The following is a 72,089-nucleotide window of genomic DNA, read 5'->3' as shown; positions in this document are numbered from 1 at the left end:
AAAATACTGTATCCCATATACAGCCCCCTCCCAGCTTAGTAATATACTGTACCCCATATACATCCTCCCAGCTTAGTAATATACTGTATCCCATATACATCCGTCCCAGCATAGTAATATACTGTATCCCATATACATCCCCCCAGCTTAGTAATATACTGTATCCCATATACAGCCGTCCCAGCTTAGTAATACACTGTATCCCATATACAGCCCCCCAGTTTAGTAATATACTGTACCCCATATACAGCCCTCCAGCTTAGTAATATACTGTATCCCATATACAGCCCCCTCCCAGCTTTGTAATATACTGTACCCCAAATACAGCCCTCCAGCTTAGTAACATACTGTATCCCATATTCATCCCCCCGGCTTAGTAATATACTGTATCCCATATACATCCCTCCCAGCTTAGTAATGTACTGTATCCCATATACAGCCCCCCAGCTTAGTAATATACTGTATCCCATATACAGCCCCCCATCTTAGTAATATACTGTATCCAATATGCAGCCCCCCAGCTTAGTAATATACTGTATCCCATATACAGCCCCCCAGCTTAGTAATATACTGTATCCCATATACAGCCCCCCAACTTAGTAATATACTGTATCCCATATACAGCCCCCCAGCTTAGTAATATACTGTATCCCATATATAGCCCCCTCCCAGCTTAGTAATATACTGTACCCCATATACATCCTCCTAGCTTAGTAATATACTGTATCCCATATACATCCGTCCCAGCTTAGTAATATACTGTACCCCATATACAGCCCCCCAGCTTAGTAATATACTGTACCCCATATACATCCCCCCAGCTTAGTAATATACTGTATCCCATATACAGCCCCTCAGCTTAGTAATATACTGTACCCCATATACAGCCCCCCAGCTTAGTAATATACTCAACCCGATATACATCCCCCCAGCTTAGTAATATACTGTATCCCATATACATTCCCCCAGCTTAGTAATATACTTTATCCCATATACAGCTGTCCCAGCTTAGTAATATACTGTATCTAGAGATGAGCGAACACTAAAATGCTCGGGTACTCGTTATTCGAGACAAACTTTTCCCGATGCTCGAGTGCTCGTCTCGAATAACGAACCCCATTGAAGTCAATGGGAGACTCGAGCATTTTTCAAGGGGACCAAGGCTCTGCACAGGGAAGCTTGGCCAAACACCTGGGAACCTCAGAAAAGGATGGAAACACCACGGAAATGGACAGGAAACAGCAGGGGCAGCATGCATGGATGCCTCTGAGGCTGCCTAATCGCACCATTATGCCAAAATTATGGGCAACAGCATGGCCATGACAGAGTGACAGAATGAAGCTAGATAGCATCTAAAACATCCAATAATTGACCCTGACACTATAGGGGACGGCATGCAGAGGCAGCGGCAGCAGGCTAGAGAGTGGCATGGCGACATACCCTAATTGGACTCAGGCTTCAAACCAATGGGTGTCAGAGAGGAACCAAAGGAGGTGAGCAAGAAGCGCTCAAATAATATCGGTACATGATAAAAGTTTGCCAGTATATTTTGTGGATTACACAGCAGGGTGGCGACAAAGTTAACATGGAAGCCATGAAAACAACCCAAAATTCTGCCTGACACAGCTCGTTTGATAAGGGGACCATGTATGCTTACAGTTCATGCCAGTCGCTGCACTGGCTGCCAGTCTCCTTTCGAATACAGTTTAAAATAATAATAACCCTCATCCATAAAGCTCTGTATAATGCTGCACCCCCCTACCTCTCCTCTCTTATCTCAGTCTATCGCCCAACCCGTGCTCTTAGATCCGCCAGTGATCTTAGATTAACCTCTACCCTAGTGCGGACCTCCCACTCGCGTCTCCAAGACTTCTCTAGAGCTGCACCAATTCTATGGAATGCTCTGCCCCGGACTATCAGACTAATACCTAACCTCCAAAGTTTCAAACATGCTCTTAAAACCCATTTCTTTAGGCAAGCCTATAACACTCATTAACTGCATGAAGTTTTAACTCTTCTACTAACCTGTCCTGTGCAGTCCCATTCACCCTGGACCTGGTATATAAGATGACGGCTGAGTGGTTCAAGCGACAGCAATTCCATTTATTATATTTTTTTCTATTCCCTAAGAAGAATGGCTTGACCATTAAATATTCTTTTACCTCGTGTTACCCCATCATCTTCATAAACCGTAAGCTCTGGCGAGCAGGGACCTCACTCCTGTTGTTCCATACAAATGTTGTGCTCTGTTACATTACATTTGTATTTGTTTCCTATGATTTGTAAAGCGCTACAGAATATGATGACGCTATATAAATAAAGATTATTATTATTATTATTATGGAGGCAGTGAACTAGTAGTAGATTAAAGGTGCTGCAACTATGTTAGTTGGATCTTGGGATGGAGCTGGCGCTCTGCAGCCAGGCGAGCTTTCGCCAATCCAAGCCCCTGTCTCTAGGCTACTCCCCAAACAGCACTTCTAAGAACCTTTTGTATAAGATCAAGTGTAGTAGCGTTCTTATAAGTTTAGGATATGGCGGGTGAGGGGAATGTAAACAGATGCGCAAGAAGCGCTGAAATAATATCCCTAAATGGTAAAAGTTTGCAAGTATATTTTGTGGATTACACAGCAGGGTGGCGACAAAGTTAACAACTTTGATGTGGAATGCCCTGTAATAGCTCTTGGGCGGTGTGCCTTTTATCGCCTAGGCTCAGCAGTTTCAGCACCGCCTGCTGTCGCTTAGCGACGGCACTGCTGCTGTGCCTAGAGCTACCGACTGATGGCGCCGTGCCCACGGATGGTAGTTCGGAGGAGGAGGTGGAGGAGGGGTGGGAGGAGGAGGAGGCATAGTAGGCCTGAAACACCTAGACCGAGGTAGGCCCCGCAATCCTCGGCGTCGGCAGTATATGAGCAGCCCCAGGGTCAGACTCGGTCCCAGCCTCCACCAAGTTAACCCAATGTGCCGTCAGCGATATATAGTGGCCCTGCCCGGCAGCACTCGTCCACGTGTCCGTGGTCAGGTGGACCTTGTCAGAAACGGCGTTGGTCAGGGCACGGATGATGTTGTCTGACACGTGCTGGTGCAGGGCTGGGACGGCACATCGGGAAAAGTAGTGGCGGCTGGGGACCGAATACCGAGGGGCGGCCGCCGCCATGAGGTTGCGAAAGGCCTCGGTCTCTACTAGCCTATAGGGCAGCATCTCCAGGCTAAGCAATCTGGAGATGTGCACATTAAGGGCTTGGGCGTGCGGGTGGGTTGCACTATATTTGCGTTTCCGCTCCAGCGTCTGGGGTATGGAGAGCTGAACGCTGGTGGATGCTGTGGAGGATCGTGGAGGCGACGATTGGGTTTTTGTGGCAGGGTCCTGGGCAGGGGGCTGACTAGCAGCTGACACAGGGGAAGGAGCAGTGGTGTGCACGGCCGGAGGTGAACGGGCTTGTTGCCACTGAGTGGGGTGTTTAGCATTCATATGCCTGCGCATACTGGTGGTAGTTAAGCTAGTAGTGGTGGAACCCCTGCTGAGCCTGGTTTGGCAAATGTTGCACACCACAGTCCGTCGGTCATCCGGTGTTTCCTTAAAGAACCTCCAGACTTCTGAAGATCTAGCCCTCGCCGCAAGAGCCCTCGCCACGGGAGCTTCACTAGTTGACACATTTGGCGCTGATGCACCAGCTCTGGCCCTGCCTCTCCGTCTGGCCCCACCACTGCCTCTTCCAACCTGTTCTGGTCGAGGACTCTCCTCCGTCTCAGAAGCACTGTGTTCACCCGGCCTCTCAACCCAGCTTGGGTCTGTCACCTCATCATCCTCCGATCCCTCAGTCTGCTCCCCCCTCGGACTTCCTGCCCTGACAACAACTTCCCCACTGTCTGACAACCGTGTCTCCTCATCGTCGGACACCTCTTTACACACTTCCACTACGTCAAGAAGGTCATCATCACCCACAGACTGTGACTGGTGGAAAACCTGGGCATCGGAAAATTGCTCAGCAGCAACCGGACAAGTGGTTTGTGACTGTGGGAAGGGTCCAGAAAACAGTTCCTCAGAGTATACCGGTTCAAATGCCAAATTTTCCTGGGAGGGGGCAGACTGGGGGGGAGGAGGCTGAGGTGCAGGAGCTGGAGGAGTGGCAATTTCGGTGACATGGGTGGACTGCGTGGAAGACTGACTGGTGGTGGACAAATTGCTCGAAGCATTGTCAGCAATCCACGACATCACCTGTTCGCACTGTTCTGGCCTCAACAGTGCTCTACCACGAGTCCCAGTAACTTCAGACATGAACCTAGGGAGTGTAGCTCTGCGGCGTTACCCTGCTCCCTCATCAGCAGGTGGTGTCTCACCCCGCCCAGGACCACGGCCTCTGACCCCTGCAGTAGTTGGACGCCCACGTCCCCGCCCTCGTCCTCTACCCCTAGCCCTCGGGTTAAACATTTTTAAAATGAGAGTTATAACTTTATTTTTTTTTTAACTTTTTTTTGTTTTTTTTTGTGTTTTTTGTTTTTTTTTGTGTTTTTTGTTTTTTTTTGAGTTTTTAAAACCAAACAATGCTATCCTATTGCTATGGCTATTTTCTAGCCAAGTATCAAAGCACACTACTATGCCAGATGAGATGACACTGAGTTAGTGCCTAATTGAAATCCAACCCCTACTAAATTTTCCCACTTCGGTCTTTGCTATGGATATGTGCGTCACTAAGCGCAGAACACAGCGGTCGCAAGTCTCACTACAAATTGCTCAGAATTGGCTAGTACATGCACTGCAGAAAGTACAGCCACCAGCAGATCAACCAGAAATCAAATATATAGAACGCTACTGTAGGCGTAAGTAAGCTCTTTGTATTCTCCTATGGCTATTTTCTAGCCAAGTATCAAAGCACACTACTATGCCAGATGAGATGACACTGAGTTAGTGCCTAATTGAAATCCAACCCCTACTAAATTTTCCCACTTCGGTCTTTGCTATGGATATGTGCGTCACTAAGCGCAGAACACAGCGGTCGCAAGTCTCACTACAAATTGCTCAGAATTGGCTAGTACATGCACTGCAGAAAGTACAGCCACCAGCAGATCAACCAGAAATCAAATATATAGAACGCTACTGTAGGCGTAAGTAAGCTCTTTGTATTCTCCTATGGCTATTTTCTAGCCAAGTATCAAAGCACACTACTATGCCAGATGAGATGACACTGAGTTAGTGCCTAATTGAAATCCAACCCCTACTAAATTTTCCCACTTCGGTCTTTGCTATGGATATGTGCGTCACTAAGCGCAGAACACAGCGGTCGCAAGTCTCACTACAAATTGCTCAGAATTGGCTAGTACATGCACTGCAGAAAGTACAGCCACCAGCAGATCAACCAGAAATCAAATATATAGAACGCTACTGTAGGCGTAAGTAAGCTCTTTGTATTCTCCTATGGCTATTTTCTAGCCAAGTATCAAAGCACACTACTATGCCAGATGAGATGACACTGAGTTAGTGCCTAATTGAAATCCAACCCCTACTAAATTTTCCCACTTCGGTCTTTGCTATGGATATGTGCGTCACTAAGCGCAGAACACAGCGGTCGCAAGTCTCACTACAAATTGCTCAGAATTGGCTAGTACATGCACTGCAGAAAGTACAGCCACCAGCAGATCAACCAGAAATCAAATATATAGAACGCTACTGTAGGCGTAAGTAAGCTCTTTGTATTCTCCTATGGCTATTTTCTAGCCAAGTATCAAAGCACACTACTATGCCAGATGAGATGACACTGAGTTAGTGCCTAATTGAAATCCAACCCCTACTAAATTTTCCCACTTCGGTCTTTGCTATGGATATGTGTGCCACTAAGAGCTAAACACAACGGTAGCAAGTCCCCCTGCTAATTCCTCACAAAATGGTACTAGATGCAAATTAAAATAAAAAAAGTAGAACGTTATTGTAGCCCTAAGAAGGGCTGTTGGGTTCTTTGAGAATCACTCCTGCCTAACAGTAAGCTAATAGAACACCCTAACGCTTTCCCTGACCAGCAGCAGCTCTCTCCCTAGCGGCATCCAGACACAGAATGATCCGAGCAGCGCGGGCAGCGGCTAGTCTATCCCAGGGTCACCTGATCTGGCCAGCCAACCACTGCTATCGACGTGTAAGGGTACCACGTCATGCTGGGTGGAGTGCAGAGTCTCCTGGCTTGTGATTGGCTCTGTTTCTGGCCGCCAAAAAGCAAAACGGCGGGAGCTGCCATTTTCTCGAGCGGGCGAAGTATTCGTCCGAGCAACGAGCAGTTTCGAGTACGCTAATGCTCGACCGAGCATCAAGCTCGGACGAGCATGTTCGCTCATCTCTAACTGTATCCCATATACACCCCCCCAGCTTAGTAATATACTGTACCCCATATACAGCCCTCCAGCTTAGTAATTTACTGTCTCCCATATACAGCCCCCTCCCAGCTTAGAAATATACTGTATCCCATATACAGCCCTCCCAGCTTAGTAATATACTGTATCCCATATACAGCCCCTCAGCTTAGTAATATACTGTACCCCATATACATCCTCCTAGCTTAGTAATATACTGTACCCCATATACAGCCCCCAGCTTAGTAATATACTGTATCCCATATACACCCGTCCCAGCTTAGTAATATACTGTATCCCATATACATCCCCCCAGCTAAGTAATATACTGTATCCCATATACAGCCCCCCCCCAGCTTAGTAATATACTGTATCCCATATACATCCCCCCAGCTTAGTAATATACTGTATCCCATATACAGCCCCCCCCAGCTTAGTAATATACTGTATCCCATATACATCCTCCAAGCTTAGTAATATACTTTATCTCATTTACAGCCCCCAGCTTAGTAATATACTGTATCCCATATACACCCCCCCCAGCTAAGTAATATACTGGATCCCATATACACCCCCCCAGCTAAGTAATATACTGTATCCCATATACAGCCCCCCAGCTTAGTAATATACTGTATCCCATATACATCCCCCTAGCTTAGTAATATACTGTATCTCATATACATCCCCCCAGCTTAGTAATATACTGTATCCCATATACGGCCCCCCAGCTTAGTAATATACTGTATCCCATATACACCCCCCAGCTTAGTAATATACTGTATCTCATATACATCCGTCCCAGCTTAGTAATATACTGTATCCCATATACATCCCCCAGCTAAGTAATATACTGTATACCATATACAGCCCCCCCCCCAACTTAGTAATATACTGTATCCCATATACATCCTCCCAGCTTAGTAATATACTGTATCCCATATACATCCGTCCCAGCTTAGTAATATACTGTATCCCATATACAGCCTCCCAGCTTAGTGATATACTGTATCCCATATACATCCGTCCCAGCTTAGTAATATACTGTATCCCATATACATTTCCCCAGCTAAGTAATATACTGTATCCCATATACAGCCCTCCCAGCTTAGTGATATACTGTATCCCATATACAGCCTGTGTCCCTGATTAGAACTGAGCGACGCAGCTGCCGGAAAGGCGCTGCGTCGCTCCGCATATAAATCGCCCCTGTGTCTTAAAGAGACAGCCGTGATTTATTTAGCTGGTGGGCGATTCGGGCGTTAATGGAATCGCCCACTTTAGAGCGGCTAATTTCGCCGCCCTTTACATGGTTCCGCATTCTGCCGCCTGAGGTGAGATTTTCATCTCGCCTCATGGCAGATGCGGCCCTGATTGTGTGTGAAAAGTGGCACAGCAGTGGAGTATGTCTGAAAAGTGGCACAGCAGTGGAGTGTGCCTGAAAAGTGGCACAGCAGTGGAGTGTGCCTGAAAAGTGGCACAGCAGTGGAGTGTGCCTGAAAAGTGGCACAGCAGTGGAGTGGGTCTGAAAAGGTGCACATTGCTGCCTTGCACCTGAAAAGTTACAAAAAGACAAGCAGTAAGCCAGACAGTGATATATCCCTTGATCTGTGTACACACAGCAACTGCTCTTTTTATAAGTTCTGTTAGTATTTTCACCTGTAATATAATTTAATTAACATACTAATCATCACTTGGCTGTAATTGGATTTTGTGCACATTACTTTTTATTTCCTAATAGAATAAGTCTATAGAACAACATGTTCTTCCACTTTGAAGTTTAAATTGTTTCCTGTCACAAGAAGCAGCTATTACATTAAAAGTGGTCATTTTTTAGTAGAGAGCTAAGGGAACAAAAAGACATTAGAAAATAAATTATATTTTATCTTCAATGCAGATGTTGTATCAAATCATGTTTTTAACATTCTGCCACTGTACATATATGATAATGTAATGTTTTCTACAACTCTTCTGTGTCATTAAAGGACACCTGTCATCAGGTCTGTGTCACTTGTCCTGTCACCTCTTCCTGTTGGAGTAGCTCACAAGGATCCCATTCCAGCCTTTATCTACTCAATTCATACATTAATAATTATAAAATCATCTATTTTTTATCATGTAAATGAGGCTGGTCACATGGTCAGAGGCAGTGATGTCACTGCTGTTCCCCCTCCCCTCTCCTCTCCCTGCTCATGTCTGTGTGTAATGTATAGTAAAGCATAGTTAGTGTATCTGCTGACATGCTGCATCCTCCTAATATACAGGTGACAGACACAGACATCAGCTACACATGAATCTGACATGTTCTGCTGTAACATGGCTGCCTGGAGCTGCTGTATCTCTCCTATATACACACACATGCACACACAGGCTGCAGGGGGCGTGGCCACCAGCACCAGGAAGCACATCATTATACAGCCTCACATCATTATACAGGCTGTCAGTCATGCACTGGGGGTGTGGCCACCAGCACCAGGAAGCACATCATTATACAGTCTCACATCATTATACAGGCTGTCAGTCAAGCACTGGGGGTGTGGCTGTACCTCCCACTCATGAATAGAGTGGACAGCTTGAATATGCTAATGCTTCATTGGACATTTCACAGGTCATTTGCATACAGTTTTAGGACCTCATTGCTTAGGTTTACAGGCATGTAGAGGGACAATGAAGGGATAGAGGCAATGCTCTCTAATGGCAGTTTATGAAAATATATTTAGTCTAGGGGGGTTATTTTGCATGACGGGTTCTCTTTAAAACTACATAAACCTCAACAAATAGTAATCAAGTCAGTCCTTATAAGCTTATTTACAAACAATAAGAAAACATTGATACAGAGAACATTTCATTACAGACATTTTCTAAACTTATCATATTGTACTTTAGTGCAATTTAAGCTGTTTGGCCCAAGGTAAACTCCATACCAGGCTTTGTACCTTTTCAAGAACCTTACAGCCCCCTTAGGTTCAGGGACCTCCAACTCTTCTATTTCTCAACTTATTCCCTACACGTGTCTATCATAGCTAATGTCAAGTAATACTTGCAACCAGTGTTTTCAAAAGTCACAGAAATTCCCATTCAGAATAATCTGTGCTGTAAAGTCCATCTGTTTTATTTGACATAGAGCATATAAAACAGTGATGTACTATATATGCTTCCTTTTTGAACAATAACATATGATAGAATTATTCCATACAAACAAAGCTCACAGCATCAAGGTTTCTGGTGCAAAAAGTAAGTTATTCACTCAGGCATATAAACTGCATTTTGTCTGCCTGGGCGAATAAAGAAAACCAATTTACTTTTTGCACCAGAAACCTTGGTGCTGTGACTTTTGTTTGATTTGTTAAGAGCTACGGAATATCATGGCGCTATATAAATAAAGATTATTATTATTTACATGAGGTAATTCTATAGGATGCCTACATCCAGGATCAACAGGTGGCCTGCACCGCCTCATATGCTGTTTTATTACTTCTAGCCCTGTTGCTTTGCATTAGGAAAAAATGTATACAATAAAAATTATTGTCACATATAAACTGCATAGTGTACTGAAGATGTTGGGATTTTCATTAAATACCACAATGGGGCATATTTTCTAAGAATGGTTCAAACCACACAAGTGCAGTTCGCCTGTGTATAATGCAGCTTGCACCAGATTTATATCTGGGTCTGATGCAGGATGATAAATCTGGTGTAGTTTACAGCTGTCAAGTTGAACTTTGCACCATCAATTAGTTGGGTCTAGCATACTGTGGCAAATTGTGACGCACTGACTTTTTGCTTCAATTGCTATAGGCAAAAATTGCAAAAAATGCAGATATTTACTGCTCACCAGTCCGATGTTTGATTCAACGCAGTTTGTTGCCTTCTAGTGTGGACGGTGCCTGGTACAGCAAAATCCTGTGCCGATACATGTAAACGCGATCCAGAATGGAGCAATGGTGATCCAGCACTCAAGCTGCATTGCTACATTTTGCTTCAATGCCTCTTCCCTTCTTCAGAGGCCACACGCTTTTGTCATATTAGTCATAAAGGCATCAAAAAATGTGTCATGAAGCATTTTAGATAAGCAATGACAGAATTTTGGTGAAAGTAGATTTATATCTCCCCCAATGGCTGCCAGGAGTCCTAGGAGCATCGATGGCTTCTGACAGTACAAATTAAATGTTTGGTTTTGCTTGCACATTTAAATATAAGGGCAGTATATATCACATATGTTTTTATGTGTTGCACCTGATTTATCACTGGAATTAAGATGCTGAAATCTTGAAATGATCGCATGTCCTTAAAAAAAGTTGCAAATGATTATCCAAAAAATCTTCACCTCTTCAGGTGTAGGGATAAATCATATAATGGGTTACACAAAACTGTAACAAATCAAACAAGCTATGAAAAAATTCAGATGCTTTTTTCCTTTATACACTCTAATCTGCCATGTACAACCTTTCCCCCCCTCGCTGGTGATATATTCAACATTGAGAAGAGGGAGCTGCAGTGCAGATAAAGCCAATTTTAGGAGTAGCAGCACAGCTATCTTTACAAAAAGGTTGCACAGACAATGCAGCAACCAAATGTTATAAAATACTGTAATAACAATAAGAACTTATACCCATAAAAAATATATGTTTATATTATTTAATATTTAGAAAATAACATATTTATATGACAGTGCAGTAGGGCCCAGAAGATTAAGTGGGTGTATAGAGACATAATACTTAAAGGGGTATTCCCATCACGGCATTTATATTTAATTAAATTCATTTGCCATATGTAAACATTTCTTCAATTGGATGTTAATAAAAAAAAATGTTCCTGTGTGAAGATAATTTCTCATAAATGTAGCCATGTTGTCCCTTAGAAAACAGATGGCTTCCTCGGATACAACCACCTCACACTCTGGCGGCAGTGGCCAGACATGTGCTATTAAGCCCTGCCTGATCTTCTGGATTCAGCATTCGTTACAAAGGATGGCTGGGGGACCTGCAGTAACTTCCGGACATTTCATTTTCATGGCCATATCCGAAGAAGCTATCTTGTTTCTAAGGGACAACATGACTACATTTATTAGAAATTATATTCACAAAGGAACATTTTTTTTAATAACATCTAATTGAAGAAATGTTTACATATGGCAGATTAATGAAACTGAGTGTGAGTGCCCAGACGAGAATACCCCTTTAAGTGTGGATGACTCCTTCAGCTTTAATGAAACCTGTCACCAGGGACCTCATTTTCACCCTCAGACAGGGTATTTCTGCTTTCTCTAAGCATTTCCATCACAATATAATTGCATGTTTTAACTTACTTGGCTTCCTGACAAAATCCTCTGTTTAGTCCCAGGGGTTGGCTTTGGTTTTTATGCATCTCCAAAAAACAACATCTGCCTTATGCTGCTTACTCTTCAGCTCCCAGCCCCCACCTTTGTGCTCCTTCTCAGGAACAGAGCTCAAAGTATGGTGAGCTGACATCAGTGGGGGAGGGAGGAGCTGTACAGGAGCACAAAGGTGGGGGATGAGAGCTGAAGAGTAAGCAGCACAGACAAGGCATGTGTTGTTATTTGAAATGCATCCAACCCAAAGCTTCTGCCACCTGTTTGAGGGTGAAAATGAGGTCCCCGTTGACAGGTTCCCTTTAATGCATGCAAGTGTAGCTGAAATCCATGGATTCCATAGATCATTTTTATTATATTACTGTAGCTAGGTCATTTATAATAATTCATCATACGTCTCTTTTTAAAAATCTCTCTACATGATACATGAAATAATTTGGACCAGGTTCTCCCCTAGAATTCAATGTTTCAGTGAAGCGTTAGTGGCAAATCTGCCCCTGTTATTTAATGAACCCCATGAGTTGATACGAAGATCAGTGAAAATCCATAAGCCCCTGTCTGACTGTACCTCTTTATGCCTAGAATGTTTCTTTGTCCTTTTGGATTTTCTTGCTGAAAGAAAGACTTGTACACTGTAGTGAGAAAGAGTCTGCACATGTGGTATCTACACTGCAGTGTACATGTCCTTTGTCTCTTTGTTTTTCTGATAGCTAATAGAAGACATTCATGACCTTATATACATTTTGAGTTATGCATTATGAGTTATATGTTTAGACTTTCTAGATTTAGTAATATACCTATGCACTATGAACATTAACAATCCATACTAATAAGACCATTACAACAGTTTAGACCTTTGTCTCTGGAGGTGTGTACCTTTACTTCAACATGCCCCAGATTTTACCATTTGCCTTAAATAAAATTGCTGTCTTTGTATGTTCTTTACCTTTGTGTAGACCTAATATAAGAGATTGCAAAAGAACCAAAACTAGTGAGCTTAACAAAATTTGTCATTTAGGTCAATGGGCGGATGTAAATTCAAATCCCAATGTGCTTTATCTGCATTTGGTTCTGGGTTTGCACTGAAGTTTAGAAAAGGTCTTTGAACAATAGGTACATTCATCACTGAAATATAATTTCATGCTTGATTCACATTTCCTTGAACCAGTAGATGAAATTAAACTTTTCTAGCATTGGGATAAATATCATGGGAATGGTTCAGCTTTATATAGAAATTTGAACATTTGAGAATAACTATAAATCATCCATTTGTCTTTATCATGACATCTCTGTTGGTAAACATGTAAAATGAGAAATGGACATTCAGAGTTGTTTCATATACATCTCTTCATTTTAACCCCTTCACGACCAGGCCCTTTTTTGTTTTTCACTCCACACCTTCAAAAATCTATAACTTTTGGATCTTGAAGGTGAGCAGAGAATAAGATTTAAGGAGATCATTATAGTAAACAATATATTATAGCTCGGGGGCACGAACATACTCTGGGGACTTGCAGCTTCAAATTATGCTTGTGGTAATGCTTAAATTTTATTGCCATCATATGATCTTAAGAAATTTTTATAGGTCTGCTGGAAATCTTCATCTCTATCTAGCTTTTTCACAGCTATGACACAGGAAAACATATTTAAATGGGTTGCCCACATTTCCTCAAGTTTTTGAAATGTGTGTGATTGGGCGGGGCTATTAATTGTACTGCACAACTTTCTTGATATTTAAGTGAGACACAGGAGGCTTGACTTTACATATTACAAAAGCAGGGCAGAACTTTTAAAATATGTATAATGGAAAATTACCTAATACCCTGCCACCTACTCATTACAAAAAAATGTGGAAAAGTGGCCAACCCCTTAAACGACCTAGCCCAACCATGGAAGACAAGAGAAAGGGCTGTGGTGAAGGAATGTAAGGGAACACAATTCTATATTATAGCAATCACAGTTATTTTCATGTTAAACTGGCATCTAGAACATTTTTTAATGCTCTCTACCATCTCTGCTTTGAGCAGCTCCTGAGGCAGGCTATTCCACATATTCACAGTTCTTAAAGTAAAGAACCCTTATCCCTTCTGTACATGTAGCAAGATAGGTTCAGAAAGGCATATAAAGTCATAGCACCAGCTAATATCTTTCAAGCTTGTCTACAGAAAGGTGTCCCATTACCAAGGTACCATAATAGAAAGCTGGCTTAATGCCTTTGCAACCATATTGTTGCAAAACATACTGATGGCATTGGTTACAGAAGAATTTCTAAACTACTGAAGTTTCCAGAATATAAGGAACATAATTCCTCCATAAACTGGCCATTATCATGTGCTACCCACAACATTTTTAGAAAGAGGAGTTAAAATAATTAACAGAAGATTTGTTAAGGTTCAAGGACCACCTAAATCGAAAAAGACAAAGAATGGCGGCACTCACCCAAATAAGAGAATCTTCTTTTTTATTCAAAGCGGTGCATAGGACAGGGAGGTGCTACACTCTGCAAACTCCGGCCAGTTCTTTGTCTTTTTCGATTTATGTGAATACTTCACTCCTGGGTTGAGCACCACCTGTGTATTAAGAGTTTACCCGACCTGAACGCCACGATTCCACAAGGCTGTCTGTGATCCTCCAATGTGTGTCTGGTAGTGCCGACGCTCTTTCAGATGGTGTAAATACCACCTTCGGACTTTTTTGTTGTCCAAGGACCACCTGTTTGGGGCTAATGAAAAGACTCGAATCAACAGGTAAAATTATTTCACATTGAACAATAAGTAATGCACTCAAGCTCCATGGCCTGTATGCATGTTCACCATGCAAGATCCCATTGTCGAACAAAAGCCAAGTTAAAGGAAATCTACCATCAGTTTACTGTTCCCACTCCTCTACAGTGCATACAGCAGGTGAAGTGCGGGACTAGCTGGAGCACTGCAGACTGATTAGCATAATTTTAGAACTGTATATTGCTGCAATCACAACATATAGAGTTATAAGAAAAGAAGTCCTGAGGAGCATAGTTCATCATAAACTGCTAAGCAGGACTAATCTACCATTAGTAAACTGGTTGTAGATGTCCTTGAAATAATGGGAGAATATAGTCTGGTAAGAAGAGACCAGTATTGAAGTATTTGGATGCCATAATAGACACCATGTTTGGAGACCAACCATTACCGCATATAACCCCAAATACACCACACCAACAGTAGAGTTTAGAGGTGAGAATATAACTTCATATAGTTGAAGGAAATATGAATAGAAAAATAAATAGCTAAAAATCTGCTGCTATCTACCAGGATGATAAAGAAAAACAATAGTGGACATTTAAGCAAGACAATGATCCAAACCACACAGCTTATTGCTTACAGAAAAAGAAAATAAAGCTGCTCGAATGGTCCAGCCAATCTCCTGACATGAATACAATAGAAAATCTATGGAAGAAAATATTGCTTAGAGTTATTGGAAGGAGTCCACAGAACGGCCTGCAACCAGGTCATCCATACAGAAGGTGCCTTGAAGCTCACTCAACATAGGCTTTAGTATGAAAAAGTATTGCATTCTGAGTATAATAGTATTAGCTGAAATAAGTGCCTACCCAAAGAAGGCAGACAATCGTATATCTTCCTCTGTAATATTAGCTTCTAATGACCTATTGCAGTACAGTACTCATTTTACACAAATAGAGAAGTGGTCAATGACTTTTTATGAATCAATAGCAGATGTTTCCCTTATTAATAAAATTCCTGTTTTGCATTTCCTCTGTGTTTTTTGTGCCATAGCCTACAATAACTGATTGTGCAATTTACACTGCTGTGAGATAATATAGTGAGCTAACTGGCTTTTTATTCCATTTTGTTTTAGTACAAATTAATTTCCATTACATTTTACAACTTTTATTTCCTTCATGTTTTAAAACAAAACGTAAATGTCATTAGTGGACTTCATTTTTGAACCGCTAATAGGTAAATCTAATAGGGATTATTGAGATTATTGTCCCCTTTACGCCTGCTCAGTGTGGCTGGAGGCGAAATGGGTCAGTACACTTGCTACAACCAGCAACCATTGAATATATCAAGAGGACAGAGCCTCCAAAAAACATTACTCTTATTCAATAAGTGAATATAGCCATAAGGACATAGAGGGTTGGTTCACTCCAAAATCTGTGAAACAAGTATTCTGACAGTATTCTTTGGTCCGCAATGAAATTGAATCTTTACATTACAAAGGTTGAAATCCAGAAGGAGGAGCCACATAAATAAAAGCAATTTAAGACTCAAGAATTTGATCTGTACTTACCACATAGATAACCTGTTTAGACTTCATACCTTATGGTAACTAATCCTCCAGAAATAAGCAAAAATGTATCCAGACTACGAAGAATATTGTTGAATGGGGTGTATGCAAATAGCAACACCACTGCATATGTGGTGGGACTGTGCCCAAGTTGTTCAGGTCTGGAACCACACCTTAAACCTCATTTCTAAATTGTGGAATACACCAGCCCTTCCCAGCTATTGATCTCCTTGTTATCTATATTATCTATTCAAGCACCTTCTCCAAGACGGAGAAATGAATAGTTAGTAGACTATGTGCGGTTGGAACTGGAAATCATTTGGTTCCCTAGACCAATAGATATGATGATATATGTTATCAGTAGGAGAGATACATGTGGGAACTAGGACTGATAACATATAAGGGTTTTGAGAATAAATGGGAGATATGGCTTAGGCTACAATTCTAGCTTTGTCTTCCTAAAATCCTATTGTGTTTCTTGTTTATGGTTTGGATAGATTCTAAATGTAGGATTAGTAAATATCTATTTGTGAGTAAATAATGCAGCAGATTTTAAACCACACAGTGCAAATCCATTTTTGTATGTAGTAGATATATATTAATACCATCTACAGCCTTCAGGGGCATAACTAGGAGATGCAGGGACCCATAGCAAACTTCTAAATGGGGCCCCCTTCCCCTTAAAAAATATACATATTTGTACATACATATTTATACAATCACACACATTTATACACTTATAAATACATGTATAAATACTTCTATAAATACACATACATCATGTACACACAATATACACTCATACAGCATAAACATACATACAGTATACACACACCACATATACAGACATACAGCACATACACGCATATATAAAGCACCATATACACCCATGTAGTATAAACACATCACATATATACACACAAACATACAATACTATATACAGACATACAGCATATACACAAACATACAGTATATACACACTCAATACCTCAGGTTGCAAATTGCTGCTGGTTAGCCGCTACCAATTTTGCAGCACTTATGCTCAGTCCTGGCCTAAAGGAGTTGCCTTTTTTTGTTTCATTATATAGCTATCATTCTATTATTTACAAGTCAGTGGGGATAATTTATTATTGGGCTTGATGTCTATGTTTGGCGTTGTTTTGGCGCAGGTGTGGTACAAATGCTGTTTTGCGGCTATCCATTGCACCAAATGAACATAGGACAGTGCAAAGTCACTTTAAAAAAAACCCTACTTGTGCCAAATTCATTATTTGCATAGACTATGCAATATGACTGAATTCATAATTTGCGATTTGGCACAAATTTCCATTGAGCCACAAATTTCGCCGTAAATTTATGCCAGTCCTCACCCTGGTCTATGTTGCGACTTTTGTTGTTTTTTTTTGTGATAACCCACTCAGCAAAAAACACTGCCATCAGATTTATTAAGGGCCAAAGCAACTTTCATGAATCTGACTGCAGCAGAGCTCAAAAGACAGACACACAACTGTCGCAGTCAGCCAGTCTAATGATAAATTACCCCTACAGAACATTCAACCCTTCATTTAGGTCATGTAATCTCATTGTGACTTGCTGAGATTTAAAGAGGTCAAACTCACTTCCAGTATGATGAAACTGTCTGGACTGAACCACACAGGCTGTCCAAAGGGGGAGATTTATTACAGCTAGAGCTGATGGTTGAGCAGGCCCATGTCATAAAGTATCTTGATGGAGGCTACCGTGTAGACACTTGGCTGCATATAATGGCCTCATTTCCCATCATGCAGAAGAATAGATATCTGCCTATGTAATGCTTTGTTATTTTGAAATTAGGGGTTATTTAACAGACAACATAGAGAAATCTAAGAATGAAGGTGGTGTTTTACCAAATGTGAGGCTCTGCTAAAGGGAAATCAGGCTCTCTAACACAGTGCCCACATTTATCAAAAACAGTGAAGTTTACCTATGTAGTGTGCAGGGGGAGCCACATTTAGATATTGTGGCAACAAGGCCCTTTTTGTTTTTGCGTTTTTGTTTTTTCACTCTCCACATTCAAAAATCTATAACTGAGCCCTCTCCAAACATTGCCAGATGACATGTGATGTACGTATACTTCACAGGTCATTAAGGGGTAATGAATATGGTGCACCCTGAACTGCTCCGACAGAGTCCACCAAATTTCAACATAGAGTGTGCAACACACTTCCGTCAGACACTGCATGATAAATGTGTTGCACGTTCCGCGTGAGCACTGGAACGCACGTTTCAATGCAGAATCATTGACAAATGTATTATGGAGACTTTATAAATACATGTGCAAGCAGTTTGCACTGAAAAGAACAGTGCAAAAACAAAAAAACTTGTCAGGGGCTTTAATAAATATGGGCCAATGTGTTATTTAAATAAAATACTCTTACATCACCCTTCTGTTCACCCTGTAGGTCCCCTGGCATTCACTGTTGAAGCTCTGGTGTCTGTTGACTGACACCAGCTCCCTTTTACGTTAAGGTTTTTTGCTGGTTGTATGCTTCCCATACTGTAGATATGGCTTGTGTATTTCAATGGGCAATATGTCTTCCATTAGAATAAACGTATTGCCCAGCGTAACGGGCAATAGAACTTGAGGACTGCCTAGGACTGCAGGAAAAGTCAAAAGGTGAAGACACCAACACCGTTGAAAGCTGATGATAAGCAGGGAGCAATAAGTTTATGCTTTAGTAGCAGTGTGGGAACGTTGGAATAAATATGTGGGTTTTGTTTTCAGTTTGGTGACTCATCCCTAAAAGGTTCCCCATCACAGCAACACTAATTCCACCCTATATTTTGAACAGTATGGCAGAATTTTTCATTTTAGAAGTATAAACTGGTTTACAGGCGGTCCCCTACTTAAGGATATCCGACTTACGGATGACCCTTAGTTACAGATGGACCTCTCTGACCACTGTGTCCTCTGGTGAAGCTCTGTGGATGCTTTACTTTATGATCAGCTGTAAGGTGCATGCAATGGAGCTTTATTGATAATCCCATCACAACAAATAGTTCCTTCACAACAAAAAAGTTTGAAAATCCAATTTTCACTGGGACAAAAAAAATTTTTGTCTGGAGCTGCAATTATAACATATACATTTACGACTTTTATACAAATTCAACTTAAGAACAAACCTTAAGATCCTGTCTTGTACGTGACTCGGGGACTGCCTGTATATGTTTTCTAAATGCTTCCCTACAGAGTAATATATGAGCAGCTTTGTGATAAAATATCTTACTTTACAAAGTATACCCTTCATTAGTATTTTAACCCTTAAAGATCACTCACTGATTTACGGAATTACTGTCATTTAAAGCTTGACAGTAAGACAGGAACTCTATTTGTTTTACCCTTTTCCTTAGAATTGTATCTTTAAGACAGTAGGAAATTCCTCTGATAAGATGAAGTGTATATTTGTACTGCAATGTCCTTACACTAGGCTCTTTTTTTCTATTTTCCTCTCCAAAATGCATAGTCATGTCTTCCATGTCTTTCAGTATTGCAACCAAATTTTAGGAAATAGATGTATCAGCCACTTCTCTTTTCTACTCCCATTCTGAATCTAATGTGCATAGCTACTGGTGACATTCGCAAATCCATCTCTGCTACTGTACTTTCTGCTCTTGTTTTTATAACAATGGTCACTCTGGTGCAAATCCAATCCTTAACAGTAAGTAACAGGAACCTTTTCTATTCCAGTTGTATAAAGCTGATGTATATTTAAGATTTGATACATGAAAGAGATTTTCTGTTCAGCTGAATCTTATAATCACCTTTTATTTCAATGTTGTACCTATGGAAAAGTACTAAACATTTAACCATTTAAATGTCTTTTGGTATAACTCTTAAAGGGGCATTTTCATTTTAGCAAATTAATGTTCTTGTTTGTATGATAAAAAGTTTACAATTTTCAAAAATCATTTCTCTATCAGTTCTTCATGGTTCCCTAGATCTTACTTCATGTAGATAGAAATCAGTCAGGTGCATGGCTCATTTTAACACACAGCTCTGATTACTCTATGTTATACTAATGAGCTGTGCACCTGCGTGACATCACATGACCACATGTCTGTTCACTGGAAGTAAACATAGAAGCTTTCTGTAGAAGGACAGCAAGCAGAGATCTAGAAAAACCTGAGGAATTGATACAGAAAGTATATTGGAAAATTGTCTAACTTTACATTAAACCAACAATAACTTTTATTTGCTGAAACAGGAACATGGAATGAAATGTACTACTTGAAGATGGAACGAGACCGTAAATCAGAGTGAATGCTGGGATGCATTTTTATTCCCATGTACATACCTATCCTTACAAAGGAGCATGCTGAAAACTACACATTTTACTAAATGATTTATTTTATTGTTTACAGAGATGTTTGAGATCTTGTTTTCTGTATATCAACTTTTACTTCCTGGTTGTACCATTTAATATTCATGTAATTCCAAATGAGATGGAATTCAAAAAATGATTACTTTTTTATACTTTAGTGTATGGAGCTGTATAAGGGTTCATTTTTTTGTGGGGCAAGTTGGAATTTTCAACTATAATTTAGAGGCTGTATGACCTTTTGTGCATATTTTATTCTAGTATATTTTAAAATACTTAGAGGACCTGTCACCAAGTAACCAGCTCCTAGTGCTAAAACAAACACTGCAGCGTTAGAATGATAGCATTATCTGAAACCTCCGATAACGCTATCTAACACTACGGTGGAGTACAATGTAAACGCTGGACTGCTCTCAAAGCTGTTTGGTGTATTAATGAGGGCGATGTCCGAGGCACTGCCTCTTCCCCGGACCGCCCCACTCACTCCAATGGCCGGTGGTGACTGCCACACGTCATGCAGCTGTCACCACCCCTAAACCCGCCCACAATCTTCTAGTGCTGAATTTCTGCGTGACAGGTCCTCTTTTTGTAAGTCTATGCCCCAAACCTGTTGGATCTAACTTTCCATGAAAGGGTTAATGACCAGGGGAGAACAAACATTGAACCATGTGTGGCTAATGACATAGCTTGCATTTCGTCGCACATGGCTACTTCCTCAGGAGTGAAGAATTCATTGGGGCACTGTTTTTAAGAACAGTGCAAATCGAGTGCACCACTTATTTTTTTGGTGCACCTTTAACATAGGATGTGCGACACACTTCTGTAAGACTTTGGAAGTTAAAACTGACGCACAGTGTGCTTCACTGCTGTCTTTTAAATGCTGAAATTTAATGCTGAAAATGCCGCAATCAAATGTCTTTAAATGCTGCAAGGGTTAGCTAACGGTGTTTGCTGCAATTTACTTTTTTTTGTGCACCTTAGTAAATGTGTCTCATGTATCTTTTTCCTTCTAGACTTTACATCACTCTGGTTAGCGCCTCCTACTCAATAACATGCTGTCTGCAATTTCCATGTGACAGGTTTTATGTCATCCTTGCCAGACAGAGTTTTTTTAAAACTCAAACCAGACACAGATCTTAAAGAGAAGACAACTATATCAGAAAGGTTTTCTTTGGATCCAGCTCTATTTTTGGCTTCTAAAAAGTATGAGAAAGGGAAACAATGTAGACAAGGCAGTGATCTTATTGGCCTTCATTTACGAATGCTTTCTAATATTTTTATAGTATAACTTTATAAGATGCGGTACCTTCTGTTTGCCTCATTTTATATCTTTAATAATCTGTTCTTTACTTCACAATTCTATAAAACAGTATGCTGCCAATGTAATACTGAAACAATAACCTTAGTTAATGTGGGACATTGGAGTCTTTATCTTCTCTGTGTTGGAGTAGGATCTACCTAGCTTTTAGCTCATTCCTCTTAAAACATTAGGCTTTTTTTGTTGTCCAAAACCTAAATAATATTTTCTTCTGGTTCTGAAACCTGCTGAATATCTTTTCCTATATTGGCCCTTGGGGAATGCTATAAAATTGTTTCTTAGAAACTTCATAGAAACTTACATAAACATTTACAGTATACCAGATCCTTCATTGCTCATTGCTCACTACTTTAATGGCAGTGAAGTGGTAAAAAGTCTTGTATTCAGGTGACATATGAGTTTAATTAAAATTTAGCAATAAGCAAGAAAGTGGCAGATTGAATAAAGTAAGTTGTAAGTCTAAACTCCTATGTCTATTTTTCATCTTTTGAAGCACAGTTGTGATGGAGAAACTCTTTAAAGAGCTACAGGCAAGCATGCAGTATTATCTGATGACTAACAACTCACTATGTTCTGTTTGAATTCACCTAAAATAAAGCACATGCAGGTCAATACCCCAGCCAGAAAGCATTATGCAGATTTTCAGTAGAAAAAAATTGTGTTGATTGCTGACTTGTATAAAAACGTATGGTTAGGACCATGCAAAAAGTAACTGTTATAGCTGCCCTAATCTCTACTGTATACTGACTGGTAAAGTAGATATATTATTTTGAACCTAATCTTCATGGCACAACTAACTGCAGTGCAATCTAAACTGTGTGAGTTTTAAGGGTCTTTGCACATTTTTACCCTAGTGGAAAATCCATTGATTTGTCTCTTGTGCATCAGTCTGAGGCAAGGGTAATACATTGATAGGTTCTTAAAAGATCCAGACTCATGCCCCTATAAATATGAAACAATTTCTACTGCACTAAGATGCAATCACAATTTTAAAATATGATGCTCTGAAAGCCTATAATCACCATGGAAAAACAAAAACCACAATGAAAATCTACACTTTTCAAAGCAAATTAATATAGTACCAAGTCTTGTTATCAGAAAACTTTGGAGAAATTATCGGGATCAGGGGTACAAGACATACAAAGGATCATCAGTAGTCAACCTTACATTTGAGATATAATAAGATTAATATAAAACAACCTTCATTTAAAGGACATCTACCACTAGGATTGTAAACCAAGCACACTGACATACTGGTGTGTCCCCTCTAACAGGATTTGCTCTTCTTTGAGCTTCTTATGCCCTGTTTTTTACAAAAAAAAGGCTTTTAATATTGTGCAAATTAACCTGAGGGGCTCCAGGATCCATAGATGAGACAAGAGAGCCCTGGGCCTTACCTGCTTGTGGCCTCCAGGTCAGAGATAGGGGGTCATGAAGCTGGCATGAATGTTAAGACCACTTTGTAATGTGTTGAATCTCTGTATTTATTTATAATCACATTCTTTCCTTTCCCTCTGTGTCTTAAAATGTCCCATTAAAACAGTAATCTGCAAATCTTCCATAGTATGGTCCTCTCTGGAGAAATGTGCAGCTACTGGGAGGTCTTTCCTTTCATTTTTGATACCTCAATCAAAGAAGCTACATAAGATCAAGGGGACCTTTTCCTGCAGGTCCTCTAATGTGGTTTACCTTATTATGTGTCAACAGTGTCCACCCACAGGCCTTTATGTTGGAGAAACAGGCCAGAGACTTCATCAAAGCATGAACTTACACCGATCTGATATTAAAAATGAAAGGAAATATCTCCCAGTGGCTGCACATTTCTCCAAAGAGGACCATACTAGAAGATTTGCAGATTACTGTTTTAATGGGACAGAGGGAAAGGAAACAATGGGAGTATAAATTAATGAGGAGATTCAACACCTTAGTGGTCTTAACATTCATGCCAGCTTCATGACCTGCTATCTCTGACATGGAGGTCACAAGCAGATAAAAGCCAGAGCGCTCTTGTCTTGCCTCACAGGTTTTTAGTGTGTTTATTGCCATCCTGTCGTAAATAAGATGTTAAAATGCTGTGAATTTTCTGTTTCATGCATAACATCATGTCTGACGAAGAGAACTAGTATTCTCGAAAGCTCACCATCAAATATACTCAGTTAGCCTCAAAAAGGTATCACCTATCACTCTTCTTCTGATAACTGTGGTGGGTACACTCGCACATAAAATATTGCTTTAAGATAATAGCCGGGGTGTGAGGAGTGCACACGCTTAAGATTCATATCATTTCACACAAAGCTTCCTTTTATACTCCCAGTGCATACAATCTGTCTGTGGTCATGTGATGTCACACAGGTGCACGGCTTGTTATACCTCAGAGAGTAATCAGAGCCATATATTAAAACGAGCTTTGCATCTGTGTGGACAACCATTTTAAGGCAAATAATTATTACTAAAAGTTGCATTGTTAGGTGGGTAGTATGAAAGACTATATAAATCTATAGTGGACTCATAATTGTAAGTCAAGCAAACTGATGAGTCTAATGTACTGTAAAAATAGATCCAGTAGACCCATGATTTTCATAGACTGTTTATAAATAGGGCAGTGCATTCTCTTGTCAGATTTGCTTTCATTCATAGTTATGTTTCATTGTCTAAGCGGTATATACAGTAAAAAGAACTGAAACTGGCAATTGGTTTTAGTATGACATTTAAGGTAAAGATTGCAGCAATAGCAGCAATTGATGGTGAAGTGAAACTGGGTTTCATAATCCTTCTACCAAGAGAAATAGACGACAAAATGTTTTTTTCTGCTGTCACTTAAAAATGTAATTACTTTAGTCTGGTACAACATGAGTCTTTCACTTATGTAACAGAGCCAACACAAGGATCACAGCACATTTATGTCTTTAAAAAGTAGACTGCTAAAAGTGACTGTAACTGTATGTCAATGGTACCTTTCTCACCATTAATGGATTTGTGAAACAAAAGTATACATTAGCCATTTTTTCTTTTGTTTTTTGAACTCTTCTGGCCTTTTTTTCCTTCATACAGTTCAATGTGCTACTGTCAGCAATATGTTACTTCCTTAAAGGGGTTTTCCAGCTCATTGATACTGATGATCTATTCGTTAAAAACAGAATGTCTGATTATATGTACATTCCCATGTAGAAATGCCTATGGAAAAACTGCCCTAAATAGGCTTGTTTTTGTGGCACAAATTTTCTGCTGCCTTGCCGCACTCAATCAAGAAAGTGAAAGGAATATTAGGGAAATTAAAAAGCTTTAGCCTTGTCTTTGATAGTTGAACAATGATAATACCATACACCCCTTAAAAGGGCTGGAAGCAGCATCAGTCATAACCTCTTGGTGAGGCCAATAATTGTGATGCAATCCCAGTGATGCTCCGCTATTGTGACATTTCCTGTACAGTTTGCAACAAACGTTTTAGGAACTCTAAATGATAATAAACCTGGCGAGAATGCAAACACATGCTACAAAACAGTATTTCTATAGCATAAAAAAATTTAGGACATGTCTTGTGTTTTGCAATTTTTCTTTGGCAAAACCAGTCGGTTTCCTATGTAGAGGGGAGGGGTGAAGGTGAGGTATGGCTCTGGTGGTTATACGATCACATGCATGGGGCCTTAGTTAAACTTTATTTATCAAATTAGTCTTTGAGACAAAGCTAAAAACTAAAGTGAATTAAAAAAGTCCCCTGCCTCTCCTCCTCTAATCACAATTCCTAAGGCCCCTTCTACACTTGCATTTTTCATGCGCATGTTCTGTCCACTCTGACCCATTGTAATTAATGGGATTTTTCAGTCTTGCATTTTTTTTTCACGCGCACACGCACTTTTTATTGACACCCGTCTAAATCTCGATTTTTGCAAGTGACATACGTGAAAAACGCAACATAGAAGTCTATGGAGACGCATCAAAAACGCATTGCACTCTGAGACACATGCAAGTGCAATGCGTTTTTCATGCATTAATTTCCATAGAAAAGATAGAGCTCAGTCCTGAGTCCTTTTTACGTGCATTATCTGCGCATGAAAAACGCAATGAAATTGCATTGAAAATGCATTGCAAACGCGTGTGAAAAACTGAGCCACAGAACAAACTCTGACTGAATACTTATTGAACTCTGATGAAAAATGTCAGTTTTTCACTGACCAAACCCTTATCGCACCCTGATCAGACTCTGACGTGATCTGCAACGCAAGTGTGGAAGGGGCCTTACACATAAAAAGTTTTGTATTTTTATGTGTGATTTTATAAATTTAGCATTTAACAAATTCTTTTTGGGCAAAGGTGTTTTCCCAGATATTTTTTACCCTTTTATAATAGTCTAAATACCGTATATTCCGCCGTATAAGACGACTTTTGAAGACAGAAAAATCTTCTGTTTTCTCTGGGGTCGTCTTATACGCCGGTAATCCCGACCGCCCGCCGTGTATTCACAGGGCTGTACTCACGGGCTGAGCCCTCTCCATAGCCGGTAAGTCTTTGCTGCATATTGCAGCAAAGGCTTACCGGTAACACCCGCGATCGGTGCTAGCACCGATCGCGGGTGTTTTCACAGCGATGGCTGCCGTCAGCCTCAAAAAGCTGCCGGCAGCCTCAAAAAGACATCGGGGCGCATACTCACCCTCCGTTGGCCCCGATGTCTGCGCGGCTCGTCTTCAGTCTTCCGCGCCGTCTTCTTTCTTCTGCTGGGCACCGCCATGTTTTTCACAGCAGCGGCGCGTCATACTAGGTGCCTGCCGGGGAAGATCAATGGCGGCGCCCAGCAGAAGAAAGAAGACGGCGCGGAACACTGAAGATGAGCCGCGCGGACATCGGGGGAGAAGCGCAGCACATCGGGGCCACCGGAGGGTAAGTATATAAGTTTTTTTTTTTTTTAATGCTGGGCTGGGCTGGGCTGTATACTACTGGGGGCTGTGCTGTATACTACTGGGGGCTGTGCTGTATACTACTGGGGGCTGTGCTGTAATGGTAATGTTGTTGTTGTATGCCTTATGTTTATGAGCGACAGTTTTCCTGCTATATACCTGCATGTCATAAGAATTTAAATTAAAAAAAGGACCATGTTAAATTCAAATCTGTTTTTTTACAAATTTTTACCGGTGTTTTGTGTGCGTTGGAAAAGGGGTAGTCTTATACGGCGAATATGTCTTAAACTCTATATTTTAAACAGGAAAATAGGGGGGTCGTCTTATACACCAGGTCGTCTTATATGCCGGAATATACGGTAATTCGCTTCACATTAAAGGTATGTCCATTTGTGTATGATACACCGCTCTGAACTACAAAGGATGAAAATCTGCAACACTGTAGCACAATTTACACTGCAGAATTTTTTAAGCTGCAGGCGGATGACATGAGGTTACCTCAGTGTTACCATATACTGTATGTCTGCATATTTCCTGCGATATTTGTGATCATACTGTAAAGGCTTCTTTTTTACATGAATTTTCAGTTTTCAGCACCAGGTCAAAATTTACTGTCAGGCAGCAATTTTTTCCTCAATTAGAACTACTGGTAAAAATCATCATGTGAATGGTGCCTAAGACTGATGCCTTTTGCCAAGTATCTTTTTTTATGCAGCAAGAACATTTTCTTGATTACGGTTATATGGAATGCCTATTGCATTTACATTTGTTTCCTCTAGATATTTAGTGTTACAATGTGTCTGTTACATCATGTGTGACATAAAGCAATAAATGGTATTGATTTCTTTAGACACCAAGGGATGTTGTGGTTATGCAATTAAGTACCATAGAACTGTCAATTTAACACATTCCAGTATAATAATAATGTATTTAAACACACAAGTATGCTTGAATCATCTCTTTGTAGCTCGTTTCGAAATGGCTGATTCTTTCCTATTGCTATGCAGGCCCCATATTTCACACATTTCACTTTACATTGGAATTCACTTGAACAATCACAGACAAGTGCACATTGTCATAGTTTTCAACTGCTTTACCGGATGTTGTTAATATATATTCAATGCTTCCTAAACTATGTTAAACACTTCCTAAAAAAGAGCAGCATGGACAAGTGTCTTTAATGACATATATACTATTTGGTGTGGTATTATTTAGTTTATACACTCACCGGCCACATTATTAGGTACACCTGTCCAACTACTCGTTAACACTTAATTTCTAATCAGCCAATCACATGGCGGCAACTCAGTGCATTTAGGAATGTAGCATGTAGGCATTTAGGCATGTAGACATGGTCAAGACAATCTCCTGCAGTTCAAACCGAGCATCAGTATGGGGAAGAAAGGTGATTTGAGTGCCTTTGAACGTGGCATGTCTAGGGTTTACAGAGAATGGTCCGAAAAAGAAAAAACATCCAGTGAGCAGCAGTTCTGTGGGCGGAAATGCCTTGTTGATGCCAGAGGTCAGAGGAGAATGGGCAGACTGGTTCAAACTGATAGAAAGGCAACAGTGACTCAAATCGCCACCCGTTACAACTAAGGTAGGCAGAAGAGCATCTCTGAACACACAGTACGTCGAACTTTGAGGCAGATGGGCTACAGCAGCAGAAGACCACACCGGGTGCCTCTCCTTTCAGCTAAGAACAGGAAACTGAGGCTACAATTTGCACAAGCTCATCGAAATTGGACAGTAGAAGATTGGAAAAACGTTGCCTGGTCGGATGAGTCTCGATTTCTGCTGCGACATTCGGATGATAGGGTCAGAATTTGGCGTCAACAACATGAAAGCATGGATCCATCCTGCCTTGTATCAACGGTTCAGGCTGGTGGTGGTGGTGTCATGGTGTGGGGAAGATTTTCTTGGCACTCCTTGGGCCACTTGGTACCAATTGAGCATCGTTGCAATGCCACAGCCTACCTGAGTATTGTTGCTGACCATGTCCATCCCTTTATGACCACAATGTACCCAACATCTGATGGCTACTTTCAGCAGGATAATGCGCCATGTCATAAAGCTGGAATCATCTCAGACTGGTTTCTTGAACATGAAAATGAGTTCACTGTACTCAAATGGCCTCCACAGTCACCAGATCTCAATCCAATAGAGCATCTTTGGGATGTGGTGGAACGGGAGATTCGCATCATGGATGTGCAGCCGACAAATCTGCGGCAACTTTGTGATGCCATCATGTCAATATGGACCAAAATCTCTGAGGAATGCTTCCAGCACCTTGTTGAATCTATGCCACGAAGAATTGAGGCAGTTCTGAAGGCAAAAGGGAGTCCAGCCCGTCACTAGCATGGTGTACCTAATAAAGTGGCCGGTGAGTGTATGTCTATCTCACAACAAGCTAGACAGGCTCCAACAATGAATTGAAATATATATTGAATGGGCAATGTTACAGCTGCTTGTTTTTTTTTGCATTAAGTAATGTTACTTTCACAGGGGGAGATTTATCAGACGTGTATGAAAGCTAAACTGTCCTAGTTGCCTATGGTAATCGGAGCTTAGCTTTCACTTTATAAACTGTGAAAATGAGCTCTGAGCTCTGATCAATTGCCATGAGCAACTAGAACAGTTTTGCTCTCAGACACTTCTGATAAATCTCCCCCATGGAGCCTAGAGCTGGTGCACTTTGCAACTGCCCTGATCCCTCAATCTAGGATCAGTGACGATGGGGGAAAGAAAGTTTGAGACAAGTTGTATTCAAACTTGTCCTGTCCTTGGTTTTCATGGACAGCACAGTGGCTCAGTGGATAGCACTACAGCAGTGTGGAATGTTCACATGAAGGAAAACTGGCAGGCACTATCTTCCATCAGAGCAGTATCCCCACTCGAGACGCATTAAGCCACAGACCAATCCTGGAACCAGAGATCGCGGTAGAGCCTTTGGCAGCTGCCATTAGGAAGGATGATGGTATTAGGGGGTGTGGATGTGGGGGCCCTGGCGACAAAATCCTGCTTTACGCAGACGATATCCTGTTGGGCTTGAGGAATTCCCTTGAGTCAGTTCCGAAAGCAATGAATTTAATAGAACAGTTCTCGAAAGTCTCGGGGTTACAAATAAATTGGAAAAAATCTACTGTAAGCAAAATTGATGATTTCCCAGGGACGATTGCTGATAAGCTCGCCCCAATAGACAATAGCGGCACCTTTGAATACCTGGGGATTAAAGTCAACACGAAGGTTACGGATTTTCCCGAATTGAATATAGCCCCTTTCGTCAAGAAATTGGGAGAGAGAGTTTGTATATGGAGTAAACTACCTCTGAGCAAAGGAGACAGGATTGGACTGGCCAAAATGTTATTGCGAATTGTCCCTGTTGGATTGAGGACAAATGGTTTAGAGCACTGAGAGCAATTCTAAATAAACTTTTATGGGGGAGGTCAAGAGTGCGTATTAAGCAAGAGTTCCTATGGAAAAGCATTTCGCGTGGAGGAGTATATCCCTTCCGTCCTTTTTTCATTATTATATTGCATCTCAAATCCTGTTTATTGGGGAAAATAGGAACTTGTATATTTTTGAAAGGGTATTAGAACAACTTGGGGGAGCACATGAGAATATCTTTTTCGCCCTGGAGCCGGGCGCACTGAATATAAAAGGGAAAAATATTCACAGTTTAGTCCAATAGTAGTAATGTTGCACCGGGTGTGGCAGAAATATAAGGTGTTATTAGGGGTGGGTGGAGCAATAGAATGGACCCCGGTATGGGTTAATCTGCATCTGGGAGAATTTTTTAAATTTGAAGGGGCTGATTTTTGGAAGAAAAAAGGGCTTAGGTATGTTGCACAGCTATTTCAGGGAGGACAAATGAAAGATTTTGGTGAACTGAAACACATATTCACTCTTACCAATTCAGATTTTTTTCAGGTATTTACAATTAAAACACGTTGCACATGCAGAAAGTAACAAAAAATTATTCACTATCACGATACACTCTAAAATTTCGAAACTATATGTTATGAATTATGGGAAAAAATCTATCGGGGATATACTAGGGAATTCTGGATGAAATGAATAGGGATTATTCACGTAAGTCAAGGGAAATGGGAAAAGTGTATAAGTGGATTAAGTAGTAAACACTGGGAAAAAAATATACGAGGAAGTAAAAAGGGTATCAATTAATGATAATTTTAAGTTTATTCAGTTAAACATTTTGTATAGAGTTTACTATTCACCCCATATGCTATTTAAAGCCGGTTTGAAATCAGATTCTAAATGTCATCGATGTAAGCAGGATTCTGCTGATATTGCACATGTTATGTGGTTTTGTGGCAGGGAGAAGAAAGCCTTGGCAACGGGGCCGTTTTGTGCTCAGTGGCTCTTTCTCAATCTAGTTTAAAAAAGTTTAACCTAGGTTAAAAGCGAGAGGACAAACGCAGTACAAAATTACAAGGCAGAAGGATTTTCTGAATACAGATAGAGGGTCAAAATAGCATAATAGAGAGTACAGAAATAGGATACCAGGGGCTTACTGGAAACTGAAGGTAGACAGATCTCTTATATGATGTGAGAGACTATGCCCCAGGAATGATTGCAGCAAAACTCTGCAAGCCAGAAAAGACAGAACGGCAAGGTAGATGTGAGTGGAGGGAGAGCCTGTCACTAACAGCAATTTACTGTGTTGCAAATCAATCAAGGTAGCCAGCAAGTATAAACCACTGTTCACACTAGCAATTGCAGAGTAAAACAGAATGACACAATCAGCACATCTTCAGCTGTGCTCTACGGGGAGAGGATGACATGGGCACAGATGTTACAATGTAATAATATAATATAGTATAGTATAGTAGTAATAATATACTATTATACTATTTACATATTTGTGTCTTTCACATGTGTATTAGAAAAATGCTACATATATAAGTTTTGTTGGGATTTTCCCACGCTATAGAACCAAGTATTTGATCTGTATTCCATCAGTGTTTTACTACAGTCTAAACCAAAATACTGAATACAAATAGAGGGGGAATATTGATTAAATATTGTTAAAATACTGATCAAACACTGATTATTAAATACCGTAATAAATGTGTTATTCCTATCTTAAATGGTTGGATTTATATTTTGTATTTTAAATTATAAATTACTAACCCCATAAAAAAGTTTTAGTGATTTTCTTTATAAAATTTTTCAAGTACAATTTAGCTTGAAGCATTTTTCTTTAAATGTATATTGTAATTTTGGTATGTAGTGTAAAATTTGTACACAAAGGGCAACATATCAGCTATGAACATACATGCACGTGGAAATAATTTGCAGTAAAGAAACATTTCTAGTGACTTGTACAAGGCCTATGAATGCATATAGTACATCAATATCTAAAAAATTGCAGCAATCATGATATAATAGTACATTGTCATTTGTGACCTTTCAGTATTGCTCCCTGTTAATTCTAAATTAATAGTGTCAAAACCAAATATAGTTTCCTTTCTTTCTTATTCATCCATGAAAAATTGAATGTCATATAGCATGAATCTATTTTAACATGAATATAAAGTAAAGATGTTAATATATAAATAAAAAAAATGTAAAAATAGGGACATTACAAAAACCTCTAAATATATTTAGAGTTTATTTTTAATAATCAGTTGCAGGCATGACTGCTAATGTATATGTCATACCCCATCATTTATAGCTGCCAGAGTTTTTTTAGGCCATTCATTTACCAAAATAGAGAAGATGGTGGTAAATATGTGAGATATTTAAAACTTGACCTTTGCTAAGAAGGACCCAGTAGCAGCTGCTTCATTCAGTCAGTTCTTCAAAGAACTAAACTTCTACAAAGGCTTTGGTACAATATGGGTAAATTAATAGGATTAGCACACATACTTAGATAACACAAAAAACGTATTCTTTTTGTTATGTTTGTGATTGTTAGCTTTTTATTATATATTATATTTAATACAAAATCTATATTAGCATTTTTCATCGCAAAATACTTTATGTTGCCAATTTATGTACAGTACTAAGAAAGAGATGAAATGTTACTAGGAAAATGCAGTTGAGGACAATATGTATTGCAAATATTGCTGTTTTTAAAGGGTACATAACGCCTGCCACTATTTAGTTTCATGGCCATTTTGGCTGGCACCATGTATATATACTATTGTGCAGCAATGATTAACCCTGTGGAGAGGGATTGTGACTAATTCTCTATGGCAGCCTTTGTGTAAGGCCTTACTCTGTGGTTGCTATTCAAAAGCTGACATTGTTTGGTTAAATTGGCTAGCAGTGATATAAGTTCATTTTTGCTTGTACTTTTTGGCTACCACTTTGTCGCATCTACTGTACATTGGAATTGTGATTAAGGTGATTTTCAAGGGGGAGGTTAACATTGTCACTCCCAATGCTTGAGCTCAGACATATAGCACTTATATACAAATATTATAAGATGGCAGGGAAGAGTAGCAGTTCTCCAAGGGAAAATTACCTGCAATGTGGCCTACAATGGTGCACTTTTCCATTGAAAACCAAAGGAATATATATTTCCCTATGAAATCACCCTCTAGGTAGTAATAGCATTGTGAACTCTACTACATAAGCGTTCTGTTATATTTATGCATCTGAGCATATCTCTGTGCCATCCATTCTCTACAGCACCACCCCTATGCCTAACCATGGCACCACCCCTGTGCCAGTTCCAGCTGGTTCACCTGTTTTTTCCTGTCTACAGCTCTTAGCAATGTTCATTTAATAAATGACAGTTCACTGGGAAGCAGGAGAAGTAATTCTGGAAAGCTTGCAGTTTTTCCTGTATTTAGATGTGGCTTGATTTGGAAGCTAACAAACACCCTTCAATTCTATGGCTCCAGCACACTGATACATTTGACAACACTGCTATATACTTTTGTATATTCACTATCAATATTTTCACTTTTGTGCGCTTTATAATTGTGTTACTGGGTAAACTCTAAGCCCACTTAATAAATATGATGTACATTTAATTAATTATTTTATTATTTTAATTTGTTATAACATGCATTTATATTTACACATAATAATACATTCTTTCAATGTAAAATCTTGTAGAAACTAGTTTAAAACTTGTAGAATCGGTTTAGAAATTTTGCTAAAATATATGGGGGGGGGGGTGTATCATTGCAACTACAACAGTTTTCTGTCTTCAAAATGTCTCACAATTGTCTACAAATGTGTGCTTTTTTAACTAAAAAGGACTGAGACTTATTTTAAAAATTGCAATTTAAAGCCTTTTCTGCTAACTATGTAGAAATAAGAATGAAAATAAGCTTTACCTCATTTTCTATTTAGAACAGTGTGAACAACTGATCTACCAGGTAGATAAAAGACATTCTTCTAGATGTGAAATACCAGTGACAAGGATTTAACCTAATTCAAAATATAAATGGTATGGCTTGACCGAACAGACTAAGACAATTAATTTGCTGCCCAAATTGAAACAAAGGAATGTCAAAAATGTAAATTCCAGCATATTTTCACTTTTGAAGAATACTAACGCTCCAGTGCTTCACAAAATTATATACAGGTTAGCATCTTCTCTAGCTACAAATCTCCAAAAATACGATGGACAACTGTTTTTTAAATTTCTCTTTGTGTAAGACATTAAACCTCTATAGCAGTGATGGCGAACCTTTTAGAGCCTGAGTGCCCAAACTTCAACCAAAAGCCGCTTATTTATTGCAAAGTGCCAGCGCAGCAATTTAAGCAGCAATTTATTTCTCCTCGTTCTTTGACAACTTTCGATCGTTCAGCCTCCTAAAGACACCATTGCAGTTGAAAGGAGGAGGGCAAATTCCCCTATCATAGTAGGAAGATTCGGTAGGAAGATTCTTTGAGTCCAGTCTAGTGAACTTCATGCTGGGGTTATGGTCTGGGTGCCCACAGAAAGGGCTCCGAGTGCCGCCTCTGGCACCAGTGCCATAGGTTCACCACCACTGCTCTATAGTATCTGTATTATTCTGTACTTTTGATCTTTTGAGAAGTATAGGTGGCATAAAGGAAATTTTTGTTTCCACTAAAGGTAATTTGGTTTCCCTTTGGGATCAACTCTTTTGAAATATAAATATTTTTCTAGACAAATAATTGCTTTGTTGGCCTAAAGCAAATATATCAATTTCTAAAGTATAATTTTGCATGGGCACCTATTCCTATATATGTCACTGTCTACTGTCCTTTGGTTATGAAATATGGTGGTTATTTAGTTGAAAAACTGTGAAAGGAGTAATTGCCCAGCAAATTATCATTGATGGTGGACAAATGGTGAATGATCTTTCCGGACACTCTGTGAGTACTATTTCAAATAGTGATTATTTGTAGACTAGCATCTATCTGACAAATATTTAAAAAATGGACAATGTCTTTCTAATCAAAGACAATCTGAATGAATGAAACAATTGGTAAATTCACGAAATGTACAATTGTAATAATTGAAATACTTCATTTTGATAAACTTTAAACCATTGTGTCACATTCATGTAACACCTACAATGACTGATAAGGCTGGGTTTTTCACTCAGAAGAATATAGTATTTGTTCCCTTGTTATGGGCGTTTCATGACTCTTCTGACTTATAAGCCTAGAATCCGACAAATAAATGGGTACTGTCATGTCTCTTGCTGGCAATATGAGGCTCATTTCTGAAAAGGGATCTTAGCATTATGTAAACTACTTGCTATAACTTGAGTGGACTTCAGTAATCCTTTGGTTTATGATTTTTCTTCTTGAAACTTGTTCTCTTAGGGCAGTCATCAAGTAAGCAATGACAGTTTGAGGGGTTTGGCCATATGGAACACTATCTCATCTTATACTAACAAGTACAAATAGTTACACAATATTTGTTTTCATGAAATGCTGGGATCAGGTGGTTTGAAAAACACATTACCAAAACCTTAAACTATCCAAGAGATAAAAAAAAGTTTGTCTTAGTTCAGTTTCCTATGGAATTTACTGTCAGTTAGAAAGCAGATGTCTAGAAGCTCACACACTGACAACCAAATAAGATTATGTAGACATAATCTGAACTGTCAGCAGTCGCTATTGCAGAGTTCTGAGAACCTGACTAAGCAAGACAGGTCTCATTATATTTATCACACCATTGTCTTGCAGAGTCAGCTATCTCGGTACACCTACAGTATGTATGAAACTAGTTGTTCTGAGACTGTAGCATTGGTTTTACTAGATGTGACAGTGAAACTATTCATAAAACTGACACTAATATACTGAAACCTTCTGAAATTTTGTAAAATTTAGTTATGCTTTTTGTCTTTAAAAGGGTTATAACAAAACCTAGTTATTCCTCTCATAAAGTTAATCACTTAACAATTGGAACTTTATTAACAAATATTGCGATCAGCAGAAAAAGCTAGTACCAGCTCTGTTTGGTACTTCCTGCTGTTACCTTCTTATATCTCAGTATGTCCATGCAGTGAGGCTGGAAGGTCAGGCATGTGCAGTAATGCTCACTGTTCAGTTAAGTCTATCCAAGCATAGTGATATACAGCCTTATGACTTTCCTCCTACCCTGAAAGCTCAATATGCTCAGTTAAACGAAGCCAAAGAAGTTTAAAACAAACAGAAAGAAGTCTTACACTTCATCTACCAGGGATTCATAGAGAATCTCTATTGCTGGTTACCCGAATAGAGTGTTCAGAGAGTTATCTGGTTACCCGAATAGAGTGTTCAGAGAGTTATAACACAACAATTTTTCTGCCACTCTGCTCTGACAAGAAAGTTATTAGGAAGTAAGAGTTCTACTTATGGAGACTTTGCCAATTAAGGCCACATTGCAGGCATGTTGAGACTTATAGCCATTGATGCTCCACTGGAGGATTCTGAGAAATATGCAAATACATTTTCTAAGATGGGACAAGGAAAATCAAGCTTTTTTTGGCTACCTTGTAAGGCAGCCCCTAAAAGTCAAGCATGACTTTCAGGAAGCCAAATGACATGATGTGGGTTTAAAGCCAAACCATTATATTTATTCTAATATATATATACTGGAATGGATATACTGGTTTGGCTTTAATTCCACATCATGTTATAAGGCTTCTTAAAAGTCATGTTGATATAATGTTTTACTTATCCCATATTTCCTTATTATTGGGACAATGTTTTCCTTATCACATCCTTGAAAATGTATTTGCATTATTCTGACAAAAAAAGAGGAAGACACAAACATAGGGTAAAACAGTATCTATTTACATATACAAATACCTGGGCGTTGTTTTGGACAATAAGTTAAATTGGCATCAGCACATCGAAAAGGTAAGCAGATGCGCTAACAGTAATTTATTATTTTTTAGGTAGATTAAGTTTATTTGATTTGTCAAGGACAATGATGGTAGGTTTTTATTGTACAGTTATGATGATTGCATTTGCATTTGCTTTAGCAGCTTGGGGTAACTGTATTTCTAGTAGAGATTGCCAAAGGTTGGATAAGATAATTAAGAAGGCTTCCTCGATAGTGGGTACGTCCTTTAATAAATGGGAAGAAGTGGTACAGTGTGGAATATTGAGAAAAATAGATAAAATCTGAGATAATATCGACTACCCATGTATGGCGTACTTCAGGCACAGATAAGTCGTTTTAGCTCCCGTTTTATTTCTATGTTGTGCAGGTCTGAGAGATTTAAGAGAACATTCATACCAGCTGCTCTCGAGCTATCAAATACTCTCCGGAAGTGTAGACCAAGGAAAGATTGTGTTTCACATATTTTAAAAATGTAATAGGGATCTATGTGTAATTTATGTTTTAATTGTTTGTATGTGGTTTTGTTTTTTTTTATCTCTGTCAATATTTTTTTTTGGATTGTGTATTGCGGATGTGACACTTTAAGTTCCCTTTGGGATAATAAAGTTATTTATTTATGCTAACCCTAACATAAGGGTTATTGTAGTTTTATTTATTTACAGTATTTGACTGTTTCTTGCATAAATTAGTATGATAATTCTCGAACCTTTGAGAACTCTACACTGTGCAGTTCATCTGTCATTCCCTATTAGAATCTTGAATACGTTGACACCTGTGTGTTACTAGTAAGGAGTGTGCACAATCAGTGCTGACAGTGTCATACTGTGTAAAAACACACATTAACCAATTATATGAAAGGTCTCCCTATGAATGTGGACAGGCATCTGCAATGCACCTGACCTAGCGTAGAATTGCGCCATAGCCTGCACCCCTTTGCATGGTTCAGCACAGCTCCCTTCCTGCCCAATCAGCGTAGAGAGATTTTTTCTCTGTTATGTCTCTGCTTTGCTTCCATGTTGTCTCTGCGTCTGCCAAAAAAACTGAAGTTTTTACATTACTTTGAAAACAGAACACTGTCATCAGTGATGTTTCATCAGTTTTCTTTGCGCATCTATAGACTATGGGGATTATTTACTAAGGGTCGCGGATTGCACAGACTGTGCGCTGTTTTCAGGATTTGCACGGCTTTGACAGGTATTTAACAGGGTTTGCGCTGGGATTGTGTCACAGGCGATCGTTTTTTTGTCACAGCTCCGCTGGCTTTCATGTGACAGAAATTGGGGGCGTGCCGTTAGAATGATTGGACTGAGTGCTGGATTTATCTTTTTAAGTTTGTCGCAAGACAATGCACTTAGATGCACCAGGAAGAAAAAATTGAACTGAGCGGGGAAGCAACACATGCAGGATATCGGGCGCACAATCTTAGTGAATCGCGGCTCAGTGCATTATTTGTGCTTAAACCCCTAACTTGGCTTATACTAGAGTCAATTTTAAAAAAATTAACAATGTACTCACCTTTCCAATGCCCCTGGTAGGTCCTCTTCTGCTTCCGATGCTCTGGTGCTTCCTCGGGTCCTTCCGTCGGCAAGTGGCTGATATCATTCTTTGTACTGGCCAAGGTCGGAGACCCGAAGAGGAGCAGAGTGAGCTGACGAGGAGCTGAAGAAGACCAAAGGACCTGAAGAGGAACCGAAGGGGGGCATCAGAAAGGTGAGTACAGTGTTAATTTTTTTTTAGTACAGGGGGGCAGGCTGGCTATATACTATGGGGCTGGTGGGCGAAACGGAAGAAGTAATTTAACATGCATGGTGAGTGCCGCCTTTTCTTCTTATATACACATACTAGAGGGGCAGGCGGGCTATATACTACAGGGGCTGGCAGGCTATATACTACAGGAACTGGCAGGCTATATACTACAGGGGCAGGCAGGCTATATACTCGGGGGGGCAGGCAGGCTATATACTACAGGGATTGGCAGGCTATATACAGGTGGGGCTGTGACCAATGCATTTCCTACCCTTGGCTTATACTTTGGTCAATAGGTTTTCCCAGTTTTTTTGTGTTAAAATTATGTACCTCGGCTTATACTGGGGCTGGCTTATACTCAAGTATATACGGCACTATTGTCCATTGTTGAAACATAATTTTTAAAATTAAGAACTGAGCTATCTAGATATATATTTTTGTTATTCAAACATGGTATCCAGCAAAATATAGAAAGGACTTCATATGTTAAACAGGCCATTGTTTGATGAAGTGTACAGCGGCATTTTATCAATTGGTTATTTTCTTAGCAGAGTACATAAATATGGTATATTGCGTATACAGACCAAGGAAAATATTTAGACCAAGAAAACATTCTAGTCAATTCTAGACAAAGTCACATTTCAATTCTCACAAGTAAACACAATAAAGTGCAGGACTCACCTGGAGTCCCTCATGAATGGCACGCTATCATTGTGACGTCCAGAATTGGATTAGTCCCGCACATATGAGGTGTTCAGCTGTCACAATACTTCAAAAAGAACAGTGCCGGGATCAAGGTGAAGAGAAATATAGGTGAGTATGTGTAGTTTAATTTTGCTTTACTTAAGTGGTAGATTTCCTCTATAAGGTAAATATATTTATTTTTTGTATTTACCGTAGCTCTGAAATTAATTGTTGATTGAAGTGTACTTTTATTTTCCATTGACAATCCAATACTTAATATAAGCAACATATAGGAAATAAAAGCAAAAAACAAAAAAAAATATTGAATGCAGATTATTAAAACTTTGGTTCAGAAAATGTGTTTATTTCATGATTCTAAAACTGGTAATTTTATTAGAAAAAAAATCATAATTACATTACAATTATTATTTTCATTCAGATACATTTATTGGTGTTCATTTTCTTTTGGAGATTTAACCCAGAGTCTATTGGTCCATATTTTTTTTTTCATTTTTTTAATAGAGGCAATTAAGTCATAGTAAAAATGTCAACTGACTAAGATGTAAAAGGCTGAATAACTAGCATAAAGTGATGACAAAATATGCTTCATTTATATGCAAATACTTCATGTGGATTACTGCTGCATGTTAATGTATGTTAGGGGAATTCTAAATAGATTGTATAATTGGAGCACAGCAGAGAGATAAATATGTGTTGTAAATCAAGCATTACTATTGATGATAATTAAAAGCATATTAAAAGTACTCACACATGGGGCACTTGAGAGGAATTTATTACTACAAGTTTGCAATTAACCACTGAAAAAGCCCCACTGGACTAAAGATGCAAGACTCAATTGACAATACAGTTTATGTCGTATCTGGTATTCCTGTCGTGGTTAAATTAGAGGAATGTGACATCTACAAGAAGCTGAGCTATTTGAAGTAACTGTCAATCTTTGCAATCAAAGGATGGCTTCCTTGTAGCCAATTAGATCCTTTATCATGCTTAGTAAGATTATAAAGTCCTACTGAGTTCAAACATTGTCCCTATTGATCTGCAACCTCTAGAGGACTGTGTAGTTGGTACCTCCATCGCTAGGACTGAACTCTGATAGTTCTTGAAAATGCCTCATTTAGCTGACTGCTCGTACTACGAGGTAAGGAGTAGACATTAGATTTATTACAGTTTATAAATAATTATGATTTTTTAATATGTATTTATGTTTTGATGAGAAAATTGTATTAACTTTATTAATAAGTTCATACAGAATACTTCTCTCATTTATGATTTTTTTTCACTTAACTTCAATTATTAGACATTATTGCTAAACTGTTGGAGTTTTTATATATGCATAATACTGTCAAATCAGTTGTAGTTAGATGCATCATTTATCATTAAGTACATTTTAACTTACAAATTTGCAATGTTGCAAACCAGCCATAATGTATTTGATGTTTCTTGGTGTGTTGGAAGCATGGTTTGCGTATATATATCAGTATTTTTGGAGCAGTCGTCACTGTCATAAATTTTACACTTTTTATTACATCCTTTTCTTTTGCCTTTGTTTTAAATCTATTGTTTTGCATGAATTGCATGTAGAAAGTCTATAGCTTTTGGTGTACTTATGATAAGTTCTGGTGCATTCAACCTCATTACTTCCACTAATGTTTTAGATTTGGTACATATTTTTTGATTAAGTAATTCTGTTATTTGGATACCTAATACAGGGACTGTTTCATCATTACAGCTATGTCAGTTTTCGGTCTTAAAATTTGTCAAATCTGCTAATTTGTGCTAAATTTGCGACATTTTGGTAGAGTGAGACAACCGACTCTACTTTCGACTACAGTCTACTTATGACAGTGATATTATGTCAATCGGGATGTGGCAGTGAAATTTATCAAGTCACCTTTCAACAAGTTGCACATTTAGGTGTAAATTCACTCCAGTCCTTAAGTGTTTTAGGGAAATCACAGGGACTTGTTGGCGACTTTTTAATGACTAATTATGTGAAAATTTATTCAAAAGGTTGCAAATCCACCAAAGACATTAAAACTTTATGTGCCAAAAGAAAACCACATGTGTGAAGCTGTCATTAAAGCTAACATGTTTTGCTATAATTTGCAACAAATTTATAAATTTTTGACAAATTTGGCGTATCTGCAAATCTGTCCTGAAATGTAACTCCACTTTCTATGCTATCCACTTATTAGAATGACCATGCAACAATTTTAGCATCTTTAAAAAAGGCACATTGATAAATATGTTTTGTAGAGGCTAGCCACACCCACTTTACCACCTGCTATTAAAAATTGGAATGTGTTGTAAAAAACTTAAAAATGTTTGCATAAGTAATTCCTTTATTTATATAGCGCACACAGATTATGCAGCGCTGCACAGACCTTATAAACTTATACGTTCAACATCATCTTATATTACAGTTACTGTTTAAATACAACTTTAAACTTGTCATGACATATGCATTGTTGTTGTTTTGTATTATAGGTTCAGACACACCTGGAAAATCCTACAAAATATCACTTACAACAGTCACAAAGACAGCAAGTAAAACAATACTTAACAATTGGAACAAAATTTTCGACACAGGCACTCTCCTATTCACATGCTCAACCTACAGGAATAACTCCTCCACTGCGGAGTGGACACATGTCTCCTGTGGCAGAAAGCTGTACGCCAAATGGTTCTGTCTCGAAAATACTGTCTTTGGGGAACAGCCATGAAAATGAGGTAACAAGCATATATTTTTATTCCTCATTCTTTTTCTTATTCCTCATTAAAAGATAATTGCTGTCAATGTAAAATGAAATTTGGAAGACATTAAACAGTCATATAAGAAATAATGTATTGCAGTTTCTCACATTGTCTAACTTTGTTACCCTTTTCAAACAGTATTTCAATATAAGGGTTACAAGTGCAAAACATTGGTATTTGGTTGATATTTTATATAATGTACATCAATCCTTAATAATAATATCAATAACAAATCACACTATTTCTACAATACACTGCAAACCTGGAAAACCCCCTGAATATCTATCTGCAGCTCAATGGATATGCTAGGGCCAAAAACATGTACTGTGAGTTTCAATGTTATCCTCTCTCGTTGTACTGTATATCACAGCAGATTAAGCAATGGAAACTCCATGTCTTATGTAGACATACAGCTATTGCTATATTTTTATTTTGTAGCCACTTTTTACAATTGTGCTATCCTATAAAATTAATATTTGTATCCTTAAACACTCTGGGATTGGGATTGGGTCACTTATAAATGGAGTTGTACGACTGTTTAACATATTTTTAAAACAAGACAGTAAACTTAGAAATAAAGGTTCCATTTACAAAAGCAGCCCACAGCCAGTAGTGTAAGGGAAGATTAATGGGAAAGTCTCTATATAAATACAGATTTGTTGGTCACTAATATAATCAGATATCTTCAGTGGTCCTAGGTCCTGAAAAAAAGTACTGGTCCACTGACACTAAGTCCATAAACCAGAAGTAGTGTTATAGAAAGGTTAACTAGACCACAAAGGGCCCTCTACCTATAATGTTCCTGGGAGAAACATTATACATGCACCCTTTAAATGTATAATATTTCATATTCCATTATGCTTCTAGGGGATAACATGTTTCTAATGTGGAATTAAAGTGGAAGTTATAGGGAGCTGAATAAAATTTACATTATCCATAGTAATATACAGAGTAATCTCTAACTATCTTTCCTCTAGCGACACAAAAATAGTATTTTAGAGTAGTACATGTAGAAGGCTGGTCTGGTCATACCATCCAAACATCAACAAAATCAGTGATGAAGCAGAAATCCAAATCCAAGATAAGATTATTATACCAAAAATTTTACAGCACAATGATTCAACCTCTCAGAGAAGGGATTTTTAATCCTGAAAGTACCTTAATTAAGAGTGTGAAACGTTGCAGAATAAAATTTTGGCCTTTTCTTCTAGCCATGTCTAATTGTAAGATGTGTAAATAAATACCCTAAAAGTCACTTTAAATGCAATATATTTATTTTCAACAGATGGAAGAAGTTATTGATGATATAATTAGTCTGGAATCCAGTTTCAATGAGGACGCCCTGAATTGCACAGAATCGGCATTGCTAATACCAAATAATGTAAGAGTTATACAGTATTTGAGACCAAAATATGTGATTGACATGTACAATCTTATTTTCTCATTGTACTATACAAGCACTTAACTTAAAACATTGGGCACATTTACCAAGGGCTTTGCACCACTTTGCGATGCACCTTAGTCGGACTGTTCACGTTCTTCATGGCTAAAGCGGTTTGCACAGGTATTGAAGAAGTGTGTAAGCACATGACCCTTTTGTGGAGCAGCTGTGTTGGCTTCCATGCAACACAAATTAGGGGCGTGCCATCGGCCGGACCGATTAATTCAGACTAAGATATTATTATTAAGGATTGATGTACATTATATAAATTGTGTCACACGGCCTATGTTAAAGGTGCACCACAAAAAAGATGGTGAACTCTGTTGGACCAGTGTGGAGAAGAGACACATTCATGATTTCAGGCGCACAATCTTAGTAGTGTATAGCCGCACGCAGCATTAAAGACAGATAATGCACTTTCAGTGAACTTGAGCGGCATTGCAAGTAAATGTGCCCCATTGTTGTATGGCAACTTAAAATGTGAGAAGGCAAAAATGTCTTATCCTGGAGTCCTGGATATGGTTCTCAGCGTGAAACCTTTCCAAGCCTTTAGAAAGAGCATCAGCATTACTTTTAACAATGTTATGGTTACTTTTAGTGTTCTCTTCCTGGTCATATTTACTAGATTTTAAAACAGAGCCATAATGTTGCCTGCAACTGTATGGAACAGTTATCATAAAGAAGAAATGTAACGCTGGACTTAATCATTAATTTTTCTTTTAATGTAAATTCTGATATAAAACTTACAACCAAATATCAGTGCACTCAGGTGTGAGGAGACATTTTCACACTGGAAAAAGATATTATGTATTTTTGTCATTGGCATTTCATTTTATTATATTGTCAAATCAATTTTACAAGTTTAGAAAAGTTTTATTCTGCTTCAATGCCACTAGAAAACTTCAAACTTAATAAAATTTCTACATGAATAATCTAAACTTTATCATGAAAAAAAAAGAGTTAAAATAAAGTTTAAAACATCTCCTGCAAGACAAGTTTAGATGTATGGATCATATTGTAGTGGATTATTGTGAGTTCAAGATGTTTTGTTGTCTGGTTTCTTGTACTACTGCATAAGACTTTTTTTTGCCTCATTCAAGACTTTTATTCTGGTGCAGCACTTGTGTGACTTGGCCTGGGCTGACCTTTTTTAGGTTTCAGCTTAAACCTGCACAAATTTTTGTAGCTTTATATAGCAAATTTGGCAGACAAGTGCGTCCCTGCCATACCCACTGTAATGGCACACATGGAGCAGAAATTCAAAACAAAAAGTTGGGCCTCTGAGGAATAATCTGGGTGTAATGTAAAGGGAGATGAAGACAAGCGTAATAAATAAGCTGTCAATATAAATTTTATGACATTTGACATGATCAGGATTTTTTTCTTTTAAATTCAACGGTTTAATCTAAAAAGAACTGCAGCACGTCTTTAAAACCAGTAGAATAGATAAATCAACCATTTCAGATGGAATACACCCCCAGATTCTTCAGGAAACATGCAAAACATGTTAAGGTATGAGGGGTACGACTATTGCATTGGCAAAAGGTGTAGCCAAAAGGGGTCAAAATTGACCTGTTAATTTAACACAGGTTGTTGGGGAAAATATTTGAAGGGTTCCTTAGAGATGTTATCCTTGATTATCTCAATGATAATAGTTTAATAATAGAGCATCAGAATGAGTGTATTGGGGTTCTGTCCTGTTAGAATAATCTGCTTCTAGGAGGAGGTCAGTTCTGGACTGGGCCTGGGGAAAGTTAAACATGTTGTCAATTTTCACTTTTCCAAAGTATTTGATAATGTACCACATAAAATACTGGTTCATAAACCTGAACTGCTTGTATTAGCGAAAAATCTGTGTTATTTGGTTTAACAATTGGCTTAGTGATAGAAAACAGAGGGTTGTCATTAATAGTACATCCTGAGATTGGTCACAGTTACCAATCAGTATTAGGCCCTCTTCTTTGTGATATTTTATTAATGACCTCATAGAGAGTTTACATAGTAGAATTTTAACTTTTAAGTATATACAATACTGAAGCTGATAATATTACACTGCAGAGGGATGTGAATGGGCAGCACAGAGATTGTTTTAATGGATTGTTTTACAATGATGTAACGATTACAAAGGTGCAATCTTGATACCTAGAAGAAAGATGGTTTTGCTATTGTCATCGGCAAGGATACTGTAAAAGTCATGAGATGATGAAACACATTGACAAATTGGGGCTGATTTATCAATATCAATACAACTGTATGTATGTTAAGTGGAGTACATCACCTTATCCTCCCCCAGAATGCAGGGGGAGGAGTTAACAAGTGGCTGGAGCAGCCACCCATCGGTTTCTGCCAATCTTTGAGGTTTTTCCTCAGAGATTTCACTGTCTTTATATTGACAGGTACATCATTGTATATATTCTCAATTGAGTACACAAGTCACCCAATATGTCCTTATAACGTTTGAACTAGCTGTAGCTGCAGTGGCAGTTTCATATGAGGCCCACGCTTCTGTGATACTCACCAAACTTCATTGGAGTCCACAGCATAAGTCAGAGAAATACTACTTAAAAACTAGCCCCAGTACTAATACATCAGCTCCATTTTGCTGTGGTGGTTGAGACTTTGGACATGTTCAAGATGGCTTTCTTGAAAGGAAAATTTTTACATGTTCTGGGAACTGTTGAGATGTAATTTGATCCAAGGATTTAATTTTCCAGCACTATTGGCTAATTGGCTTTGAACTATGTATTTTTTCTTACTCTGCGTCAACACTATAGGAATATTAGATTAACTAGATGGAACTGAATCTTTAATCAACCAAATCTACTATGATGCTCTGATTCTAGATATTTTACAGAATAGTGAGATACAAGATGACTGCATTGATTCAGTGTATGCTTTTCACATACAAGAGGTTAATTTAGTTGCTGGTCATTGTACAACATATTTTCTTTAGCTGTATATTGCTTTGATCCTGTATTGGGTTGCCCCTAATGGTTTTAAAACCATGTTGTTCATTCCATCATAACAATATTGAAGTAAATGCAAATAGCTTAAGAAAGTACTTAAAAGATAAAGGCTTTTATCTTCTTGTAAGTGTGCATCAGGGGTTTGCAAGTAAATATGATTAGCATAACACAATTCCTTTAAGGGCATTTGTACACTGCACTGGGCAAACATTAACATGACAATTTGCCTAGTGAAGTGAAAAAGAAAAAAACACAGTTACAAGAGAAAGCAAAGTCCACTTTGCTGAGCAGATCAAACACTTATTCAAGCATCTTTTCTTAGCTCTCAGATTTAAGATACCATACACAAACCACAGATGAGTGCATAAGGTAAGAATTCCCTTGAATTCCAACTTCTTTAATATCTATATCCAGAAACTTACATAGGTGTAACTGCTGAGGGTAAAACAGACAAATGTAATAACAATATCATTGACCATCCATCACAATATTGTATTATTCCCTATACATTAGAATGTAATGTAATGTCTTGTATTTTTCTTTTTTCAGCTTTCACTCTCCAGCAGTATTTTGGATGTGTATAATACTGACCAAAATATTTCCAGTTCTACCATGGGACTATCTAACACCTCTTGTACAGCTGGTGTTGGTGTAAAGCGGGAAGTTTCAGGTAAATAATTGAATTAACATTAGTAAAAAAGATTTACTAAGACTGTCTAAATGTCGCATTAACCTTGTGTAATTTTCATCACCTATTTCTGTGCTTAGTCTGCACCAAAAAATTAAGCCACCTTTTGGCACATTTTTTTGGCACATCGCAGTGTGTACGCCGCACCTTTAGAAACTGTATGTCATCTATGGCAGTTTTTTGGTAAAAAATTATACCAGAATTTTGGTGCATTTTCATTTATCTTCTCATATATTTTAGAAAAATTAATTAATCCTCCTCAAGCTTGATTATTATCTTCATGTAGAGATGTAAAAACCGGTTAATTCAAGACACTTTGTTAATGTTATTTATTGTATTGATTGCATACATATGGCATTATAACACATAATCATAACAACATAATAAAAGTCAGTTTATTTTTGAAATTATTAGGATAAAAATAAAGGTGCTGCTTTTAGTCAGTGGCTGGTCGCAGAAGGTGGGTGGGGGTGACTAGTATTATTTTTCGTCTATGCCACATGGGACCTCAGTTCCTGGCTTTTAATCATTCTGAATTGCAATCTACAGCAGTCAATGTGCAAACTTTAGCTATAACCTACACCAGTTTTCTGGTACAAATCATGAACCTGGCAGGCCATGGAGTTCCCTGCTCTTGCCACTATCTGGTGAGAGGGGTGCTAATGGACAAAAAACATATAATTTCTTCAATGTGTTCTAGAAATTGTGACTTTTCCATGCCTCCAAGAAACTGCCATGATAGACAAGATACATAGGCCTCAGTGTATTATCTTATTACATGGTCATATAGTTTTCATGGTATTAAACCCATTTACATGAACAGATATTCCATAATAATGAATCATGCATGGGCAGGACAGCAACTGCACTTTGGATGCTATTTATTAATACTGGTGGTTCATTAAGTATTCCCTGCTGTGGCCCATGCCATAGTTAGCAAAAATGATGCAAATTACTGCATGTATTGTCAAAAACATGCCCTTGTGGTGAAGCACTGTTAAAATGTGACCACCAAGGCAGTGGTCATGCATTTGTATTTGGCATTTCATTACTGTATGGGCAATGACTAATGACAGTAAGACTATTGGAGAGAGGCTGAGGTTTTTATGTAGTATTTCCTACTTTCTGTGCTTTCACAAAAACCTTGCTACTTTCTTTAAGAATTTTCCATGAATGGTAAGCATAAAAGGCAGAATTCAGAGAAAGAAACCATAAAGTTAAAAATAAATCCACCAAAAAGTCTTTTAGTGCTAGAATAATGCTTTCTATGCAGAAAAATGCTAATAATCTTACAATCACAACGGCACATGTGTTTTCTGAAGCTTACTATTTTAGCAAAGGCAGAGTAAAGATCAACAAGCATGTTTATTCTGTCCTCTTGGTTCAGAAGCCAGTAAACAATGGTGACTTTGTGATCTTTATGAACATCATGCATTTCCATAATCAAATTATTTTGGGAAACACAAGATTCTTTCAAATCTTGGCTGGTGACCAACTGCATAAATTAATTATCTCCTATTAAATGTGTTTCATGATAGAACAAACGGCTTCTTAGAGCTTTAAGAAAATCCATTCAATAAGTATCTATATTAACGGATTAACAGCTTGAAAAGTTACATTCAATTAGTACTCAACATTATAAAACCCTTTACTGTTTATTAATGTCATGGAAAGGAAACACAGGATTCTTTCAGTGGAGATATTTAGGAAATCTGATTAGATTTGAACTAGGGAATGCAGAAAGCTGTTGCTACTGGATAATGTCTAAATACACTTTTTGTATTGAAAAAAACTTCTGTAAATCTTGACATGATTAGCTTCCTAGAAAAGAAAAGGGTTTTTTTTTCATTTATAATAATTTTTTTCAGTTCTTTTCAACTTGCCATTTTCAATACCAAGTGTGTAATGAGACACCAAAACTACTGAAATATGTATATTTTATATTGTTAATTAAAGTAAACGGAGGTATTACTTTAATAGATAACACCATATATTTAGATATCAATACATGTAGATTATGAAGTATTTAGCTTTTTTACATTATATGACCCCATAGCGCAATAAGACATACCCTTACGACTTGATGCCCAAGGGGGAGTATGAAGAGAGCTCACTGACTGAGCCCTCTTCATACTCACCAGGCGTTTGCTTCACAATGAAGCAAACGCCCATAGCTAACACCCGGGATCGGTGGTAGCAGCGATCGCGGGTATCAACCCTTTGATCACCGCCGGCAAAACGGCTGGTGGCACATTGGGGAGCGGTCATGTTGGTTCAGATCGTCACTCCCTGTGACGTCATTGGGGAGCGGCGATCTGTTGCCATGGCAGCCTCAGAGTACACAAAGATCCGGGGCTATCATGTTTTAGGCTATCTATTACAATGTGCAATTTGCACATTATAATAGATGGCATGCAAAATCCCCATATACTGCCATACTGTAGTATGGCAGTATATGATTGGATCAATCAGACAACCTAGGGTTAAAGTACCCTAGGGAGTCTTAAAAATAGTAAAAAAGAAAAAAAAGTTAAAAACAATTATATAAAAAAAAAACTAAAAATCACCCCCCTTTCCCTAGAAGTCATATAAATATAAATAAACAGTAAAAATCATAAACACATTAGGTATTGTCGCATCTGAAAATGCCTGATATATCAAAATATAATACTTGTTTTTTAGCCCTGTAACGGAAAATACCGCCCAAAGTCGCAAAAGGCCATTTTGAAAAATATTAAAAATTCTATTTAGTATGAAAAAGTTATTAGCGCCAGATGATGGAAGAATGAAGAAATTTTTGTTGTACAGGAGGTTTTAATTTTTGTAAATGTATGAAAATATTATAAAACCTATACAAATTTGTTATCCTTGTGATTGTACTGACCCAATGAATGAAGTAGACATGTCATTTGGGGCGCACAGTGAAAGCCGTAATATCCAATCCCACAACAATTTTTTTCATCATTTTCACTGCATTCAGAATTTTTTTCCCGTTTTCAAGTATACAGCACAGAATATTAAATACCATCACTATGAAGGGCAATTTGTTACACAGAAAACAAGACATCACAGAGCTCTGTACATGGAAAAATAAAAAGTTTTTTGAAGGTGTGGAGTGAAAAATAAAGACGCAAAAATCGAAAAAGGGCCTGATCCTTAAGGGGTTAAACAATATTTTTGTATCTGTTAAGGATCTGTTCCAATTACCGTATGAACCAAAACTCTGCCTGCCGTTTCCAATGTGCTTGCTATAAGTCTTCTTTGACTTCTGTATCTTTTATTCCTATGCTGTTTTCTGACCATCCATTTGCTGTATTGATAATGTACTGCATTGTGCTAATGGTTCGGCCCCTTATTCGTCAACTATTCTTTGTATTGTTCAATCTTTGTCTCCATGTTTGCACTTTGGCACAGGAAGGGAATGTCAACAAGTTGTCAGCAGCCATATAGGGTAGGCTGGTAAATTAGGTAGGAATAGCTAGAAAGAGGCTTTAGCCTTAGGGCTCCAGTCCATCCACGCCATTCTCCTAGTGCATAAGAGTAAGTTGATTTCTTTGAACCCGTGGATACTTCCCAGAATTGAATTGCAGACTGAAAATTTAAATTAGTTCCAATATGGATACGATAATTTGTGTACCTCATTGTCCCAATAGGGACATACTTTTAACCTCAAAGCCCTTCAACATTTTTTGGGTTCTTCCAACTACTAGTTTATTAAAAATGTTTCTGTTTTAGCCAAGTCACTGACAGATCTTACTAAAGATAAAGTGCTGATTTGACCAATTGGACTCAAGCCCAAAAGGCATTTGTGTAGCTTAAGAAATATTTTTGTGGTTGAAGTCGACAATTCTGAGGTAGGGATAGAAGCAATATTTTCTGAGTCCTGAGTCTCTCACTCATCTGCAACTAATAGCCTAACAAAAAAGTATTTCCATTTTGAACACATGTTAATCATGATCTTTTGGCCTTCAATAGGTGTTCAAGGAGTGGAGACTAGTGATAAGTGGACTCAAACATTGCGATTTGGGTCACCGAAGTTCAAATTGAGGTTTTTCTGGTTGATGTGTTGCTTGTTGGGGTAGTCTATAAAATTCTTTAAATTTCATGGTTATAATTGATCCTGACAATATTGTTCATAAAACGTTATCATTGACTGTGGATGATGAAGCAGGGTAGCAGTTATTACTGAATTAGGGATATTCCTTCCTGAAAATTACATACTAGTACAATAATGTTTGAGAAGAGGTTAAAAAGATGCTTAAAATTCTCTGCTGCTCATTTCACAGGAGCTCCCCAGTATGCTTAAGTGACACCTTGGCTCAAACAGCACATCACTGCTGTAGTTAATCCCATAAACTCAAAAAGGAAAATAGTAGGGTACCTCTACAATTAAAACATTATTTTACTTAAAATAGGTCTGCATTTAGTGAAAGGAAAGACCAATTAAGCAATTAATGTGGTTATTTTAATATACCATGTGATGATGTGACTGTTATGCTATATAAATTATGCTAATTTGCTTTTCATGCTATGGATTACATTGTGTTTGTGTGTGTGCTTTTCAGAATGAATTTAATCATCTACACATAGATAAATAATTTGACATACTATAAATAGATGATGTTGTTACAAAATAGTCAACTAAATTATATATTTTACATTGTAAAGACTGACTGCAGTTTTTTTGTTTTGTTCAAAGATACAGATACAAGAGCGATGGCCAAAGAGAGACAGAAGAAGGATAATCATAATCTTAGTAAGAAAAATATTTCAGTTATCACAACCTATATAATGTTCAACATCAAATTATTACACCCATTTAACTCATTAAAACTTTACCAAACTGTTGATTTGGTTGCTAAACATGTGTTTTTTGTGACAGTATGCTATAATTATTTCTGTAAAAAGTCCAAATAAACTATTGATTTTAATGAAGGACATTAATTAAAATACAGATAAATATCTAGGGATCTTGGATATGTAGGTTTAAATAGTTATCATAAAATATTCATTGTTTTTCAGTTGAACGGAGGAGACGTTATAATATTAACTACAGGATAAAAGAACTTGGAACACTGATACCAAAGTCAAATGATCCGTGAGTCTACAGTAAATTTATTTCTTACTTTGCTTCCAAAATGTTTAAATATACCTTACTATAAGGGATAGTTTAGTATAAGGACCAGTTTTCATTAACAATGTAATTCTTGTTATAAAAAGGGATTAACAGAAATCTAATGGATCTGTTCACATTTCCTTAGAATGCAGACTTTTTAGGCCTTTTTAATGGATTTTTGGCATTGCATTCTATAAGTTGTACCATTTTTATTTTTCCCAATTACTGTCACTGTTTGAGGATTTGCTTTTTTTATGGCATAGTTTTGAACCCTTTTATCAACCCTTTTATGCTTGAAAAACTCAATTTCTCACTTGTTTTTATGTATTAAAATTTTAACAATTCATTATGTAGCATACATAACGCATTGAAGAATTTTATTTAGCTAGTGGGTCTTTTATAATTGATTTTTAGGAGAAGGTGAATGGTAAAGTACAATTTTTGTTTTATGGGTGTATTTATAAGGCTGTTCACTGCATTATTTCAGTTAAAGATTAATTGCACTACCACTTTTGCACTACCTCTTTTGTGTAATTTTATGTTTTGTAACACTGTAACAACAATTTTAACCCCTTAGCAAATTATTATTTACATGTATGCCATAATGGTGTTAAGGATGTATATAGAGGGTTGACAGGCTCAATTGGTGTTGTCAGGTGCCAACCTTCTAAAACCTGTGGCGCTGCCATCCTGGATGCGATCGTAACTCCCCATGAGGTGGAGTGATGATCCATTACCAAGGCACCCTGCAGGCCATAAGAGACTCCAGTACTTGTCATTTGGCAAGATCTATAATGGTGTACCAGAGGCCCACTGTTATAGATCCATAGCAAATTATCTATAGAATGCAATACTGTGTAATATTGCATTATGGTAAGAAAAATCAACCCCTAAGGGTTAAAGAGTTTATATTGACCCTTAAGGGTCTATATTACTATATGGGGAGTGCCACTATCACTATCTGGCTGCTTTATGTAGTTAATGCATTTATGAACCAAACATACCTTGAGAATGCTGTAGCTACACTGATGCAGAAGCATGCATATCTTGTGTAATCCCTGAGCTAAATGGTTTTGCTGAAAAACACAATTATAACATTCAGGACCTTGGGAAAGCTGGATTGGATTCGTCGGACAATGCACTTTTGGGGAATTTGTTGGACCGGGTAAGTAAATGTGTTCCAAATGCGAGAGCAGAAGCACTGATCCAGGCAAAGAAGCGACAGAGCTTCATTATCATAATGTTATTCTTTTTTCAGCAAAGCCACTCAGCTAAGAGATGAAACAAGATATGTTTCTGCATCAGTTTAGCTACAACATTCTCAAGGTATGTTTGATTCATAGTGCATCAAATAGTAGATTTCCTTTAAACAGTTTTTCATTCTTCTTAAATATGGTAATAAAAGCACTTAATAAAATTGGTGTATGTGTATAACCAGGTATAGATTTTACCACGTTACACACGTTTCTGTCAAACATATATATTTAATACATTTTCTTATGTTCCTTTACTAAAACAAAAACATCTTCTTCACTCTAGCTAATCCTGCTGCATACTTTCAGTAACATACATGTTGAGAAATACAGGTTCTAATCTACTTCCTACTATTTGCTTTTTTCACTTTATTTTGCTAGTTCATTAGATTCTCATGATAGTTGATTACCCTAACCTATAGCTAAAATAAACAGCTGAGTAGTCACCCAATTGATGTTATACTTTTATATTATGTACACTTTAAAATATGAATCACTATTGCAAATACACTGTATTTTACGTTAACAATGAAACACTCTCCCTTTCCTGAAAATAGTCAAATACAAAGAATATTATACTTAAAATGATCTTTAAAAATGTAATCTGAAGTCCTTGGCAATGTACATTTTCTTCTCCATTAATGTATAAGTACTGCACATAGATTTTAATCTCAAAGTTAATAATAAAAGCAATTTTCACTTAAAATATAAAAACTGTAATGGTGGAATCATAATACATTTAGCGCTCTCACAAAAAGTCTCTCTATTAGTTTCTTTTGACACATATTTTCATTCCAGGATCAATTTTACTATATAAGGAGTTCTTAACTATTCTATTAAAATTTCCATTCAGAAGCAATAATATCTAACAGTGAATAATAGTCATGTAAATCATTATTTCAGGTTAATGTAAAAGATTTTGTAAGTTCTTATGAATTCTGCTGATGTGCACAATTGTGAAAAGGTTATTTCGCCATTTTGCAGTGATATGCGCTGGAACAAAGGAACCATTTTAAAAGCTTCAGTTGAATACATCAAGTGGCTACAAAAAGAACAACAAAGAGGTAGAGAATTAGAACACAGACAGAAAAAATTAGAGCAAGCCAACAGAAGATTGCTACTGCGTATTCAGGTTGGTTAAGAAGGAAAAAGTTTGAAAGTTCTAGAATGATCCCTTCTATTCTACCACTAGAGATTTATTTATTATAACCATAGCTTTCATTATCTATTTTTTGGTGACAGGATGTGTTAAACCTTTAACTAAGATTGATTGAATGAATGCAGTCAGATCCATAACCTGTTAGGTACTAAGAACCAAAGGACGGGTCTTTTAAAAAAAAATGTACTCCCCTGAAAACAAATTTATGTAGTTGCCTTAAGGGATATATATATATATATATATATATATATATATATATATATATATATATATATATATTTATATATATATATATATATATATATATATATATATATATATATATATATATATTTATATATATATATGTATATATATTGAATGTGCTTATGGCTATATCCTCATAGCTGTGTGAAGGCTCAGTCTGCCCTGTTTTATGACTTTCCAGAAACTAACTAAGATGAAACTCTACATGATGTATGTTTATTGTATTTGTTGATTTTAGATGTTTCCAGGGAAGTTATGCCTGCAGCACATAATTCAGTGCTGCTATTTTGTGTGGGTAAATGTCCTCCTTGCATCATATATCAGGTAGTTCTGTCCTGTGCATTGTGGTCAGTCTGTGAAAACTGGCATTATTCATGTGATGATGATGTTAGTATGAGGATGCAATGTTAAAAAAGCTCTGGCTGAATGTAATAATTCTTTAATACCGTATATACTCGTGTATAAGCCGAGTTTTTCAGCACAAAAAATGTGCTGAAAAACCTCACTTCGGCTTATACACGAGTCAATTTAAAAAATACATTTTAATACTCACCCTCCGGTGCCCGGATCCACCGGCGGCAGCTCCCGATACCCGGCGGCGGCCCAATACCCGGCGGCGTTCAGCACATTAAATAAATAAACTTAGTTCTCACCTTCCGGCGATACTAACCCCCGATCCACGGCGCCGGCTTCCGATCCTCGTTGGTGGCTCTCGATCCCCGGCTGCGGATGTCTTCTTTCTTCTTTTGACGGCGGAGTCGCGTCCATGCGATCTCCCCGCCGGCGCTTACTATGATGCAGCGGTGTGACGTCATCAGCGGCGACACCGCCACATCATAGTGAGTGCCGCCGGGGAGATCGCATGGACGCGCCTCCGCCGGCAAGAGAAGACAGAAGCCGCTGCCGGGGATCGAGAGCACCGCAGAGGATCGGGGGTGAGTATCGCCGGAAGGTGAGAATTAAGTTAAATTTTTTAAATGTGCTCAACATACATGGGGGCAGGCTGGCTGTATATGTGAGGGGCAGGCTGGCAGGCTGTATACATGAGGGGGCTGGCTGGCAGGCTGTATACGTGAGGGGCAGGCTGGCAGGCTGTATACATGAGGGGGCAGGCTGGCAGGCTGTATACATGAGGGGGCAGGCTGGCAGGCTGTATACATGAGGGGGCAGGCTGTATACATGAGGGGGCAGGCTGGCAGGCTGTATACATGAGGGGGCAGGCTGTATACATGAGGGGGCAGGCTGGCAGGCTGTATACATGAGGGGGCAGGCTGGCAAGCTGTATACATGAGGGGGCAGGCTGGCTGTATACATGAGGGGGCAGGCTGGCTGTATACATTAGGGGGGCAGGCTGTATACCACTTGGGGCTGGCTGTATGCTACACCCTCGGCTTATACTCGAGTCAATAGGTTTTCCCAGTTTTGGTGGTAAAATTAGGGGTCTCGGCTTATACTCGGGTCGGCTTATACTCGAGAATATACGGTAATTCTTTATTTATATAGCGCACACAGATTACGCAGCGCTGCACAGAGCTTGCCAAATCGGTCCCTGTCCCCAAGGGGCTCACAATCTAAAAATGTTTATCTACGTAGTTAAATAAAGCTGGGGATCTCTATCTGACCCATTGCACCCCTTACAATGATATAATTAAGAGGTTCTGATTGTAGTGACACCTAAGATCTTGACAATGGTCTCAAGGTTTGCATATATGGCTGATTACTAGGCCCAGTCTGTTAGATTTCCTATATCAATCATAGTGATAATATGTAATAATAGTTATAATTCATTGCATTATGTGTGTGAATGAAAGATCACATGGTAACCACTTCGCAACTGCCATACAGCTATAAACAACATATTTTAACATAACGCATGCAGATGCATTTATAAATGTCATGACAGTGGCCAAATTCAAACGACTATATCTCCTGAACCCTGGCACCCATTTCTGACTGTTATTTTAATGGTGAAAATCTTAATTTCTGTGAAACATCCAAACACAATATTGACGTCAGAGGGGAGATTCTATGGTTTAAAATGACACAAGATTTGTGTTTCTAGGTGTAAGGGTTCAGGAGATATATATGTTTGAAGTGTGCCCCTACCAGCCGGTCATCTGAAGGCAAAATGTAGAGGAACTGCAGGAAAGGCTTAGCTTACAGTTTGCAGAAGTATATGCACCCTATGCATGTGTAGCTGAACCTAGCAAATGGTGATGGGATGACGCTGTAGATATTTATAACATATTTTATTAAAAGTTTATTCAGTTGTACTACTTATTAAAAAAACTTTAATTGACATTTTTTTTTAAAGTGTAATATTTTTACATGTATAGTCATTTATCCTCTGAGGTTAAAGTCTTACATGGCATGACAAAATCTAAGTAAAAATTATATAAAAGCAAAAATTGACCTGGAAATTCAGGCACCAATGGCCCTCAGTCAGAAAGGGGTTAAATAATTTATTTAATGAAATTTTTAAACATTATATATACTATGCTCCATCAAAATGAAATATGAACATTCTTTAGTCTAAATGAACATTAAAAGTAAAAAATTTAATTTAAAAAGATGTAGTGAAAGAAGTATAAAAAAGAGATGTTTTTATTATCATATCGTATCGTGGTTATAGTAATTCTTTACTATCGCCTCCATACCAGCTGTCTAATATTTTATATAAATCAAAGTAGGAAGATGAAAAAGTTAGCACTTTATAATTATAAAATCTAAAAAAAATTCCAGAGGTAAAAAAAAACATCCATTTCCTTTAGGGGTTAAATAATTTTATTTGCTGTAAGAAAAGTATAAATATTAATAGTTGATTTTTTCTTTAGGAACTAGAAATACAAGCCCGAGCTCATGGTTTGCCAATGCCAGCAATGTGCACGGTAGAATTAGCTTCACAAGTCATCAAACAGCAAACATATGGAGACAATTTATCAGAAGACTATGTTCATCAGCTTCCAATGTCTATTGGACAATCAAGTGACTTATGTGATGCATCCACAGGATTTTCTGATCCACTTTCACACTTTACAGATCTATCCTTTAGTGCTGCTTTAAAGGAACAGATGTTAGAGGAAATGTCTCCCTATGGAACTGACCCTTTTCTCTCAGCAACCTCACCCGACCTTTCCAAAGGAAGCAGTAGAAGAAGCAGTTTCAGCAGTGGTGATGATGATGATGACGATGATGTCTAAATTTAACAGACAGACCCAATAGACAATAATATGTATCCTGCCTGTGATCAGGACTTTTCATATGTTTTAAATCTTACAAAGAGACTAAATGGAAAAGCAATTTTCAGTGCAGAGAGAGTGCAGAATGAAAAACTCCATTCTTTAAAACACGAATGTCAAAGTGACATGTTTGTATATTATACCTTACACCCATTAAATTACATGGGCCTAAGTGATTTTCCACTATAACAGCTCCAATTAGTAAATACTGCTCAACATGTTTACCTTGGGGCTAAGCATCACCTGGTGACTAAATGGAAAGACTTAATGATTTTGTGCATGTATATTACAATATCACATTTGCCACTTGTAATTAAGTTACCATATTGCGACTTTGGTAAATGGATCATCCTGTTAGCAAATTTAATTAAGTGTCTTTGAAGGACCATCGCAACAGATATTTACTGTAAAAGTACTATTCTTACACTCCAATATAATGAAAATGTTGTGGCCTTTTAAATGTGAAGAACTTATTTCCATTTTCTAATTTCATAGTAGACTCCGATTTTCATGAGGAAATTGATATTCTGTATTTCTACTGCCCTGCTCTAAATAATACTATTTTCAGTTTTCACTAATCTGCTGATGAATTGATAATGTAGTTTACACCCAACATATTTTAGTGAGAAGGGCTACTATGAGGAGGCACTGCGTCATACTGTGAGACTGAGGAAAGGAGCATGAATCTTTAGCAAAATACATGCCCTGTGTGGAAATGTTCAAGATATGACAAACCTTCTCTAGCAACTACAGTACAGATAAACATCCATCAGCATTTATCTGTAGTGTCAGATGTGGCCAGGAGCATGTAAGTCTCTTAACCAACCAATGGGGTTCTCAGCTGCAACTCAACTTTGCCATACATTCAACAAAACAGAGTAGCACTTATCAATGTTGTTGGTAAATCTATATTGCGTAGATGCAGTATAACAGGTAATGTTGTGGCATGCTTATCCCTGCATCCATGAAATAAAGATTGACTAACGACATTGGTGAGTGCTTATATGTTTTCTTGAATGAATGGCTAAGTGACTTGTGGCTGAGAACCCCAATAGTTGATTAAGAAACTTCCATGCCTCTGGTCAAATGTGACCATACAGATAAATGCTGATGCGTGTTGAAGAAGCTATATATGCTCAACTAATGGGACATTATGACCAAGAGCCTGTTGGGAGCAGTACTGAGGAGCAAGGGAAGCCAACCAGAGAGGTAAGTGTAGCATTCATCTTCAAATTCCCCAACAAAGGACTCCTTTTAATTCTGCTTAATCTACTTTGCAAAGATCAGGACTTTCTGGTCTAAAAATTGTCAAATTCTTATAGCCTATATAGGCAATACTGAAACAATATTTGCTCCAATAATGCCACAGTATATACAATTCGATTCAACACAAATCATATGCTTTTCAGTGCTTTTTTGTAAGTTTTTGCAGGAGGGTCAACTTTTACCCCACCATGTACACAGAGCTGCCGCAAGGCAAACACCAGCAAATCTAGAAAAACACTATACTAGAAAAGTCCCATCTATGATGATGATTACATTTTCTTTCCAATAGACATACATGTACACAGTAAGTGATTTCCTCTTGTTATTATTACATGTTAGGGGGATATATATGAAACTATTTTGGTAATGTATATTTATTATATTATATAGCTTAGAAGCTATAATTTCATACAATGCACAAAATATTTGCCTCACGGGCTTAATTAGACCCATTTTCCCCAAGATGTAGAATTTTTAAAGATGCAACACAGATACAGGACTAAGATTGTAGTAATAGAAAGTTGTGTGTGTTTGAACTAAACTCTTATCAAACAAATACTTGAACCTTTTATGAAGATGATTTTGAATATGTAGAATGAATAATATCAAGAAAAATGTAATCTGGACAAAATGCTTCAGGTATTGGGAATGTGGGAATTTTGAGTGCCAATTACATATGGGGTAAATGGTAGGGAAATGTTATATATATGACCTTATAATTATATTATTATCCCATACTGTGCAGTTAAAATTTCTTCTTCCAAAATTCATTTCAGTTAGATATTATGGCATTGTAAGATATTATGTGCTTTATAAGAATGGTGGCAGATATTGAAAATAAATGCAAATATTCCTAGCAGAATAAATATGGCCCTTGATATTACCAACTGTTTCATAAAAAAACACTTAAAAACCTTATTAAAACAATGGAAGTAACCAAAAAAGTTGACTCTTACATCTTGTAAAAAGATTTTATGGGAAAATCTTTATGTCCCAGAGGCAATATCTAAGCTAATGTGTCTTAAACAGATATTTTCCAAATATAATTTAAGAGCGTGGTTCATATTTATTATGCAGTTTTGAAGCCATAGAGATCTTTCCACAAGCAAAAAAGCCTTCAGCCTATTCATTTCACATGCCCTTAGGTGTGTGCCAGAGCTTCTAGGTAGCTCATGGCATGTACTGTTTAGTATCTAAAATTCTTTCTCAAACTCTAAGTTTATGTATTTAAGCAATAATTATTCACTAAGGACATTTAGCTCATTATAGACAGTTTTGTAATTGTTTGAGAAATAGTTCAAGCATGTGTAAAATTCATCCATGATGTCCAAGGCATAATAATAATTTTCAAGGCTAATGAACTTTATGCTGTATATTTTAACAATATATATGGAATACATTAAAAAAAAAAACCTTTGCTCACTCTCCATTGGAAGTATGTTCTTAACATTTATTATCTGTATGACATTATACTACCTTTTACTTTGCATAAATTCTATATTTAAGTTTTGTTCAAAGTAATTGCTCAATGGTAAGTCAGAGAATAAACTACTGTAAATATTGTTTAAATATCCAATATATGGACATATTTATGAAAACAATTTATCCAAAGCAGCCAACCACTAGTTAGTTTTTCATTTTTCCAAGCACTATTAAATTGAAATCCAAGCTGTGATTCAGACCAATAATTTTGCCTTCATATCAAATACTGGACAAACACAATGTTATAACTGCGCAACTTGAGCAACTGGAGTATTCTTATAATTTAGTTTTTGTATGGTTCTGTTCAGAACTTTCACTTCCTTCTATTGGATATTTCACAATAAATAACCAGGATCTTAAATGTATAATCACTCTACTTTCATGCATAGGTTTAGGAAAAGAGACAGGTAATACATAGGATTGTCTATTTTTTCATAAAGCTCTCCATGTTTAGTCCCATATAACAAAATGAGCAGCCATATGGACACTTGCTATTAGACTTTTGTTGATGTAACACTATGTAATTATTACAACTTTGTCATACCGTATAAACCACTTTTTTGCATGAATGAAATATACAGTTTTGTCAATTTCTAAATTTGAATAAATTTTCATGACAAAATATTGACAGTATAATGTACATCTGACATTATTTTCTTGTTCTTTACTATTTTTATGTTAAACTGGCATTATGTTCCTTTGTATCATGTGTTAAACACATGTAAATAATATGAGACAAGCACAGCAGACAGTAGAGCAGCCAGAGACTTCTGGAATCTCTGGGACAACTTTCATTCATTTTTCTAAATCTGTACAGTATTGATATGCTTATGTTTTATACTGACCATTCAATTTATTTGTTTTATAAATTTAGTCCGATTTTATACTTTGTGTTTGTAAACAAATAACCATATATTAAGTGATATTGGTATTAAAAGACCTTTTCAGAAAAACCTCATTGTTTTTATTTTGATTTTATATTGAGTCTCCTTCAACATTAATGTACGGTACACATGGGCTGGGACCCAGTTTGGCATACGTTCGGCTTCCTCTTTCCATAAGGCCGCTCTTATGGCAAAAGATCTTTTTATTTCCGGGGATGGAACGGCACAGTGAAACACATGTGTGTTCACCATACCGTGCTGTGCACATTGCAGTCCTATGGCAGCCATATGCTAGCTACCATTCATATAGCTACCATACTATCACTATATACGATCATGTGCAAGGGGCCTATGGTTGTGTTTAAGTGTTGTACTTAGCCATGTTTCCAACTACTCCATCAGCGGATATATTTTGCTCTGAAAACAACTGCAGTAACAGGCAACCCTTGGCTTGGCAGTTAGGACACAAATTATGATTATAGTACAGAAGTAGTATTGTGAGCTTCCTTAATTCATCTGTGTTTATCCTATCACTATGAAGTGGGATAGTGCTCTCACAATTTGAGAATTGGGGTAGTGATATTATATTTTTGTACATTGTATCAAATATTTCTTAAGCCACAGTGTTTCCATAAGAGAATCAACGTTTGATATATTGGGGGTACTTATTATATGCTGGCATATGATAGCCCCACCGGCCCTCCAGCCGGACACATCAAGAGGCTCCCATCTCTTGATGTATCCATTGGGTGGGAGCGCAGCGTCTATTTCTACACCAGGTCCTGCTTGGTATAAAAATAAGCACAATGGGTGTCTTTTCATGTATGAAAAATCGCCTACTCCAGCTAGTGTTCCTGCATGGGGACAGGAACGCCTTCGGCGGCCCACTTCCCTGCCAGAGGCACCCACCCTCTGGCCCTGGCATAGAGGTGACTGAAAGAGGCAAAAATAGCAAGTGCTAGCAATAAGATTATTATTTCAGGACTTCTATGCCAGTGTCCTGGTGCAAAAGCCCTGATAAATACCTTCCACTGACAGAACCCACTTAAGTACACTGTATGGGATCAGGTTTCAGGTTTCTTGCTTAAAACCACACCCAGGGCTGCCTTAAATGACTCCCATTCAGGAACTTTCCTTAGGGAAACCCGGGTGTGAGTTTTAGCTTGTTTTGTCTGCAGCTGTGGCTTGAGTGAAGGACAGCTGAACCAGTGAGTGCTGGGGGCAGTGTCCATTATTCCCTTTATATTCTTCTTCTTTTTGTCTATATCTAAGTGCTATTGCTTTGTTTTCTATTCTGTGCTTCTGACCTCAGCTATGTTTAATTGACCAGTATTTTGCTATATGATTCTGTGTCTAGCCCTCATCCTGGATCTGCCTGGTTATATCTTTTATTTGTTGTTTATCCATGTGTGTTTTGACCTCTGCTGGGGTTACCCCACTTTCCTTGAAACTGACTAGTGTTTGTTTTTTCTTCATCTTTTTCTGTATACTTGTGTGAATACTAGCCTGCCTCTAACCTCTTGTTACCTGTCTGATACAGCATTCAGCAGCTGCCAGATCAAGTGAGTCTTCCCTGTCCTTATAATGGGTTCACCCTTATCAGGGAAGTATCATGTTCTTTAGGCAGGGCCATAGCCTGCAGGGACTTTTCATGGATAGTTCGCCCCCACTTACCGAGTCTGACAGCTTGTACCATGTCTGGTTGTGGTTGTACTGTTTGCTGAATGGTACCCTATAAAAGAGGCAGGTAATCTTCATTGTAACATGGCACAATGGTTCACTGCTGCACATGATGTTTAATACAAGGATAGATATCATGCATTCAATGTTACTAGACCCAGTCAACCCTAAGGTAACTTTGTATGTGTTTTCAATGTGGTGCAAACAAAAGTATTCTGTGTAAATGTATTGTTTGCATTTTCTTCCTCACATCTGTCAATGTCCATGATTTCCCTCAATTTTGCACCAAGTAGACCATCTACCAATATCATTTGCAATATCATCATCGATCATTTGTTCTTTCTCCCTCTTATTTCACGTGTGTCCCATTCATATTGAGGGCAAATACTGATATATGTATTTTTGAAGAAGTCAATGAGAAGCGGCACTCACTGTCTTCTTTCCATCCTTTGCTAAAACCAAATAGCATAAACAACAAGGACTACCGATATCATAACAATGGGTGCTCAGTGCCAATAAGGCCATGCACAGCTTATAACCCATAGCCTTGTTGTTTCTGTACTTGCCCTTAATAAACAATGGAAAGAAAATATTGTATATTTTATGAATATTGAGTGCATCTGTCTTCTTTGTTTCTTCAGTTATTGTGTATCTAAAAACAAGCTTCTTAGTTTTACCATGTTCCCTTAAAGGGGTTAAAAATTACTGAGGGCCGGGCTGGGGTAGGTATTTAAAAAAAATAAACATGTACTTACCTCCTCCGGCACCGCCGATGTCCCGCGCCGCGGTCCATCTGATCCGTGCCTCTGGTTTTTTATAGGGGCACAGAAGGGAACAGGGAACTTCCGGTCCGCAATGTGGCTGGCTCCTCCCATCCGTCCCTTTCTCTCAGCGTTGTAAGCTCTGGGAGATGATGTCGGATGGGAGCTTCCGGACAGCCGGAAGCTCCCTGTGCGCCTTGTAATCAAACTGGCGCACAGATGAGACTGACCGCAGCGCGGGACATGAGCAACACCAGACGAGGTAAGTAGATGTTTATTATGTTTAAATAGACCACCCCAGTCTGGCACCCAGTAATTTTTAACACCCGGATAACCCCTTTAATAATCTATAATTTGCAGTACTTCCTACATATGTAAAACTGATTTATGGCATTAAAACTACATAAATTTTTCTTGTTGGACAATGTAAGTCTCATTTGTAAAATATCCTTTGCCTTTTTTAACATGTCTCTAAGCTTTCGCAGACAGTAATGGCTGATGCAGTACAATATTCCTTCTTACCAAATGATACATTTCAGCAGACTTTCAGATGAAATTCAGAAAATACATTGAAGCAGTCCTCTGTTAAAAAGACTGCAAATGTGGCAACACCTTTTCATTTTTCATAGTATTCTATTAAATATTAGAACACTATATTTGCTCTGTCTATAGCACAATACACATCAAATTAGGCTGCAAGAAGTGAACGAATAATCTTTCATCATCAAAGTAGAACATTCAGTCCCTAGTAGCAGTTAATAGACATTCAGTAGACACAATTATAAATAACAATATGTGGCACCCGATTCTAATGATGCAGTTCAGGTTCAGAGTTTTACAACTATTCATAAACTGCTCCAGCAGACCTTTCCTGATTTATGATGCCAATAGATCCCTTTAAATTACCTCTCATATTAAGCTGTGTGCAGTGTATTGTCCTATGAAACAAAATGTGACTGTAAGATGAACATTAAACACTGAATGCATAATCCATTGTGAGACAAAAAGTGAGTGTCACCTGAAAGTTTTTTTTCTTGAAGGCCAAGGTTAAATGTTGCTAGACATTATATTGGATAATAGCATACTTTAAAAAACATTTAATATGGTAAATCCAATTCAATCATACAGACATTTTATCTTTCAAGGACATCCGCTTTTATGTGAACGTGACTCTTCATTTCATTCGGTACTGCACCCATAGTTTAGCTTTGTCACTTGTTATTCATGCATCAGGAGCCTTTTATATATGCACTTTTATTCAAGGTGTGTTACCACTAAGAAATTGCTTTGTTTACTTCAATAACTGAAATAGTACAATCACGCTACCATTAAAAGATAAAAACTAAAACATTACTGATATTACAAAGGACTATGAGTGCTGGAAACTATGGAAAAGCTGGATTTTAGCAACCGTTTTCTAATGTCCTACTAGCCAACTCTCTCAGTGCTCAAAAAGTATATCATATTCTATCAATGTTAATTTGTTATTCAAAAAAAGATGGAGCTTTTTTTAAACACCCCCCATACAGAAGGACCTCTCTACCAACTGTAATCTCTGTAAAAGCTCTGGTAATGTTGGTCATTTACAGAACTGCAATTTTTTACTCATTGATCCAACTCATGACAGCTGAAAATTATGTGAATCATACGTATTATCCAAAATACTATGATGGATATTTATCAGGACCTCTGCGCACTGCCAGTGGCGCAGAGGCCCTGAAATAATCGCAAATGCTAGCTTATTGCTAGCTTTTGTGATTATTTTCCCCAATCCGCCACCTTCACGCCAGTGGGGTGTGAAGGGGCGTGAAGGGGGGGGCGCGGCCGGACGAGCGGAGGGCGCGGCCGGACTGGAGTGGGCAGGCGCGGGGCGTTACTGTCCCCGCGCCTGCGCACTCGCTGCTGCCGGCTGCGTTTTTTCTACGCCAGGCAGGGCGTATCGCCAGGCAGGAATAAACGCTGCGCTGCTGGGCTGCGAATTTGCAGCGGCGGGGCTAGCACGGGGCTAGCACGAGCTCCAGCGTATGATAAATATCCCCCTATGTCTAGAATTACACTTACAAAATATGTAACAAAATGGGGGTCATTTATTAAGGGCCCAAATCGCTTTTTTTTGTCGGATTTCCTGAATTTTTCCGATTTGCGCTGAATTGCCCAGGGTTTTTGGCGCACGCGATCGGATTGTGGCACATCGGCGCCAGCATGCGTGCATTGGAAATCGGGGGATGTGGCCGCTGGAAATCCCGACAGATTCATAAAAACCATGGTGTTTTTTAAAAAAAAATGTCGCTTGACACGCGCTTACCTGCACCAAGAAATAGAAGGTGAACTCAGGTGGACTCCAGCGGACCTCGGCGCAGCAGCGACATCTAGTGGATATCGACGCATGGACCTTAGTGTATCCCGGCCGGACCCCAATCAGCATCGGAGAACCCGCCGCTGGATCGCAACTGGACCGGGTAAGTAAATGTGCCCCAATATGTTCCAACTTACAAACAAATTCAACTTGAGTACAAAGCTACAGAACCACAGAATCTTGTACTTAAACTGGAGACTGCCTGTAGTTACATACTTTACAAGGAAAGGGGTTGAGGAAGATATCACATGGGATGTTGGAACTTTATGAAGAAAGGTAACAGGGAGGGATTTATCACAAAATCATTACAAATCACAGGCGCAAAAACATTAAGATTTTGGACATCAGGACATGCAATAAATGTTGCAATAAATGTCGCAATTACGGACATGTGACTTTTTTGCCTCAAAAAACTTGCCTCAGAGACTTTTTTTTCAATTTGCTTGATCCTCAAGTCATTCATAATGTAGGTTAAGGAACCATTTACCCCCTTTTCTGTACTTAAATGTGTGTTTTTGCAGTTATCTTACTGATGTGCTACAACTAGAGATGGGCAAATTTTAAAAAAATTCAATTCGCTGAGTCGTCGAATCGAATCATGTAGTATCACATTAAAATACAGGTATTTCCTGGCTGCAAAGAGCCTGTAGGGTGTTGTAGAACGCTGTGCAATGCTCAAATATGCATAGGGAGCATAGTTTGGTTTTCAAACAATGGTGTGTTTTAGTATGACACATGTGGAGGTGGTGGCAGCAGCTGGAGGTCAGAGAGGGGCACAGTGACAAATTCTGGAGCTGGCAGCAACATGGTAGGCCACAGTGTTGGACATTGAAAGAGTGTGGAGGTGGCAGCAGAAGCATGAGGTCAGAGAGTGGCACAATGACAAATTCTGGTGGTGGCAGCAACATGATAGGCCACAGTGTGGCACAATGACAGAGTGTTGAGGTGGCGGCAGCAGCATGAGGTCAGAGAGTGGCGGAATGACAAATTCTGGTGGTGGCAGCAACATGGTAGGCCACAGTGTGGCACATTGACAGTGTGGAGGTGGCGGCAACAGCAGCAGCAGCTGGAGGTCAGAGAGTAGCAAAATGACAAATTCTGGAGGTGGAAGCAACATGGTAGACCACAAAGTGGCATAATGACAAAGTGTGGAGGTGGCGGCAGCAGCAGGAGGTTAGAGAGTGGCACAATCACAGTGTGTGTAGGTGGGCGGCAGCAGTAGCAGCAGAATGAGGCCAGAGAGTGGCACAATGACAAATTCTGGAGTTGGCAGCAACATGGTAGGCCACAGTGTGGCACAATGACACAATGGAGCTCATTTACTTACCCAGTCCAGTCGCGATCCCGCAGCTCCGACGTAGATTCAGGTTCTGTCGGGATTCACTAAGGTCGTGCGCCCGATGTCCACCAGGTGTCGCTGCTGCACCGAGGTCCGCCGGAGTTCACCTGCTTCTTCTCGGTCCATGTAAGTGCTTGATCTTGCAACACATTTCGTTTTATAAATTCCATGATTTTTCCGAATCCGTCGGGTTGTCCAAAGGCTTCGCCCCCGATTTCTGTCACGTGAAAGCCGACGCGATTACGCAAAAATCCAGGTGGAATTCGGTGCAAAGCGGCAAAAAATTCGGCAAACCCAATGAAAGTACGGCTGAGGAGCCCTTAGTAAATGAGCCCCAATGAGTGCAGAGTCATTGGTAGCAGCAGCAGCAGGAGATGGTGGGTGACAATTTCAGTCCCTGGTAAAGATGGTGAGAGGATGACAGAGCAACTGGCAGCAGATGTGTGGCAGCAGGCGGGTGGCAGCATCAGAATAGAGACAGGTAGTTAGAATCCAGACTCATTTCTCAACATTTGGGGGAGGTGTCATGATCTAATCTGATGCATAAGGCATTGGTGTGTTGAAATCTTGGCCAATCCATGACTGATTCATCTTGACAAAGGTCAGTCTCTCCACATTAGCGGCTTCTCCTTGGGATAATGATGGCTCCCGCCGCACTGAACACCTGCTCTGATGCCACACTACTGGCCGGGCAGGACAGCTTTTCTACTGCAAACTCCGCAAGTTGTGGCCACACATCAAGTTTGGCTTCCTAGTAGTGCAGGGGATCCTCTACCTGGGGTGGTAGAGTGCTGTCCATGTAGGCCACCACCTGCTGGTGCAGGGGCTGCTCTATGTCCTGCTGCTGCTTGTGGCGGCTACCCTCCTTACTAGGCAGGTGAAGGAAGCTGCTCATTTAGAACTCCAGACTTAAGCTGCTGCTGATGGAGCTGCTACTGCTCCTACCCACCCATCTCCCCACTGCAGCCATGGCAGTAGTTTGTCCTCGCTGTATAGTGGCACTGCATAATGGAGGAGCTCAGCTCAGTGCTCTTTGGGTTCCATAGCGTTGCTTTTGGAAGGAAAGAGGCCAAGGATAACAAATTTAAGAGTTACCACAGTTTTGGTGCCTGGATGTATGAGTGCCCCTGGTATACCATGCTTGATTTTGACAGTAGATTTATTTTAATAGGATCACAAAAATAGGAGTCCGTTGTGTCACCACTCCATTCAGATCTATTCTTGACTCACTGTGAGATGAACGGTAAGGGTTCTATAGGTTACAGTGTGGCACATTGACAGAGTGTGGAGGTTGCGGCAACAGCAGCAGCAGGAGGTCAGAGAGTAGCAAAATGACAAATTCTGGAGGTGGAAGCAACATGGTAGACCACAAAGTGGCATAATGACAAAGTGTGGAGGTGGCGGCAGCAGCAGGAGGTTAGAGAGTGGCACAATCACAGTGTGTGTAGGTGAGCGGCAGCAGTAGCAGCAGAATGAGGCCAGAGAGTGGCACAATGACAAATTCTGGAGTTGGCAGCAACATGGTAGGCCACAGTGTGGCACAATGACACAATGGAGCTCATTTACTTACCCAGTCCAGTCGCGATCCCGCAGCGTGTTCTCCGACGTGGATTCAGGTTCTGTCGGGATTCACTAAGGTCGTGCGCCCGATGTCCATCAGGTGTCGCTGCTGCACCGAGGTCCGCCGGAGTTCACCTGCTTCTTCTCGGTCCATGTAAGTGCTTGATCTTGCAACACATTTCGTTTTATAAATTCCATGATTTTTCCGAATCCGTCGGGTTGTCCAAAGGCTTCCGATTTCTCATAGATTCAGATAAATTCTTGACTCACTGTGAGATGAACGGTAAGGGTTCTATAGGTTAAGCCTCCCCAATAAGACCCCATATCATTCAACCTGTTTATAAACCTTTTAAAAAGTTTTGTAATAAAAAGAACATACAGAAAGTGAGAATATTTTGAAAGACTGCTTGATGTATTTTTATTATTTCTATTGAATTCTTTATTCTTTAAAAGAAATCAATTAACACATATAGTAATAACTTTCTGTAGTTAAATAAGATTTACTGAGCTTTTCTTGTCATGAATCCATAAATCATCATTTCCAGCTCCTTCTGTATGCACCCTTTTGGCTGTTAGACATTCGCTACCACTGATCACAGGTTACATGCTGTGTGTTTGTTGCTCACATGCACAAGCACTCTGCTCCCCCTCCTTTCACCAGTTAAACTGTATGGCAGCTATGGCAATGGATAAAGACAAGCGATGTTCCATTTTTTCGAGGTTCATGCTAAAATACAGAGAGTTCCCTTACCAGATTTATTTTGCTAAATCTGGGAGAAGAGAGGAGCAAGGGAAGAAGCAGGCTTAGCTGCATGAGACTGAGCTGTCTGCTGTGAGATGGGAGGGGGCAAAGGGGAGGAAAGAAGTATTGCATATACTTGAGTATAAGCCGAGTTTATACTCTAATTCGGCTTATACTCGAGTAAAAATGTAATCAAAAATTCTCTTTTCCAGTGCCCCTCGCAGGTCTTTTCTTCTTCCGGCCGCAGGTCGGGATGGATATATACTAAAGGGGACTGGCTGGCTATATGCTAAAGGGGGCTGGGGGTTTAAATACTGAAGGGGCTGTCTATATACTACACAGGGCTGACTATATACTAAAGGGGGCAAGCTGGTTATATGCTAAAGGTGGCTGGCTAGCCATATGCTATAGGGGACTGGGTGGCTAAATACTAAAGGGGGCTGTTTATATACTTCACAGGGCTGGCTATATGTCAAATGTGGCTGGCTGGCTATATAATAAATGGGGTTGGCTGGCAATACACTAAAGGGGGCATGCTGTTTATATACTGAAGGGGGCTGGCTATATACTAAAGGGGGATGGCTGGCTATATACAACAGGTGGCTGGCTATATACTACAGGGGGCTGGCTATATGTTAAAAGGGGCTGGCTTTATACTAAAGGGGGATGGTTGGCTATATACTACAAGGGGCTGGCTATATACTACAGGGAGCTGGCTATATACTACAGGGGGCTTGCTGGCTATATACCACTGGAGGCTGGCTCTCTATATACTACAGGGGACTTGCTGGCTATATAATGGGAGGCTGTGACCAATGCATTTCGCACCCTTGGCTTATACGCAAGTCAATAGGTTTTCCCATTTTTTGGTGGTAAAATTAGGTGCTTCGGCTTATACTCGAGCCAGCTTATACTCGAGGAAATGAGGGCAAGGCTGAGCTGCATGGCTTGCCAGTAGTAGTGGATTTTAATATAGGGGGTTTGGCAGGTAGCCTGGGTCAACCATGAAATGGGTACATATGTTACACCTCTCCTTACATGTTTGACCTTTTTTGTTGTTGTTCACTGTATAACCTAAATACAATGTTATATTTTTTTTTAAAATGTGAGTGCTATGACAGCAATACGATATTTGGGCATTTTTTGTATATTTTACTACTAAACTTACATAGCTGTTTGTGGGCTTGTTTTTTTGGAATATGTTGTACTTTACACTTAGCATTACAATACCATTCTGGAGTATGTTTTTTATGATCAGTTGTCACTGCATTTTCTGTGGGAGGTTCAAATCATAATTTTTGTTGAGTTTATAAATTTTTTTCACAGAGTTCATTGTGCAGATTCAATTATGATTTTGTTTCATTGGACAGGTCATTAGGGAAATGGTTATATCAAATATATGGTGTTTATATGGTGATTTTCACTTTGTGGTGCAAAAGGGGATTTGGGGCGGTTTTAGTAAATTGCAGATTTTTTCTAATATTAAAATATTTTTATTAACTGTTTAAAACTTTTTTTAGTAGTCCCACTATGGCCCATGAGCAAGCAATCATCTGATTGCTTGTTCATTATAATACCCTGCAATACTGATATATTGCAGGGTATTAGAACTTTCAGCCTATCAGCCTGCAGATGTATAGACTGACAGAGGGGGCGATTGATCATACATAATACATTTATCATATGCATGCATGATAGAGGCCAGGCCCACCAACCCCTGACCACTTGGATACTTCATTGGCAACCTGGCGTATTTTGCAGAAAAACTTGAAAAAAACTTTTGCATGTTTTAAGAAAGTACACAGTAGAGAAGAACGTAGCACACATCCTATGTTGATTTTTTAGATTTTCTTTTAATTCATATCATATAGCTCATTCATATCATATAT

The 72,089-nt window shown here is 38.7% G+C and overlaps 1 protein-coding gene across 2 annotated transcripts; it reads left to right on the top strand.

Annotated features, from left to right (window-relative positions):
• The first annotated feature begins 19,550 nt into the window (after window positions 1–19,550).
• On the top strand, window positions 19,551–61,750 carry TFEC (transcription factor EC). Of its 2 annotated transcripts, none has more exons than XM_072146947.1 (8): window positions 19,551–19,656; window positions 41,756–41,998; window positions 43,308–43,403; window positions 46,979–47,099; window positions 51,817–51,873; window positions 52,140–52,215; window positions 54,471–54,618; window positions 57,726–61,750. In XM_072146947.1, exons 1-8 carry the CDS (start codon window positions 19,552–19,554, stop codon window positions 58,089–58,091), a joined length of 1,212 nt encoding a protein of 403 aa, XP_072003048.1. In that variant the 5' UTR covers window position 19,551; the 3' UTR covers window positions 58,092–61,750. The 2 variants fall into 2 exon arrangements, with proteins under 2 accessions (XP_072003048.1, XP_072003049.1); XM_072146948.1 differs by lacking the exon at window positions 19,551–19,656 and adding an exon at window positions 40,306–40,406.
• Window positions 61,751–72,089: the final 10,339 nt, after the last annotated feature.

The sequence above is a fragment of the Engystomops pustulosus genome, chromosome 4 (assembly GCF_040894005.1).
Source record: "Engystomops pustulosus chromosome 4, aEngPut4.maternal, whole genome shotgun sequence".
In the NCBI taxonomy this organism is placed as follows: Eukaryota; Metazoa; Chordata; class Amphibia; order Anura; family Leptodactylidae; genus Engystomops; species Engystomops pustulosus.
This window is presented reverse-complemented; position numbering and strand designations above follow the sequence as displayed.

Coding starts and splice junctions, on each gene's coding strand:
- TFEC (XM_072146947.1), top strand. CDS start 19,552: ATGTGCATAGCTACTGGTGACATTCGCAAATCCATCTCTGCTACTGTA. Junction 19,657..41,755: donor TGCAAATCCAATCCTTAACA/GTAAGTAACAGG, acceptor TTTGTATTATAG/GTTCAGACACACCTGGAAAA. Junction 43,404..46,978: donor CATTGCTAATACCAAATAAT/GTAAGAGTTATA, acceptor TTCTTTTTTCAG/CTTTCACTCTCCAGCAGTAT.